The sequence below is a fragment of the Chelonoidis abingdonii genome, chromosome 13 (genome assembly GCF_003597395.2).
Source record: "Chelonoidis abingdonii isolate Lonesome George chromosome 13, CheloAbing_2.0, whole genome shotgun sequence".
NCBI classification, from domain to species: Eukaryota; Metazoa; Chordata; order Testudines; family Testudinidae; genus Chelonoidis; species Chelonoidis abingdonii.
Genome location: NC_133781.1, coordinates 561,753 through 633,841, shown reverse-complemented (window position 1 = coordinate 633,841; position 72,089 = coordinate 561,753). Strand labels below are relative to the sequence as shown.

General features: G+C 42.1%; 3 protein-coding genes across 4 annotated transcripts in view; 2 read left to right on the top strand and 1 right to left on the bottom strand.

Annotated features, from left to right (window-relative positions):
• Positions 1-39,735: 39,735 nt before the first annotated feature.
• LOC116831093 (olfactory receptor 14A16-like) lies at positions 39,736-40,915 on the top strand. The gene has a single exon (XM_032790852.2). It carries the CDS (start codon positions 39,941-39,943, stop codon positions 40,859-40,861), a length of 921 nt encoding a protein of 306 aa, XP_032646743.1. The 5' UTR covers positions 39,736-39,940; the 3' UTR covers positions 40,862-40,915.
• Positions 40,916-51,119: 10,204 nt separating this feature from the next.
• On the top strand, positions 51,120-52,076 carry LOC116831096 (olfactory receptor 10A2-like). The gene has a single exon (XM_032790854.1). It carries the CDS (start codon positions 51,120-51,122, stop codon positions 52,074-52,076), a length of 957 nt encoding a protein of 318 aa, XP_032646745.1.
• Positions 52,077-64,090: 12,014 nt separating this feature from the next.
• Positions 64,091-72,089, bottom strand: part of LOC116831095 (olfactory receptor 10A4-like) — a 14,245-nt gene continuing 6,246 nt past the window's right edge. Inside the window, exon 2 of one of the 2 annotated variants that reach the window (XM_032790853.2) lies at positions 64,091-65,988. In XM_032790853.2, coding sequence (XP_032646744.1) covers positions 65,158-65,988 — 831 coding nt within the window. In that variant the 3' untranslated portion in view covers positions 64,091-65,157. Of the gene's footprint in view, positions 66,123-72,089 lie in introns of those variants that run through there. The other variant, XM_075071720.1, reaches the window with a different exon arrangement.

The following is a 72,089-nucleotide window of genomic DNA, read 5'->3' as shown; positions in this document are numbered from 1 at the left end:
GTCATTGGAGTAACTGTAGAATTACACCAGAGTACATAAGATCAGAATCTATTTGTCTAAGGGATTTCTGTTGACAGCAATACCATGCTATCTAAGCCCCTTGCACATAAAATGAGTAGCCCTAGCTAGGTCCCAGGTAGACTTCATGGCATCCCTCTGGCTCTTCTTCTTTTTGGGGGAGGATATAACTCTGCTTGCTATCTGAGAGGATTTATTTGCTTCATTGTCTCTGTTTTTGTTTGTTTGTTTGGTTTTGTTATGTTTATTGGTTTGTTGGTTTCCTTGTTCCAGGTGTTCTTGGATGTGGGAGTTTGAGAGAGTGGGGTGTGTTTGATTAGATAGGGATCTCATTTTGTTCTCATATATTGGGCCTGTCAATGTAATCAAGTCTGGGTAGGGTTTCTGAGAGACCTCAAGTTTTGTTTCCAGCAATGATGAAGGGGCAGAAATGAGTCTCTGTAGCTGTTTGAATAGCTGATTTCCTGCTGAAAAGAATATTTTAATGTTTCTGAGATTTTGTTGTGTTATTAACCGTGGATTAGGGCAATTAGAGCCTTAGATAGGTGTCTTTTTCATATTTCTTTATCTAAATAAAGACCAGAGAAAGGGCAGAGGTGCAACTAACCAAAACAATTGGGATTTAGACATTTGCTTCAAAAGGATTTGGATTTGTTCAATGGTCAGTCGACCACACAAGGATTTGACTGTGTCTAAAGGTGCTCTGGATCTCAGAATCTGCCTATTTATTAATTATTATTATTATTATTATTGTAGTATGTTTGTGAATACTAAATATAAGACAATAAAAAGGAGATTAGATAGATAGATAGATAGGAAGGATATGTCTTCACTGCAATGGAAACCTGGGCTCACACTCAGGCTTGAGCCCAGCCTCCCCTTCTGTCTTCACAAAAGTCTTTCAGATTCAGGCTCAGACCGAGAGTCCTAGGTCCTTGTGAGTCTGGAGGGTCCAAGCCCAAGTCAAGCTCAAACCAAAGGTTCAAGCCCATTGCTTTGCAGTGTAGACACAGCTCTCCACCCCGACTCAGGTCCTGGGAGTCCACCAGAAATATGGCACAATCCTATGGGCCAACTTCCTTTCTCCTCTCTATCCCAAGAATCTCCAGTCCACTCCAGAGAAAACAGAGCAACCTCCCTTGGTATGCTGTAGCAACATTGTGAGTCAGTGTTTAACCCTTCCCTTGTCTTCTGAATGCCGATCTGCAAACACCCCAGTAGACAGTCTTCAGTGTTTGTAAAGGAGACTGACCAGAAAAAGCCTTTTGCAAAGCGCATTGCTTCATGGCCACAGGAGCACAGCCAGATTTTGGGAAATCTCTGGTGTGTATCTGGCAAAACAGTGGACTTTAGTAAGAGTACCAGCAATGATCATGCATATCAGCAAATAGCGAAGAAGCTGACAGCACTGCAAATTTACCAAACCACTAACAGTACAGGGAGCAGATTAAGTGTCTCAGGACTGAACACAAGAAAACTAGGGACCAGAACTTTATTTTGGACAACTATGATGTTGTGCCTATTTTATGAGGAATTTGACTAGGTATTTCACCGAGCACAACACCAGTGGTGGTGCTTGACGACCTGGTGTCATAAACAGATAGTTAAGGGTTAATACCTCTTTTACCTGCAAAGGGTTAAGAAGTTCACCTAGCCTAGTTGACACCTAACCAGAGGAACCAATTGGGGAACAAGATGTTTCAAAAGGAAAGAGGGAAATTTCCTTTGTTTAGAGTTAGTTTCAGTTTCAGCCGGAGTGAAAAAGATCAAGGAACCAGTCACTTATCAGAGTAGGAAGTTTTAGAAAGGAATAAACAGGTTTATGTTATTTTCTTTTGTAACTTGTCTTTGAGCAATTAGGGGAGTAATCAAATTTGGGTATTCTTGTTGTTTTTGCCCAGGGGGAATATCCTGTGTTTTAAATCTGTTGTCTGTGAGATCAGCTTGTATGCTGTCTCCCAGAGGTTTTTTTTCTTTTGCCTTTCTTTTCTTTAATTACTTCTTCTTAAGACCGTGATTGATTTTTTCCCTGTTTTTTAGATCCAAGGGAATTGGATCTGGACTCACCAGGGACTGGGGGGGGGGGAAGGGAAGGGGAAGAAGTAATTCTTCCTTGTTTCAAAATCCAAGGGATTTGGATCAGTGTTCAGCAGGGACTTGGTGGAGGAGTCTCTCAAGGCTACCCAGGGAGGGGAAGATTTTGAGGGGGAAGACAGAGTTTTCCAGATAGCTCAAAAATCTGAATGGTGGCAGCGAGACCAGATCTAGGCTGGTAGTTAAGCTTAGAGGTGTTCATGAAGGTCCCCACATCTGTACCCTAAAGTTCAGAGTGGGGGTGAGACTTATGATACCTGGTCAGCTGGGATGGCTTCCTTCTGGTCCCATATTCCAGCATGGGGACTGAGGGGAGCTAGCAACAGGTACGAGGTGAAGCCAGAAAACTGACTCTGTTGCTGAAACTGGTTCCAGAGGAGGCTTTGGACCAGGAGCAGCAACAGCACATCCTGGGGCCATACTTGGAGGAGCTGTTTGATGCCCACCCTGAGAAGCAGCCCGCCACCCAACCTGCAGCAGACACATAAGAGACAATATGTAATTATATAGCTGAGATACATTGATATGGAACAATGTGAATACAGAATGTGGAACAATGCAAAAGTTATGAGAAGTGCCAGAGAGCAGCATGTATCCACTAATGGCAAATTGTATGCCGGCAGCATGCCCCCTGCCCCCTTCATCCGAAAACATGTGAAGTTCAAAATGGCCATTGGGAAATGCAAACAGTAAAAATGCCTTGAAAGTGACCTTTTAGTGGAAGAGTGCAGATTTTTGTGAGGGCCATTCCCATTTCTTAAAAATGATAATCTTACATTGCCATGCCTGTAACTACGCAGGGGTGTAACAAGCTGCCTGGAAACAATGAACTTGGGGCAGGGGGAGGTGGAAATGTGCTCCTTTCACAAATCTAGTCCATTTCTGTCAGAGGCGGTCCATGCAGGCCACAAGTGAGAAAATCATTTGTCTCAAAGTCAAACAGAGTTTGAAAATGTGTCCCAAAATGTGCCAGGGGTGGGGAGGTGTAAGGGGAATGGCTGTGGATTTCTGGATTTGCATGCATTCATAATCAGCTGAGCCACGGGAGAGCTAATACAACATCCTGTTGATTCCCTCATGAATTTAGGTGCTGATAGATGTAAGCTTTCACTGAAGCAGGAACTCCAAATAGGCAGTCACATTGTGGGGAAGGGCATATTTTCCATCGCCGCTTTGGTAGCTGGCTAAGCCATTCCACTCATAGGTGTGCTGTTTAGTCACTATACATTTGAATTCTTTGGCTGCACATGCTGCAGGTTTCCCATTGGCAGCTTGGAATAACATTTCTTTTTGCCAGTCGGGTACCAGAGGAACAGTTATGTCCTCCAAAATGTGGAAGGCCTGAAATGACAGAAAAAGCTTTTGCAGCAAGGCCTCTCACAGCCTCCCCTTCCTCTCCCCAACCCAAATAGTCTGTAATTTTTAGAAAACAAAAAACAGCTTTGAATTCTTAACTTACTATTGCCTCTGCACATCTTTCACTGGCATTAATCAGGCTGTGTCCAGGGAGCTTCTGTGGCCTGAAGCATCCCTCTCACAATATCCTGAAGCTCAGTTTGGAAAAGTAACATTTTATGTCCTTGAAATTCCACAAGGATTTTTTTCTGTGCTCCTACACTGAGCTATTTGAGACAATACCCATCTGTGTCTTGTCCTGTTCCAGGCCTCTCGACCTCTACAGCTGTAACACCTCCACAGCTCACCCACAGTGAAATACAAACCTGGCTCATTGTAGCTTCATAGACTGTTTCAAGAGGAAGCATTTCTGTAGTGAACTTATGGTTGAACTTCTGGACATGGTCAACAAGCAGGTCCGGTACCAAAAACAGGGACTTATTGCTGGAGAACAGGCATGGTGAGACGCCAGGGGAAAGGTTCATGCTGGCTGCATAACTTGAGGACAAGGTTTCACCGTGGGAGCAGGTACTTGCTTTTCAGTTCCTGGAACAGGAATGGCAGCTGAGGGAGGAGGACAGAGCTCAGCAGAGAGAACAGTTTGAGCGGCTGACATCAATAGTGGCTGCATCACTCTCACAAAGGCCTGAGTCCCCTGCATGGTATCCTGGGATGCAGTCCAGAAGTAGCTTGGAAAACTCCATGGCTGTTTGGCTCATGCAAGCAGGCTCCATAAACAGCTGGACAGGGCAGTTTAGCCCCATTCAGTTCCCCCATCCTGACGCCCTCCTCTGTGGATGCCTCCACCCCCAGCCTCCAGTGCCATGTGTGTGGAAAATGGGGAAAGAATGGAAATGAGACCAGGGGGCTGGGGACACGCAACAGTCGGGGGTTTCAGACTTCTGTGTGGTTGCACTGTTTGCCCTTGTTCATGCACTTTGTTGTTGTTTTTTTTCTTTTCTGTAAGGTGCTATTGTTACCGGTGTGTTGTTGTGGTAATGGCTGGCCTGCCTGGCAATGAGTGAATGTTGTACTTTTCTAATACGTTTCTAAATAAAGCTTCTAATTTCATCAAGAATGTTTATTGCTATCACTGCATTACAACATACCAATGTATATTTAAAATGACAAGGTAAACACATGATCAAGGATCATTAGGAATTAATAAGCAAACGCTATTCCTCTATACAGTTAGGTACAGCAATCCACACTTGAGTCACTTCCTTATATGAATCCATACTATGAAACCACACCCCTCCATTCATAAGTGGTCATGTCATTCATAAATACATTGCATGGCAATCAACCTATCACCCCTCTCCAAAGACTGGCCCCCACCCCCAAATCAATGAGCTCCATCCCTACCCCCCAGAAGCACATTTGTAAAGGTACCGTTCCCCCTCTTCCATTGGGCGTGCAAGTCCATGATATGGAAGCGCAAAGCATCCCTGACTTCTGTTGCCCAGGTGTGTCTGGCACCAGCTGTGGTAGGTGCACTGGTGGGGCTGAGTGTACCAATTCCGCAACCGCTCACTCTCATAGATCCATTCAGGGGGAAATGGCTCACCTCTGGCTTCACAATGTTTGTGAAGAGCACAGCAAGCCACAGTAATGTGGATAGCATTGATGAACACTGGCATCCAAGTGTGTCTGTAGACATCTCCAATGGGATTTCCATATGCCCAAAACACATGCATTAACCATGACACACCTGCTAAAAGTGTAATTAAACCTTTGTTTCCCAGTGCTTTTGAAATCTGTGTATAGTTTCAAAGCTGAGTCAAAATGGGTTATGCGGATAACCCCAGAATAATGGTGGGGAAAGTAACTCCATTTATGACAATATCATTTGGTGTGAATAGTGTCCTAGCCTGTCCATGAATGTAGACTCCTGATCAACGAAAAACTCTGGCATGATGAACTTTCCCAGTGCAACCCACATTGACATTCATAACTCACCCTCTGTTGTTAAGCCCCTTCGTTTTCAATTTAAATCTATTTTTACCAAAAAATACAGGGTTTTACTAAAAGCACTATTCTGTTTTTCCCCCAGTTTTCACCCTACTTTTGTATCATTCAAAAATAACTTGTTTTATTTGGAAAATACAATACAATGAATGAGATACATGTATTACGATAATACATTAGTCTGCGTGTATATGCAAAGCTGCCTGTTCAAGTAAGGCTCTGTGTTAAACTAGAAAGTTACACACAATAAACAAACAGACACCTATGCAAGCTGAACATACTGATGAATCTCACCCCCACCACGCACACATTTCAAGCTGTTAGCAGATAATAGTTTAAAGATTTAACACACTAAAATAAGAAGAAAAAAAAATCTGTATCAGAATATGTTTCAGAACACAAGAAAGTATTCAAAAATAAAAACAAACAAAAAACAGGAGAAAAGGATGAAGGTGAGTCTATGCACTGCATATAGTGTGTCATCGAAGTTACAGACTAAGAGTTCTAAGTTTACAACAGTAAACTCTTTAATCAAATGAAAATTTTATTTGGGGATTAGAGATGTATTGGTTTCTTAAACTCAGAGAGATATTGTGTTTTGAGTTCTGTTTTAGTTCTGCAGCAAACCACATTGAATTCCATTCATTGAAGCCGAACACTTGTTCTCCTTGTCCTTCCATCCACAGATATAAATCCTGACATGGGCTCCTTGATGACGGTAAACCATGAGTCCCATTAATGGCCCTGTGCAGTTTGGAGACCCCATTCTCTCAAACCCAGGAGTTACCTCAGGAATATCTTTAATGCCCGCCACCTTGTGGTACACCATATGCCTGATAGCCTCAGAAACCTCTGCCACCACTTTACCCACAGTCGACTTTACAACACCAAACTGGTTATCAATGGATCTGCAGCAATCTGGTGTAGTGAGCTTCCTGAAAGCTATAGCAGCTCACTTCTAAACCAGGATGGCCACCCTCATGTGTGTGTCTTTATGCTGGAGGATCAGGGCAAGATTCTCACAAAGCTCCACAAATGTAGGTGACAACTAGGAGTGTGTGGGCAGGGCCGGCTTCAGGCACCAGCCCACCAAGCAGGTGCTTTGGGCGGCCAATGGGAAGGGGCAGAATGTCTGGATCTTTGGTGGCAATTTGGCGGTGAGTGCCTCAGTCCCTCTTGGAAGGAATGACCTGCTGCCAAATTGCCGCTGAATAATGAAGAGACGGCAGTAGAGCTGCCGCCTAAATGCCAATTGTGGCTTGTTTATTTTGCCACTTGGCGCAGCAAAAACGCTGGAGCCGGCCCTGTGTGTGGGAAGATGTTTTGTTTATTTTTTCCCCCAGCATTGAAGCAGGTTCTCTTGGAGTACTTGGGTGGACCATTCCATGTTGTGATCTACTTTTCCAGTAGAGTGTCCTCATTTAGTGAAGGCGGCTTTAAGTGTGTTAAGATGTGTATCCTGAACTTTTCTCTTCTGTGATGCAGAGCACATTTAGTCACCTTTGGATCCTTGTGTGGATGAGAGATCATTGGACAATATGGATCCCTTTGAAGTGAATGGTGGAATCCCATTTGTCATGGTTACAGGGGCTAGCTTCACCTCTGACCCCTCCTCTGGTCTCTCTGAGTGCACCCTTTGAGGTCTCAGCCTCATGCCTGCTCCCTCTCTTAGGGTGGAACTATCTGATTCTCCAGCTCTGACATTGGGGTGCAGCATCTTGTGCACCAAATGTGACTTCCTAGCATGTCCGATTTGGATTTGATAACTACAGTTCTTCCCCCAGGAGCTGTGCCCGGGAGTTATTTGAGTATCCAGACAGCCTTCTCCAAACAAAATGTAGTTTATTTACCACAGCATAAACAAAGCATAAAATAAGAGAAAATATTACATAGCAACTCCATATCAGTCACACCAGAAATTTTAATGGGATCAAAATTTGTCCCCATTATCCAGAGTCAGGGTGGATATCCTGTAAGGAACATTGAAAAACCTTCATCTTCAAAAAAGCTTTTCCACCATAGCAAGAATTACACAAAATTGATTACACAAAATTGAAATAGGTTACAGGTGTGGAAACTGAGGCACAGAGAGTTGAGAACAATTAGTTGCTTAGCGTTCCTGACATCCTCTTTCTAGCCCCTGGTGCCTGGCTGTCTTCATTATCTTTTAATCTTTTAGTCTGAGATGTTCAAAGGAATCCCTGTGGCTACTTTGGAAATCCCAGGCTTTTGTTTTTTTTCTTCTGAAGTTCAAGAGAAGTGCAGGGCATGGAAATTAGCAAGGCCCAGGATTAGAAAGGGGTCTATGTACCTAAAGATGGTGATAGGTGCCTTGTGGGATTCACAATATCTCCTAAGCAGGTTAGGCACATAACTCCTATTAACATTCAATGGGACTTAGCCACCTAGCTCATTTAGTAGAATTCATAAATCCCTCTAGAAATCTGCCTCTCTTTTAGGTGCCTAACCCCCTTGGTAATCCTGGTCCACAGATAACACAGAAGCTGGGCTAGATTCAGTAACCCTGGGGGAGAGTCTAGGGCCTGTGCTATTCAGGGGGTCATCCTAGAGGATTAAAATAACCTATTTTGGCTCTATGATCTATGAATCTATGTACTGTAGGTTGTGGGTCTCTGCTTCTGAGCTGTTCAGGGCTCCAGAGAGTGAATCCCACAAGCCCTTAGAAAATAGACATGGATAAACCACCTTCCTGCAGCATTGGTCCTTTAGCGCTAGTGATGCTCAACCCCAGTTCCAAACAACTCCTCTGCAGAGAACACATTTGAATCTAGTTCTGTCAGTTCAGTCTCAGAGTGGAGGATGAAAGACCTCTTAAATAGTTGTGTGTTTGTCTTTTAGATACTACTAGATTAGATAGAAAGCTAGATTCTGAACAAAGAATCCTGGGGCTGGACGACTGAGTACATTATGTGTTGTAAAAAATCCTCACACACCGGTACAGCAAATTTACTAATTCAATTTAATATGTTTAAGGATTAACATCCAGGGGAAATTTAAGAACACGACAAAGAAATACAATCAGAATTCTTTTACATTTTTACTATCAATTTACTCATCTACAGTTAGTCAGAAAAAGCAAAAAATAAAAATTTAAAAATTTCTCCTACAGAAAAATAAACCTTTTAATCTAAAACCTCCTACTCATTTTTTTTCAGTCTTAGGCAACTGAAAACTTTTAGCTTAAAAGTGCTCATTTTGAGAAGAAAACCAAACAAGGTTGTTCTTAGAGTTTTCAGTTTTCCAACAAAGCATCACAAATTTTTGAGGACAGTGGACACATTCTGAGGAAAAAAAGTTGTTTTGATAAAAACCCCAGTTTTCCATTGAAAATGAAAATTTCCAACCACTCTTAAACTTTAAACAAGGGGGGTGGGTGCAGGGCTTAATATTGTCTAATAACAATATAATTAGAAACTCATTCACTTGCTGGCATCTGGGTTTATTTCTATTTTAAAGGAAAAGACAACTAAGTAACCAGCAAAGCTGATAGCTCCAAGAATATGTTTCATACATACTACCACCTTAAACCAGAGGGTCAGAGTTAAAGCAAGCAGCCAAAGCCTATCTACCTTGACACTTTTAAAGGCCATAGAGGAGAACAATAGGACCAGACCCCAGATTTTCTGGTCTACCACCCTATCCAGTGTGCATTACTGCTGCCAGCTGAGTACAAATGCTGTAAATGGGGCCACAGAACCACATAATAAGACACAGCCCATCCCCCAAAGCACTTGCACACTAATATGAGGAGGAGGGATAGCTCAGTGGTTTGAGCATTAGCCTGCTAAACTGAAGGTTATGAGTTTGATCGGGTGGGGAATTTAGGGATCTGGGGCAAAAATCTGTCTGAGCAGGGGGTTGGACTAGATGACTTCCTAAGGTCCTTTCCAACTCTGATATTCTAAGTAGAGAAGGCACCAAGAAAGAAGGAGGGGGCCCAGAGAGAAGGAGTGATAGCAGGTCAGTAGTAATGCCACAAGTCTCTAGACTTTCACTGATCCTCACAGAACAGACATAAAATCACACAGGCAAAGAATGCAACACAGAAGTGACTGAGTGACACATTACATAGGTTAGGTATTTGTGGATTCTAAGGCCAGAAGGAACCATTGTGATTAACTAGTGCATTTTAATTAAATCACATTTTCTAATGAGAATTTTTTTAATAGAAATATATTCCCAAAATGAAGTCAATGCAAGACACTATTTTCAGTCAAACAGCAGAAGAGCTTTATTTGCTGAAAACAGAAACAGCAGAAAGAGGAAAGGGGACAGATTAATAAAGGAATTTAGGTGCATAGTGGGATTTCCAAAAACATCTAGGCCTCCATTGATTCCAATGAATTTTAGACACCTAGGAGCTGTAAAAATCCCAATAAGTACCTTAATATCTTTGACAATCTGGCCCTAGGTGATGAAGTACAGGTGTTTATAATGGCCATTGATACACTTATCTGTGGGTCCGTTGATACAAGATCTTTGATTTCCACCAGACATGTAATGTTTCCTCTTCCCAATGTCACAGCTGCCACTGATGGTGTAGGAAGAGAACAGCAAAGACCGTGAAATAGCTTGTGCCACATCACAATGCATATGATGGGGCACAAATACAGTAAGGGTCAGAACTTCAAATCTACCTCATCGCCAAAGTAGCTTTCAAAATTCCCATTAATGGGGACTAGGCATCCGAATTACCTTGGCAGCTTTTACCAAGGGATGGCATATTTTCCACCTCTTGAAGTCTTCAAATCGAGACTGGATGTCTTTCCAGAATAAATGCTTTACTTTGGCACAAGTTATTGGGCTCAGTAGAGGGATAGCTCCATGAAATGTAGTGGCCTGTGATATGCAGGTGTCAGAAGACTCAGACTAGATGATCAGGTGGTCTCTTCTGACCATTAAAGGGAACTAGGATCCAAATCTCCTAGGGAACCTTGAAAATCCCAGCTTAAAATTTACTTTCATTCTCTTGTTACTTTGGTCCTGGGTTGAGAGCCCTGGAGAATGAAATCTTCCTTTCATCCACAAATCAAGTACCATTAGGGCAGCACATGTTTTTGCCCTTCCCCCAGTCAATGTATCTAACACTGAATCTGGAGGAACCACCTCTAGGGAGAAGAGAGGATGTTTATCTAGGACGAGGGCTGGGATTTCAAAGAGGCCGAATGAGTTAAGCACAAGTTCCTGTGGATTGACCCCTCTCACTCCATTAGGTCCTGCTCCGCAAAGGCAGACATGATGTTCACTGTCAGACAATAAACCTGTCACCCATTGCCTCTGGGAGAGAATGCAGGAGAACCAGCTGCTTGGAACTGCAGGAGCTCTTTGGGAGGAGTGAGCATGGTGGGTCAAAGGTAGAACTTGACAACATTTTTCCAAGCCATGGGCAGATTCCTTTTTCCTCAGCTAGAATAGTAGAAGCATCTGCCATGAACAGACTGAGGATACTATTTTCGGGTGCAGTTTTCTTGACCAGCTCCATCAAGTTCAGTTTCAATACACACCACCCATGCAATGTATCGTAGCTCATGAGCATGAAGCTGGCTCGGAATGTGGATGTCTGAGATGATGTGGGCATATATCGGCCCCTCATCACTCTAGCGTGTAACTCCCCTGATAGGCCTCACTCTACTCTGCAGCAGCGCGGTGGTAGGCCAACAGCTGTACCTCATTATTACAGAAATAGAGTCTAAGTTGAGCTCATATGATGGTCACCATCTTGGCTGATACCTTGTGGTTGAACTAGAGACCTCCAGAGCTAAGGGCTTGAGTCCCTGCAGCTTGAGCTAAACAGCCAGCCTCCCTGGTAGGGGTCTGACATACTTACAGGCTCTTGGAATTGGGCACAGAGGGAATTTGAAACACACACAGACCGGTGGGTGACATTTGTACATATGGCACTGTGCAGCCACTTTATCTGAACTGGAGTCACCTCTCTCAGCCACAAGGACAGGACTCACAGACATTTGAACTAATCCAATGCTACTGCCTCTGTTTCAGTTTATTCTCTGTCTGGTCCCTTTCTCACTTCCCCTCCCACACAGCTACACACAGTCACTCAGTCTCTCACACTCCCCAATGTACACGTAACCCAGCCTAACACAATGTGCCTCCTTGTTCCCTTCTAGTGCTCAGACCTTGTATAGCAGCTTATGAGTTTGCTATTGCCTGTGCACTTTGTTCTTTAGCACAGTCTACACGGGATGTTAACATATAATTATGCATAATATTGTACATCCCACAAACACACACACTACTGCACAGCCCACAAACACACTGCCAAGTCCAGTCCAAATACAAACACACAACAGTGTTCCACCCACATATACATGCAAAACCACAGTAGTGTAGAGTCTAGATTTACATCAGCATAATCAGAATACAGCTCTAAAGGCTTATCTGCAAAGTGAAACGCGACCAGTAACTTACAGGGCTTTGATCATCAAGGAAATGGCATTCATAGATTCCAAGGCCAGAAGGAACCACTGTGATCATCTAATCTGATCTCCTGCAAAACACTGGCCATAAAACTCTCCCAAAATAATTATTTTAGAACTAGAGCATATTTTAAAAAATAATAATAATTTAATCTTGATTTAAAAATTGCCACTGATCCAAAATCCATCGAAATCCTTTGTAAACTGTTCCAATGACCGATTAACCTCACTGTTAAAAAGGTATGCCTGTCTCTCCTCACTTCACTAGCAACTTATGGAATTATTTCTCTCACATATCAGCTAGAAAGAAGGACACCCCTTCTTTTTAATCTCTCTCTTGAACCACTGGCAATGTACATACATCAGCACTCAGCCACTGAAGGTGTGACTATAAACAGATAAGAATACAAAATCTGTTTATATCACTGAAGAATCCATCTCATCAATCCCATCATTACTGAATGTAGTTGATATTTTTTGAAAGAGCTCTAGTTTTTGCATTAACTGGAATAAATCACAGATAATGGATATATCCAAAAATCAGATTCTTCTCAGTGTCAGCGTTTTTCATATCAAATATGTAAGGAAATAAAATATTTAGTTCTTAAAATTTGTCCTCATCTTCCCAGAATTGTCTCTATAAATATGGACTTTTATATTAAGGAAATTTCCAAGTTTACAGAGACGTGGAATCTCCTCCCTCTAGCCCAGGGGTAGGCAACTTATGGCATGGGTGCTGAAGGCGGCACATGAGCTGATTTTCAGCGGCCCTCACACTGCCCAGGTCCTGGTCACCGGTCTGGGGGGGTCTGCATTTTAATTTAATTTTAAGTAAAGCTTCTTAAACATTTTAAAAATCATATTTACTTTACATACAACAATAGTTTAGTTACATATTATAGAATTATAGAAAGAGACCTTCTACAAACATTAAAATGTATTGCTGGCATGCAAAACCTTAAATTAGAGTGAATAAATGAAGACTTGGCACACCACTTCTGAAAGGTTGCCGACCCCTGCTCTAGCCTTACTGGGGAGAATAGAAATATCCAAAATGAACATCTTGCCAACAATGACTCATATCATTAGTTTATTGTCTTTCAAGGTCTTTCTCTCACTCTTTGCTTGAATAAATTGACTTACCATGCAATTTAGAAAGGATAAAAAAAAGCCTCACTTGTCATGCAAGATCATGAAAAAATCCTGGGCAACTGGAGGTTGCCAGATCTGTGTCTATAATTTTCACTCCATGCATCTGAAGAAGTGAGGTTTTTTACCCATGAAAGCTTATGTCCAAATAAAACTGTTGGTCTTTAAGGTGCCACTGGACTCCTGGTTATATTACCGAGCATTTCAAATGCGTTCTATTGTAAGTTGGTTCTCTCCAGTAGCTCTGTATACACACTGGCCTTGTTTGAGATAAAAAAAAAAGCATAATCATGCCATTTTGTTCCCTCACTTCTTTTATATACCTTAGGCCAATCGTCCCCAACCTTTTTGTGGCCATTAACACTTTCATGTTTTCAGAAGAGTGTGGCGGGCGCCAACAATTTTTCAAGGTTTATTTTGTGTTTGTACATTAAATAATACAAAAAACATCAAATTTAATATTACATAAAATATGAATACTTAAGATAAAAAGGGTAATTTTACATGTAAAAGGTATTAATTAAATTATTCGGTAATTACTCTTTCACCTTACCATGTGAATTTGCTCTTTTTTATCTACCTGTAAGAAAAATTAAGGAGTTTTTACAAAATAAATATCATAAACAGTCTTCATCTTATTTATTTTAAAAAAGTAAAACTGTTGAACTGCTGGTCCAAATATATTTATTATTCTTACTTTAACATAGAATGAAGCTTGCAGCCCTGGAGTTCTCTGTCTCCATCAGGCGCGGGGCTGCAGTTTCTCTCCAGCTTAAGCTCCGGCCCCGCGCCTGCTGGGGACCAAGAACACCGGCGCCCGCAGCCTGCAGCCCCAGAGTTCTCTCGAAGCCAGAGAGAAGCCTCGGCCCCATGCCTGCCGGGGACAGAGAACTGTGCCCACAGCCTGCAGCCTGGAGAATCTGGAGAGAAGCCATAGCCCCGTGCCTGCCAGGGACAGAGAACACCAGTGCCTGCAGCCTGTGGGCCCCAGAGTTCTCTGTCCCCGGCAGGTGCCGGGCCGTGGCTTCTCTCCCCTGCTGGGCACTAGGTGGACGCACATAAATGCCCCGGCTGGCACCATGGCACCCGCAGGCACCGCGTGGGGGACTACTGCCTTAAGCTAACCACACCTTTAGGGAAAAATCCAATCTTTGCATCTACATAGAGCATCCTGCAACACGTTAAGATGATTACAGCATCTGATCTTACTAATTCTCTTTTCCTACCACTGTAGGATATCCTGTGCCTCAGGACCAAAGTCAATTCCTCGCTTAAGACAATATGGATAGAAAAAGGATTAACAAAAATGGAAGATATAATACAAGATGATAGACTGGCCTTCTATTACAGGTGTAAGAAATATCAGCCACCGCTGTCTCACAGTTCTTTCCTTCTGTGGCTATGATGAAGGATTCAGACAAGGATTGAGGACGATCGGTCTGTTTCAACACTTTCACCTCTAGAAGAGCATGTTAAGAAATATGAGGGGGGGAGTCAATTTGCAGGAATTACTTATAGGTGACTTAATGTTTTGCATTCCCCTCTCAATTGCAGTCTCAAAGAAAAATGGGAAAAAGAACTTAGCCTTATTATCACAACAGAAGCATGGGAGGATATCTGGCTTAATGTGAAAGATACTTTAAGTTTTTTATCCTTGTGATTCTTCCCGAACAAGATAGTAAACAGATACCTCTGGACTCCAGAACATTTGTTTAAGTTGAGATTGGCAACACACAGTGAATTCTGGAGATGCAAACAGCCACATGCCAACCTTTCACACATCATCTACACCTGTCCAACAATGCATGTGTTCTTAACACCATATTCGGTGCTCTCTCAAAAACTGTAAATGTTGCTATCTTTCCTTCTCCAAGCTTATGTATTTTAGGGGTGCTGGACGCACTGGTATTACCAGTTAACATTAAGAAATGGATTGCAGTAGCTATTTTAGTGTCCAAAAGAGTTATTTTGAGAAAATGGAAATCCACAATTCCTCATTGTACACAGACTATCTTAGTGAGCTCTCTACAACTGCATTAATGGAAAAACAATGACTAATTTATTTATCTATTTAGTCATTTTAATAATTGATGACCTGCATGATCTCTGTGGGTTCAGGGTTTTTTATTTGTTTGTTTTTGTTTTGTTTTTTTCCAAGTTTTACAAATTATGAACATTGAATTTTGCTATGTATATTGTATTTCCATCTTGTTCACGTATTTACATGTTTTGTTTTGTTGTGTGTTTATATTTTATACAAATACAATAAAAATAAAGTTAAAGATTGTATGCCTTATTTTCACTCTGAATTTATCTTCAACATCCATCCACTCGATCCTGGTGCAACTCTCCCCACTAGCTTGAAGAGCTCATTTTCAAATATTTATTCTCTGTGTGTGTACTTGTAGACTGTGATCAAGTCACCTCTTAACTGTCTGTTTCTTAATCTAAATAGATCAAGCTCCTTGATATTAACATGTAGATGTCTGGTCTACAGTTTGTGTCAATTGGCGTCATGGCACTGGACTCAGTGAGCCCAGTTCCCACCTGGTGTAAATGGATGTAGCTCCATTGAAGTTAAGAGGCCAGATCCCCAGGTGGTGTAAATTGTTAATCTCTCTCAGTCAATAGCACTACACTGGTTTGTGAAGGTCACAGTTGATGTCAGACTCTGCTCTCCCATATACCAGATTTTCATCATTTTCACTCCTTTGACACCACTCAGATTTATGCACACAAGGGAAAAAAGCTCCTTGTTTTTAAACAACACTGAAATGAGTACAAGTGGCAAAGCATTTTAACAGGCATTGGTTTGGCACAGAATGAAAGCCCGATTCTTCCCTCCCACAAAATGCACACCAGTTTAACTCCATTATTAGGCAAGAACTTCTGTTGGTGTAAATCAACCCAAGTGCTGATTTATATCGGTGCATTCAAGAGTAAAAACTATATCTTCAGTGTATAAATTGTGTTATCATGGAGATAACTGACATTGACCAAGAGAAAGAAAGCACAAAAATATTTGCCGACAGACAATTAATTCTTGGCAAATAACATCCATCTAGTCAGTTTTCTCAATGCAGCTTTGATGTCCTTGTTCCTCATGCTATAAATAACTGGATTCATCACTGGAGGTAACATGGAGTAGAGAAGAGACAACATCAGATCTAAACCTAGTGTAGCACTAGAGATAGGTTTCAGGTAGGCAAAGATGCCAGAGAAAACAGATAAAGAGAACACAATGAGGTGAGGAAGACAGGTGGAGAAGGCTTTTTGGCGTCCTTGCTCAGAAGGGATTCTCAGCACTGTTTTGAAGATCTGAACATAAGAAAAAGTTATTAAAACAAAGCAGCTTAAGACTAAGCATGCACTAAAGAAGAGAACCCGAACTTCACTGAGGTATGAGTCAGAGCAGGTGAGCTTTAGTAGCTTTGGGGATTTCACAGAAGAACTGATCCACCCCCATGTTGCCTCCACAGAACGTTAACATAAATGTGTTCCCTGTGTGCAGTGCAGAATTGAGACTACACTGATCCAGGCACTGGCTGCCATTTGGACACAAGCTCTCCTGTTCATCACTCTCTCATAGTGCAATGGTTGGCAGATGGCAAACGTATCGGTCATACGCCATGACAGTAAGAAGGAAAAAATTTGCTCCTAACAAGAAGATGAAGAAAAAAACCTGAGCAACACATCCAGAATAGGAAATTGACCTAGTGTGGGTTAGGGAATTAGCCATTGATTTGGGATGTTGACAGAGATGGAACAAGGTCTATGACAGACAGGTTCATCAAGAAGAAGTACATGGGAGTGTGAAGGTGGTGGTCAAGTGCTATGGCTGTGATGATAAGAAGATTCTCCATCAGTGCTGCCAGGTAAATTACTAAGAAAAGTACAAAGTATAAAATCTGCACCTCTGGAACATCAGAGAATCCCAGGAGAAAAAACGTGGTCACAGTGGTTCGGTGGACATTTTGTTTCTCAGTATATATGAACTGCTGTAGAGGAAGGACAAGGACAGTGGTCAGTACTAGACTAGTAAAATATCTCTCCTCTTGTGTAAACCACCATAATCTCTTTGAGTTAAACTCAGATGCTTATTTCATGAAGGTTGATGTAATCTGAGAATGAGGGTGAGGGAACCAGCCCCATTCACGCCAGTGGAGTTACTCTTGATTACATTAGGCTCAGTGAAGAGAGAGAGGATAATCCCATTGACTAAATGGGATTACTTCCTTGATTTTACACCAATGTGAATAAATTATAATCAGGACCAATTACTTTGTAGGTCCTTTTTATAACTTTTTCATTCAAAGATGTATAAAAGTTAGGAAAATCTTATCTTCATTTTACAGATGGGAAAACTGTAGACAGACAGCTAGATTCTGCTGTCAGGCACACCAGTGTAAATCTGGAGTAATTTCATTGAAAGCAGTGGAATTACTCTGCATTTACACTGTTGTAAATGGGAGTAGCATCTCCGTCAGAGGTGAAAGGTCTCACTCATGGGTCACATGATGATAAGAACATAAGAACATAGAACGGCAGTACTGGGTCAGACAAAGGTCCATCTAGCCCAGTATCTGTCTAACGACGACAGTGGCCAATGCAGGTGCCCCAGAGGGAGTGAAGCTAACAGACAATGATCAAGTGATCTCTTCCTGCCATCCTCTCCATCCTCTGATGAACAGAGGCTAGGGACACCATTTTTTACCCTTCCTGGCTAATAGCCATTTATGGACTTAGGCACCATGAATTATCCAGGTCCCTTTTTTTAAACATTGTTATAGTCCCAGCCTTCACACCTCCTCAGGTAAGGAGTTCCACAAGTTGACTGTGCGCTGTGTGAAGAAGAACTTCCCTTTAATTGTTTTAAACTTCTACCTATTAATTTCATTTGGTGACCCCTAGTTCTTTTATTATGGGAATAAGTAGATAACTTTTCCTTATCCACTTTCTCACATCAACTCATGATTTTATATACCTCTATCATACCCCCCTTAGTCTCCTCTTTTCCAAGCTGAAGGGGCCTAGCCTCTTTAATCTTTCCTCGTATGGGACCCTCTCCAAACCCTTAATCATTTTAGTTGCCCTTTCTCTGAACCTTTTCTTGTGCTAGAATATCTTCTTTGACGTGAGGAGACCACATCTGTACACAGTATTCTAGATGTGGGCATAACATGGATTTATATGGAGGCAATAATATATCTCAGTCTTATTCTCAATCCCTTTTAATGATTCCTAACATCCTGTTTGGTTTTTTGACCGCCTCTGCACACTGCGTGGACATCTTCAGAGAATTATCCACGATGACACCAAGATCTTTTCCTGACTCATTGTAGCTAAATTAGCCCCATCATATTGTATGTATCATTGGGGTTATTTTTTCCAATGTGCATTACTTTACATTTACCCACATTAAATTTCATTTGCCATTTTGTTGCCCAATCACTTAGTTTTGTGAGATCTTTTTGAAGTTCTTCACAATATGCTTTGGTCTTAACTATCCTGAGTAGTTTAGTATCATCTGCAAACTTTGCCACCTCACTGTTTACCCCTTTCTCCAGATCATTTATGAATAAATTGAATAGAATGGTCCTAAGACTGACCCTTGGGGAACACCACTAGTTACTCCTCTCCATTCTGAGAATTTACCACTAATTCCTACCCTTTGTTCCTTGTCTTTTAGCCAGGCTCTCAATCCATGAAAGGACCTTCCCTTTTATCCATGACAGCTTAATTTACATAAGAGCTTTTGGTGAGGGACCTTTGTCAAAAACTTTCTGGAAATCTAAGTACACCATATGTCCACTGGATCCTCCTTGTCCACGTGTTTTGTTGACCCCTTTAAAGAACTCTAATAGATTAGTAAGACACGATTTCCTTTTACAGAAACCATGTTGACTATTGCTCAACAGTTTTATGTTTTTCTATGTGTCTGACAATTTTATTCTAACTATTGTTTCAACTAATTTGTCCGGTTACCGATGTTAGACTTACCAGTCTGTAATTGCCAGGATCACCTCTAGATCCCTTTTTAAATATTGGCGTTACATTAGCTAACTTCCAGTCATTGGGTACCAAAGCCGATTTAAAGACACAGGTTACAAACCTTAGTTAATAGTTCCGCAACTTCATATTTGAGTTCTTTCAGAACTCTTGGGTGAATGCCATCTGGTCCCAGTGACTTGTTAATGTTGAGTTTATCAATTAATTCCAAAACCTCCTTTAGTGACACTTCAATCTGTGACAGTTCCTCAGATTTGTCACCTACAAAAGCCAGTCAGGTTTGGGAATCTCTCCCTAACATCCTCAGCTGTGAAGACTGAAGGAAAGAATCCATTTAGTTTTTCCGCAATGACTTTATCGTCTTTAAGCGCACCTTTTGTATTTTGATCATCAAGGGGCCCATTGGTTCTTTAGCAGGCTTCCTGCTTCTGATGTACATAAAAAACATTTTGTTATTACCTTGGAGTTTTGGCTAGCCATTCTTCAAACTCCTCTTTGCTTTTCTTATTACACTCTTGCACTTAAGCTGGCAGTGTTTGTGCTCCTTTCTATTTGCCTCACTAGGATTTGACTTCCACTTTTTAAAGGAAGTCTTTTTATCTCTCATGCTTCTTTTACATGGTAGTTAAGCCACGATGGCTCTTTTTTAGTTCTTTTACTGTGTTTCTTAATTGGGGTATACATTGAAGTTGGGCCCCTATTATGGTGTCTTTAAAAAGGCACACAGCAACTTGCAGGGATTTCACTTTAGTTACTGTACCTTTTAACTTTTGTTTAACTAATCCCCTCATTTTTTTTATAGTTCCCCTTTTGAAATTAAATGCCACAGTGTTGGACTGTTGAGGTGTTCTTCCCACCACAGGGATGTTGAATGTTATTGTATTATGGTCACTATTCCAAGTGGTCCTGCTATAGTTACCTCTTGGACCAGCTCCTGTGCTTCACTCAGGATTAAATCTAGAGGTTGCCTCTCCCTTGTGGGTTCCCGTACCAGCTGCTCCATGAAGCAGTCATTTAAAGTATTGAGAAAATTTCATCTCTTGTGTTTCATCCTGAAGTGAAATGTTCCCAGTCAATATGGGTGTCATAAACAGATAGTAGAAGTTAATAGCAGAGAAGTACTTTATATCTCTTTTGACTGTAAAGGGTTAACAAGTTCAGTAAGTCTGGCTGTCACCTGACCAGAGGACCAATCAGGGACAGGATACTTTTCAAATCTTGAGGAGGGAAGTTTCTGTGTGTGCTGTTAGAATTTGGTTGTTGTTCTCTCTGGGTTCTGAGAGTGACCAGACGTGCAACCAGGTTTCTCTCCAATCTCCCTGATACAGGTTTCTTATGTGCTCAGAATAGTAAGTAATAGGTAGATAAGGTGAGTTAGGCTTATGTTTGTTTTCTTTATTTGCAAATGTGTATTTGGCTGGAAAGTTCAAATCTGTATTTGGCTGGAAGAGTTCAATTTATGTTTTGCTGAAAGGATTTTAATTTTACTTGTATATACTCTGGAGGTATTCCAGTGTCTATAGCTGAAGAGACCCTGTACCTATTCCATTTTAAATTTACAAAGATAATTTTTACTGTTTTTTCTCTCTTTAATTAAAAGTTCTTTTCTTGTTAAGAACCTGATCTTTTAACCAGGTCCCCGGCCAGAGCTTTTTTTTTTTATTCTGCTGTGAAACCCCAGGGACGGGTCTGGATTCACCAGGGAATTGGTGAGGAAAAGGAGGGAAGGGGAGGGGGAAGGCTAATTCTCTCTGTATTAGGATTACTGTCTTCTCAAGGAGAGTCTGGGAGGGGAGAGAGAAGGAGGGGGAAAGTGCATTTCCTCTCTGTTTAGATTCAAGGAGTTTGAATCACAGTGATCTTCCAGGGTAACCCAGGGAGGGGAAGCCTGGAGAGGCAATGGTGGGGAAAGGGGTTTGCTTTCCTGGTCAGATTTCCAGAGGGTCTGGGTCTGGGGTTCCCAGGCAAGGTCTTGGGGGACCAGAGTGTACCAGGCACTGGAATTCCTCTGGTTGGTGGGTTCAGCGCTACAGGTTTCTAAGCTGGTAGTCAAGCTTAGAGGAATTCATGCTGTACCCCATCTTATATGTATGCTAAGTTCAGAGTGGGAATTATACCATGACAATGGGGATAATTGAAATCCCCCACTATTATGGGTTCTTAATTTTGATAGCCTCTCTAATTTCCCTTAGCATTTCAACATCACTATTACTGTCTTGGTCAGGTGGTCGATAATAGATCCCTAATGTTATATTTTTATTAGAGCATGAAATTTCTATCCATAGCGATTCTATGGAACATGTGGATTCACTTAAGATTTTTACTTCATTTGAATCTACATTTTCTTTCACATATAGTACCACTCCTCCTCCTGCACAACCTGTTCTGTCCTTCCGATATATTTTGTACCCCGGAATGATTGTGTCCCATTGATTGCTCTCAGCCCACCAAGTTTCTGTGATGCTTATTATATCAATATCCTCCTTTATCACAAAGCACTCTAGCTCACCCATCTTATTATCTAGACTTCTAGCATTTGTGTTCAAGCACTTTAAAATCTTGTCCTTGTTTATTTTTCTGCCCTTTTCTGATGTGCAAGATTCTTTTTTGTGTGACTGTTTATCATCTGGTCTGGCCCTTACATTATCCTCTTCCATCCTTTGTTCCTGACTATAACCTGGAGATTCTCTATCATCAGACTCTCGCCTAAGAGAAGTCTGTGTCCGATCCACATGCTCCTCTGCAGCAGTCGGCTTTCCCCCATCTCCTAGTTTAAAATCTGCTCTACAACCTTTTTAAAGTTTAGTGCCAGCAGCCTGGTTCCACCTTGGTTTAGGTGGAGCTCATCTCTCCTGTACAGGTTCCTCCCATCCCAAAAGGTTCCCCAGTTCCTAATGAAAGTAAACCCCTCCTGTCTATACCATCGTCTCATCCATGCATTGAGACTCTGAAGCTCTGCCTGCCTACCTGGCTCTGTGCGTGGAACTGGGAGCACTTCTGAGAATGCCACCATAGAGGTCCTGGATTTCAATCTCTTCCCTAGCAGCTTAAATTTGGCTTCCAAGACATCTCTCCTACCCTTCCCTATGTCACTGGTACCTACATGTACCACGACCACCGGCTCCTCCCCAGCACTACACAAAAGTCTGTCTAGATGCCTCGAGAGATCTGCAACCTTCGCACCAGACAGGCAAGTCACTATACGGTTCTCCCAATCATCACAAACCCAGTTATCTACGTTTCTAATGATTGAATCTCCCATTACTAACACCTGCCCCTTTTTCTAGCAACAGGCATTCCCTCCCCCAAAGAGGTAACCTCAGTGCGAGAGGCAACCCCAGCACCATTTGGAAGGAGGGTTCCAACTATGGGAAGGTTTCCCTCTGCTCCCATTGACTGCTCTGCTTCCCTGTCTGAGTGGAGGTGGGACAATTCTACAGTGTCCCGGAAAGCCTCATCAACATACCTCTCTGCCTGTCTTAGCTCCTTCAGTTCCGCCGCCCTGGCCTCCAAAGTCCGTACGTGGTCTCTGAGGGCCAGGAGCTCCTTACACTGACTGCACACATACGCCAGCCGGCCACAAGGCAGGTAATCATACATGCTACACTCAGCGCAATAAACTGGATATCCCCCACTCTGCTGCTGGGCTTCTGCCTGCATTTACTCCTAGTTAATGAAAGGGTGGGTTTAAAGAAAGAGGTTTTGGAATATGATCCAACTATAGAGTCAGGAACACAACCCAGAAAGAGTCCTGAAACCCAGTTGGCTGTTCTAGTCATGACCCATCACTCACAACCAAAAACAGAATAAAAGAACCCCAGAGTTCTGTCTGGTCTCCCACTCACTACACCCCACTCCTCTCCCAGAGCTGGGAAGAGAACACAGGACTCCTGGTTCCGTACACTTCCTTAATTACAAGATCAGCGCTCGAAACCCAAGAGCCTTGACTTCAACCCCCATAATCACTACCCCATGCTGTATTTCTGTTTAAAAATGTGTACATATCTTTTATTAGCAGTAATAGCATTTGTAGTAGAACTGCTGCAAGATCAAGATCCAGTGACGATCAGGACACCATGTAGCCGGGCTCTCTTTATTTGTACTGCATTTCACTGCCATTGATCTCAATGATGGTCTGTCATGAGTACAAACTGCACGATTTAGCATCATTGTTTTTTTTCCATAAGAAATTAAAAATTGAGTTGACTAGGAAGAAGAAAAATGACATTTGGACTTCATACAGAGGGACTAAAGATTTCTCATTCTGGAACACTCACATTTAGTGTCAAAGTCATTAGGGTGCACAAAGTTATTATTTGGCATTTGAGTACTGATTGATGTTGTTCTAGGTGGGTTGATAAGGCTACCTCTTATTAATGTTGCCTGACACTTCCCATTACAAGGCCCTATTTTCTGTTGCTTATAACTTTACCAAACTTCAGTCATTGGGGCTGATATTTTCTATGCCAGGTGTCTGCCTCAAAACAGTTGAGACATTTCCAAGAATGAACCAGGGAAAAATATATTGTTTTGCTCATGTTAAGCTCTAGTGAGACTTTGCTTTGGAGCATGGACTTGACATTTGGTATAAAGCGACATTTTATAAAATAAAATATTTTTTCTTAAACAAATATAAAGTAAAATAAAAAGTAATCTAAAACAACATAAAATATAGTCAACAGTGAAACAAAATGCTTCAATTTTATTGAAATACAATGTTCAAACTGACCTCCAAATTTAAAAAAAAAAATCATTAATGAGACATTTTGAAATTCAATTTTTCATTACAATTTGGAATGAAAATAAATTTTGAAATCAAAGTCTATCCCATGAAATGGACATGCAGGTTCTTGCCTAGACCTTTCATGAAGCACTCAGATAGTATTGTGATGAGCACCATAGACAAGCCCAAAATATGATGGATTATTTTGTTTTCAGAGAAGGGTAGAACAGTGTGCAGTGAATAAAGCCTGGGAGCACACAGTGAAGAATCAGGAGAAAACAAAGTACTGAATAGTTCCTCACTAAGTCCATCCTGTGCACTGAATGAGCCAGTGATCTAGTGGAAAAAGCTATCAGTGATTGTGCAATTAAAGACTGCATTATAATTCATTGACGATAAATCAAACTAGGACTAATTGGTGGGCAACATAATGAACAGATGGGCTAGTCTGCCCATCACCCCCTTTTGTGGTCCTTAAAATGATGGGGGGGTGTCAAACAGGGAGCAGACTCCTGTGAGATTCTCTGGTGAAATCTCGACAGGCTTACCCTTCACCCTGGAGACTGTCCTTTGCTCATGAGCCCTGAGGATCATTGATTCATCATACACCCAGACCATCGGTCACCAGCGTGCATGCCTGGACCTCACTGCTGGACCACAGATTGATACATGTGAGATCTTGCTCTGGTTTCCATTCCCTTTCCACCCCTACTATCTTCCTCTCTATTGGCTTTTCACCTGATACTGAGACCAACTGCACCATACAGCATGAGCTATGTCCAAATTAAAATAAGACTGAAAATCTGAAAAAATACATATTGTTGTCCATTTACAACCATTTACAAATTTTTTCTTGAAAGGCACCTCTGGAAGCCTCACGTATATTTCATTGCAACAGCAGACTTACTGTGTCGGTGCGTGTGAAATCCTCCCAGCTCTTCTCTCCTCCAACTCCAGACTCTTTTCAGTTAGCTATCTATCTATCTATCTACCTACAACTGTATTAGGGGTAACTTTTGTCTCCTCACACTGAGGCTGACCTGCTGGAAAAATATTAAGACCTGTTGCTCTCTGCAGCCGAGCTGTGCGTGGCTAACTCTGGTGTTGTTGGAAGGATATTTATTGATGCCGATTCCTAAGGGCCTTCAGGACTTCAGGCACTCACTCCCTGGAGCCCTGCACAGCACAGGATCAGAGGCCCAGAGGCCAACGTTACTTTCTGTATGTATTGTACTTTCGTAAATGTTCCCAGAAACTGAAGTGATCACACTTACAGAGAGGCAGTAGTGTATAGAGCAATGACTGTGATCCAACGGCTAGGGATACGGGACTGGTACTCAGGAGACCTGGTATCTAGTCCTGTTTTGACCACTGACCTGCTGTGTGACCTAGCACAAGTCACTTCTCCTCTCTATGCCTCAGTTTCCCCTCCCTTCCATTGCGTGTTGGGATTATACAGTCTATGTGACAGAGGCTGTCTCTCACTATTTGCTTGTGAAGCATCTAGGAGACAGAGGCCTCTAGGTTTCAGGGTAATACAAGAAATCTCCCTCTCTCCAAGTTCAGTGATTCTGTATGTCTAAGCTCATACATTTTTGACACTCAGTGTGTCCATGTCTGTGTATGCCCCTCTGGTTCCCCCACCCACACACAATCTATGTGAGGGAAATCAATAATAGGTAATTTTATAACATGCTCATAGCCACAGTCAGACAGAGCTTATACCAAAAACATATGAAGTTGGGAATTTCTAAGGGGTTTGTATGTTAGGATTCCTGGGTTCTTCTGCCAGTGATCTGCTGGGTGAATTGAGGCAAGTTCCTTCAACTCAGGGTCTCTGTTTTGCTTCCCACCCTTGGCGTGTCTTGTCTATTGAGACTGTGAGGTCTTTGCATCTTACCTGGAACAGTGGGAGCCAGATATCAGGGCCAACTATCATACACATTTTTATTATTATTATCACTGAGTATTACATCATGGGAATATATGATTATTATTTAGTGCTATTTTGTTTTGTTTCATAGACTCATAGATTCCAAGGCTAGAAGGGAGCACTAGGTTCATCTAGTCAGACCTCCTGTATAACAAAGGATTTTAAGCCAAGTAAGCAGTCATGGGATAAGAGGGAAGGTCTTCTCTTGAATCAGTAACTGGTTAAAAGATAGGAAACTAAGGGTAGGAATAACCAGTCAGTTTTCACAGTGGAGAGGGGTAAATAGTGGGATCCATCAAGGATCTGTACTGGGAGCAGTGCTGTTCAACCTGTTCATAAATGATCTGGAAAAAGGGGTAAGCAGTAAGGTGGCAAAGTTTGCAGATGATACAAAATTACTCAGGATAGTTAAGTTCAAACCTGACTGTGAAGGGATCTCACTAAACTGAGAGACTGGGCAACAAAATGGCAGCTAAAATTCAATGTTGATAAATGCAAAGTAATGCACTTTGGAAAATATAATCCCAGCTATACATAAAAAAGGGTGAGGTCTAAATTCTCTGTTACCACTCAGAAAAGAGATCTTGGAGCCATCATGGATATTTCCCTGAAAATAGCCACTCAATGTGCAATGGCATTAAAACAAAACAAACTAAAACAAAACAAACAAAGAAGACTAACAGGAACCATTAGGAAAGGGGTAGATAATAAGACAGTAAATATCGTAAAGCCATTATATAAATACAGGGTAGGCCCTCACCTTGAATACTGCAAGGAGTTCTGGTCACCCCATCTCAAAAGAGATATATTAGAATTGGAAAAGGTACAGAGAAGGGCAATGACAGTTATTAAGGTCTGTAAAATCATGACTAGTGTGGAGAAAATGAATAAGGAAATTTTATTTACCTCTTCACATAACACAAGACGTAGGGAGTCACTTGATTGCTACAGGTTTAAAACAAAGAAAAGGAAGTACTTTTACACACAATGCACAGTCAATCTGTGGAACTGATTGCCATGGGATGTTGTGAAGGCCAAAAGTATAACTGGATTGGAAAAAAGACTAAGATACGCTCATGGAGTATAGGGCCATCAATGGCTGTTAGCCCAGAAGGTCAGGGATGCAACCCCATGCTCCAGGTGTCTCTAAACCTTTGACTGCCAGAAGCTGGGACAGGACAACAGGAAATGGCTCTCTCAAAATTGCCCTGTTCTTCTCATTCCCTCTGAAGCATCTGGCACTGGCTACTGTCAGCCCACTGGGCTATATGGATCATCGGTCTGACCCAGTATTGCCTTGCTTATGTTCTCACAGACAAGTTAGATCATAGGATGTAGGGGTCAGACTGTGTCGTATTTCCCTGGAAAGTGGGAATCAGGGAATGTTTCCATTTTAGTATTTTAGAGCTTTAGTCTATTCCCTGCCAGAACTGAGGGACCATCTTTGCTAGGTCTGATGGGTTTGGGTTGCAGTTTGTCCCACTTTTTAATGTATTTGATAAGTAACATCTTGGGCCAGATCCTCAGATGGTGTAAACTGATGCAGCTCTATTGACTACAAGAGTGCTAAGTTAATTGACACAGGTGTCTGAGGAGAGGCAAAGTGGCAATTCCTAGTCAAAAGAAGTTACAAGTTCTGTGTTACTTTGACATTCCAGTCAAGAGATATTACTGAGAGAGGAAGCAGAGTCCTTCCCTCTGTCATTCTGATCCTGGCCAGTACCTTTGTCCTTCCCTCCATTAGCAAGACACAATGTGCGGAGGAAGAAAATGTCCTGCTAAACCACCATGACCAAGTTCCTTCTCTGATTTTAAGGAGATGTAGATTTTACACTTCCTGGTGTTTCTAGTCCATTATCTGGAGTCCTGGATGAGGACCCTTCTCATCATCATAGTCAAAGCCCTTGACCACCATCTTCATACTCTCATGTACTTTTTCTAATCAATTTGTCTATTGTCTCCTTCTCTGTCAGTATCCCCAAATCCTCGGCCAGCTCCATCTTAAACAGCAGGTTGATTTCTTATTCTGAATGTGTCACCCTAGACTTTCTCTTTATGTTCTTCATTTCAGCAGCTATAGCATTACTCACCATCATAGTGTACGATGAATACATTGCAATCTGTCAATCACTGCTGTGTGAGAGAGTAGTGAACAGGGCAGCTGGTGTCCAAATGGCAGCCAATGCCTGTATCAGTGGAATTCTCAGTTCTGCACTGCACACCGGTAACACACTTCAGTTAACCTTCCATGGAGGGAACATGGTGCCTCAGTTCTTCTGTGAAATTCCCTAGCTACTCAAGCTCGTCTGCTCTGACTCACATCTTAATGAAGTTGGGATTCTTGAACTTGGTGCATACTTAGTCTTGAGCTGTTTTTTTGTTTTTTTTTTAATAACTGTGTGTGAGAAGATGGCCACTGTTAATATGGTGTGTCCTGCACATTTCTTGATGTGTGTGTGGGGCTAAGATGCCATCCCTTGCCCCTGTTCTTGGGGCACTGAGGTCCTCACTAGTGGCCCAAGAATGTGGTAGAGGAGGGAAGAGGGGGAAGGGTCTGGGTTTGCTCATCACTCTGAGCCCCAGCCCCTCTCAACCGCTGTGGGTTCTTACCCTCTTCCTCCTTGGGTGGAGTTACCCTCTGTCCTTAGATGCTGGAGGAGGGAGTTTCCCTCCCTGCTGGGGCAGGATCTCCCTGGTTTTTCTGGTTCTCTGTTTTTCAAACACACCTCCAAGCTCCAGTCGTCTCTTTCTCCTCCTCCCTGACTGCCTGAAGCAGGGGGTTTTATTAGGTTCCTGAGAGGGCCTTAATTGACTACAGGTTCTCCAATTAACACACCATGTGTGTGGAAAATGGGGAAAGAAGGGAAATGAGACCCGGGGACCAGGGACATGCAACATTAGGGGTTTTCTGACTTCTATGTGGTTGCACTGTTTGCCCTTGTTCATGCACTTTGATGTTTTTTTCTTTTTCTGTAAGGTGCTGTTGTTACCAGTGTGTTGTTGTGGTAATGGCTGGCCTGCCTGGCAATGAGTGAATGTTGTACTTTTCTAATATATGTTTGTCATAAACAGATAGCTAAGGGTTAATGTTTCTTTCACCTGTAAAGGGTTAACAAAGGGAACAAACACCTGACCAGAGGACCAATCAGGAAACCGGATTTTTCAAAGCTGAGGGAGGGAATGTTTAGGTCTTTGTCTTTGTCTGGCTCTCAGCTATGAGAGGAGATCTTTTTCTATCTTCAATCTTCTAATCTTCAGTTTCCAAGTTGTAAGTACAAAGGTAGAAAAATAATAGGGTGTTATTGTTTTTTTTGTATTTACATGTGTGTAGTTTGCTGGAATGTTTTTAATTGGATATCTTTTTGAATAAGACTGTTTATTCTTTTTTCTTTTAAGCCATTGAACCTGTGTTATTGTCACCTTAATACAGAGAATATTTTATGTCTTTTTCTTTCTTTTTTCTATAGTTTTCTTTTTTAAGATTGTTGAGTTTTTTTTCTCTCTGGGTGCTAAGGAACGAAGGGAGAGAAATTCTCTTTGTTTAGATCTACGGAGGGTGAATCTCTATAGCACCGCGAATTGGTGGGAGGGGGAAGGAGATAGAGATCTTTTCTGTTTCCTTGTATTGGTTGTCTCTTTGTAGAAGAGGAAGAGACGTGTTTCTTGGAATTGTGATGTAAAGAGGTTGCATCAGTAACTTCTCAGGTTAGCCCGAGAGGGAAATTCTGGGTGGAGAAGGGAGGGGGAAGGGAAGTGGGTTATTTCCCTTTGTTGTAGACTCAGGCATCTGAGTCTTGGGTTCCCCAGGGAGGTTTTGGGGGACCAGAATGAGCCACACTGGAATTTTTGGATGGTGCAGCCGATATCAATCTAATCTGGTAATTAGCTTAGAGGGTTTCATGCAGGCACCCAGATTTCTGACCTAAGGTCCAGATTTGGGAAAGATGCTTATTGATATGGTGGCAGCGATTGGAAAGATAAGAATCCAGAACCAGTAGGAGTATTATATTTTTCTTTTCTCTGCTAGGGGCTTTAGCAGAGAGAAAGGGTTTGGTTTTAAAATAGCCAGAGAGAATTTTTTTTTTCTGCTGCTTAGGTGGCTTGCGTTTTTAAGCAAGGAGCCATTCACAGGGTTGACAAAGGGTCTAATGTTAACAATAGAATTCGATTGGGAATTCAGTACCCAGCAACCACGGTCATAATAAACTGGTTTTTCTAGTTATTGCATGTAAAGAGTAGCAAGAAGAAGAACAAAGCACTGTTGTGGGAAGACCCCCAGAGACTACGAAGAGAACAGCAGTTAAACAACAAACACCAGAGTGGCACTCCAACACAAGAAACAGGAACCATGACTACCAAAAATGCCTAAAGCAGGACGAGCGGAAACTGATCAGGCAGAGAAAGAATCAAGGCGCAGCATCACGGTGGATCCTGGAAAAAATATACAATGAGATGGAGCTGAGAGAAGAAAAAACCTGCCTTACAAAAAGAGGAACAAGCAAGCCAAAGAGGGAAGCTTACAAAAGGAACAAGCAGCTAAAGAATGCAGCTTTCACGAAGATGGAAAAACAGAGGGAGGGCCTACCACAGCCTAGCATTGAACAGGTAAGCATCAGAACGCAGACAATCCTAAATCACTACCGTCGCCAAGTTTGTTGTCAACCGCACAAGAAATTTCCCAGCTACAAGGCAGATATGACCTGGAGCTTCTAGAAAATTGAAAGAGCCTGCCATTGGGCTTCAGCATCGCTTTTGAAAGACAGTTACATTGTACAGCTGAGGTCCACCTCAGTGGACCCTTACAGAAGTGCGGCTGAAATGCCAAAAGGACAAAATGAACGTATATAAAACTGTTTAAACAATGGCCAGATACAGAATGGGGATAACCTCGGATCACTGCCCAGTCGCGCGTTTCCAAGAACCCAAAAGTGGAAAACAGATGTTCCTTATTTCCCACACGCCTACTACGTTTGGAAAGCAATTACCGAGGCCGGATAATCAGAACCAATGTTCAATCCATAGCGAACGACCTCTCATAACAATATGGAGCAGTCTGGATGGTGTTCCTGAGAACTGACACAGTACATACAATAGGAAAACCCAAAAAATCACGAGGGGGGGTATAGAATGGAGCCAAGGGATGAGTGGCAGAAAGCAAAACTACTGTCAAGAGGAAGAATACCCCAGGGGGCCACACCGACATAAACCCTACAAAGAGGGCAACCAAGACCCCACTTACAACAAGGAACAGCCACAGACACTCTTATCCTCCACCCACCAGTCTCCAGCTAAACTCAACCTCGACCCAGTGCCACGCGTCAGCTGTGAAGATGCTATAAGTGTAGATGAACTGGGACATAATAAAGCAACGGCCAAGAAATCCCACCCGGATGCAAGTCATTTACACAACCATCAACACCAAGATATCCCCTAGCCAATACCCCGTCTCAATCCCTTTGGAGCGAGGGAACATTTGAGAGTGGGCGAAAGAAGGTTACCGATGGAGAGACGACGGCGCATGAAGTCGTCAGCTTATCCACCAATCCTTCGTGGATCCCAAACTCATCAACCCAAGTCAAGTGACCATATTAACCCCTCATGGCACAGAGCCTTGCAATGCGACAGTGAATTGCCTGTCCCAGTACAAAGGCTGGTCAGGAATGTGGACTTTGCAGTCTATGACAATTTATTTCCATCCCCATGCTTACGGGGGAAGGAATTGGACCAACCAGGTTGAAGCGGGCCAAAGAGTGGGAATGGTTACACGCAGCCAATGCAGCAGCTGCCAGACCTGTTCTTGTTCCTGGCCGTCCACAAGGGAACCCGATCTGTGTTACCGAGGACACCGGCAAGTTAGTGGACCCGATCCCATGCAACTAGCTGAGCCAGCCAAGCACTCCGAGTCAGCCGGAACTGGAACAGCACACCAGCCCACAACCAGCAATTGCAGCACATCTTCAAACCACCAATGGCACGGGGGCCAACGAGACCTGAAACTGGCAGAAGCAATCATACAACCATACTGAAGGGTCAGCCCAGAGCCGAAATCCCCCTCAGGTGTCACCACGCGATGAGTCGGATTCACGGCAACGGATAACAACCCATCACCTCCATGCGCTTCACTAGTAGGGACCAAGCCCCAAGTCCACACAGCTTGAGAAGAACTTGGTGTCCCCAGCTCCAGGGAACAGTTTCCAGACTGAAAGGAAGCAGATGACAGTCCTTCGAAAGCTGTTGTGGGTGGCGGCGCGGAGCCACCACCCCGCCTCCACTCTTCTACCGATCCCGTTGTATAGCCAGGACTTTTATAAGAAAAGTCTTTTGGGTGGATCACCAGGAAAGGCGCCGCAAAAACGGTTGGTGGTTCCAACTAAGTTACGTGGGAGCTCTTAAGCTTAGCCCATTGATCATCCCCAGCGACATGCTGGAGTGAACAGACCAAAGACAGATTGGGGAAGTCCTTCACTAGGAGGGGATGGCAATGGTTGCCCAGTTGTCCTGGTACTTTGTGAGGTGTGCCAAGAGTGGCAGCCTCAAGACAGGTCAAGGCACTCTTCTCCAGCCACCCCATAATTGGTCCCATTTCATGTGAGTAGCTTTGGATAATTCTGGTCCTTTCCCAAGAAAGGCCCAGGGGAAGTCAGATCGACTGGACTTTCGTGAGACTTGCTACCCGATGCGGAAGCAGTAGGCTTCTAGGCACACCCAGGGCGTAAAACGGTGTGCCAACCCTACGATAACATTTTTGCCAAGGTAGGTTGGCCCCAATACCTTACAGATTCAGGACTATCTCGGCAGCCCATGAAGACCGTGGGAAACTCATGGGTGAAACTTTGGTTGCCACTCCGTTACACCATCAAACCAATGGCCTAGTGGCCGAAGGTTTAATGGACTTTGGGGCCATTATCCGTATGCTGTGAATGAATTATCCAATGACTGGGACCTAGTGTTGCAGCAGTTGCTCTTTGCTTACAGGGCTGTACCACATCCCAGTTTAGGGTTTTCACCATTTGAACTTGTGTATGGCCACGAGGTTAAGCGGCCATTACAGTTGGTAAAGCAACAATGGGAGGGGTTTACACCTTCTCCAGGAACTAACATTCTGGACTTTGTAAGCAACCTACAAAGCACCCTCCGATATTCTTTAAATAAAGCTTCTAATTTCATCAAGAATGTTCATTGCTATAACTGCATCACAACATACCAATGTGTATTTAAAATGATAAAGGTAAACATGTGTGTGACATTACTTTCTATAAGATTTTATAAAAATATGCCAGTGAGTGAATTTAATGTAACTGGAATATGCTTCATGCAAAAGGTCTCTTGTAAGCTATCATTACAAAGCTTATAATCCACTGAGTGTGGTCATCCTCTTTGTAAAAGGTAACACTCTTGTCTCGGAAACTAGAAATATGAAATATAACTCTGAGGACCTATTGTAATTATGCAAAGTGTGAGCCATTAATGGTGGTTTAGAGTCTTGATGAATTTTATTAGCCAGGACAATTGACTGAATGGCTCTGTTTGCATGCAGGCCTTCCTGTGAGTCAGGCTGGGAGGAATGAAGGCTTGGGGGGTGGGTCTTACAGTGACATGTGATTATGTCACCTGAACTGGAATCCATCTTTAACCTGATGCTTTTCCTGTGAGGGGTGGGAACCCAGAGGGACAAAGGATTCCCGCCTTATGCAAAAGATATATAAAGGAGTGGAACAGAACAAAAAAGGAGAAGAGAGACATCATGAAGAATCCCCTAGCTAGAGAAAATGGGAACCTCTTTGCGGTAGCTGAGAAACAGCAGTTTGGGAGCTAGATCATTAGCAATATTTATGGAATAAATCCCAAAGGCTTTTTCCTGTGCAATGAAGTGTATAAAACATGTCTCTTTACTATTATACAAAACTTGAAAATAGCCTTGTATAACTTCAGGAAGGGGTTATCAATGCCATAGGTCACTTTAGGAGCTAGAAGTCTCAGATTCATAGACTCATAGAACCATGGGGTTAGGAAGGACCAAAAGGGTCATCTAGTTTAACCCCCTGATCAGTCCCTTGGTCCACACTTCTGCCACCTGAGCTCAGCTAAACAAATGCCTCAGGTGGCAGCAGCAGTAAGATCTATCCTCTTTGTGGACTAGCCACCTGAGAGGGATTTAATACATGTGCTCAAGGACATAGCAGGGTATGAAAGACGACTTGCAGAGTTGCCTGTAAATGCTGCTCTCATTTAGAAGCACATCAGGATACTAGGGGCTGTGCAGGACCCATGTGCCTCCAAACCTGCCCATGATGAGGCTCCAAAGAACTCTGTTGCAGATCTCGAAGGATCCTCAGTGCAGTTGAGGAGCTAGACAGCACCCTGGAGTCTCACCTCCCTCCCCCAGCAACACAGATGAAGCTGTTTGCAAATATGTCAAAGGTCATCTCCTTTAACACTCTCATTTAGTTCACCGAAGGCATGTGTACATGGACATTCACACATGGGGGCAGTGAGATAGGCTCACACACCGCAAAGGGGAAAGGCCCCCCTATCCCAGCTCATATGAGTGAGGCAGGGACAGGGGCTCAGACCCGCTTGGAGGGGCAAGGGCTCCCCAGATCTGTGCACACACATGGCAGGGAAGTCTGGGGGGCTAACAGATTCCCCAACCCCTATTCTCACCCAGTCCTCCTGCCAGTCACCCCCACATCCTCCAGCCCTATGTCACACCCCTCCACTCCCTCACCTGAACCCCCAAACTCTTTCCCTTCCTCTACCATCCATCCCCATTTATCCCCTTCCCATAATCCCTCACTGCAATCCTAAACCCTTCTCCCTCATTCTCCCACTCTTTTGCCCCCCAATACTCCTCCTCTTCCAGGAACACATCTAATGTTTTCCCCAAAGACTTTGATTACATTCCCTCCAAAATAAAACTGCTACCCAGGACTCACAAATTGTAGCATTCTACAGCTACTCGGCCCAAAATAGGTTTTGTCTTGGGTAGGATCTTGTCATTAACTTATCCTTAGTTATAGAACATAGGAATGGTCACACTGGGTCAGACCAATGGGTCCATCTAGCCCAGTATCCTGTCTTCCAACAGTGATCAATGCCAGGTGCTTCAGAGGGAATGAACAGAAGAGTTAAACAAGTGATCCATCCTCTATCGCCCATTCCCAGCTTCTGGCAAACAAAGGCTAGGGACACCATCCCTGTCCATCCTTGCTAATACCCATTGATGGACCTATCGTCCATGAACTTGTCTAGTTCCTTTTTGAACCCTGTTATGGTCTTGGCCTTCACAACATCCTCAGGCAAAGAGTTCCACTGGATGACTGTGTGTTGTGTGAAGAAATATTTCCTTTTGTTTGCTTTAAACTTGCTGCCTATTAATTTCATTTGGTGACCCCTAGTTCTTGTGTTATGTGAAGGAGTAAATAACACTTTCTTATTTACTTTTTTCACACCAATTATGATTTTGTAGACTTCTATCACATCTCCCCTTAATCATCTCTTTTCCAAGCTGAAAAGTCCCAGTCTTATTAATCTCTCCTCATATGGAAGCTGTTCCATACCTCTAATCGTTTTTGTTGCCCTTTTCTTTACCATTTCCAATTCCAATATATCTTTTTTGAGATGGGGAGACCAGATTTGCATGCACTTTTCAAGGTATTAATTGGAGGGTGAGTTCAGAACAAGAAGTCTCAAGGAGGTCTGTAATTCATCCAGTCATTAGTTCCTCTCAGTTTAACAGTTCAAAGAAGCAGAAGGAAACTGTTTCTTTGAGGAGGTGTACATTGGGAACCCCTCAGTCAAATGAGCCCAAATATGGATCACTAATGCCCCCCCTGTCTTCCAAGAGGCACATCAAATTTCAAAGCATTCCAAGTAACCATCCACATCTTAAAACATGCACACTGTAAGGAGTGGACATTTTCTTAAATGCCATTCTCAGTTTGGGTCCCGCAAAATGTTAGTTAATTCCATGCACTGCCTTGGGTAAAACTCGACAGACTTAGACCAGTTTGACCTACATCACACCAGTAATTTGATTTCTTGCTCTGAGCAAAGAAAACCCTTTGGAAACCTTTTTCTCTTCGCAACCCCTAGCTCAAATGTCCTCAAATTTGGGTCATTAACTCTGCCTTACAGCTTCCTGAGGCACATCACATTTCAAAGGAATTAGATTGAATATATTGATGTTAGAAAAGTTGACCTTTGAACAGAATACACGACACAACCTTAGTTATAGTGGTGATGGGATGTCGCTATAACATTCATCTGTTCCTTTACTGGCAGGGTAGAGATCGTACAGATTTCTGTCTGTTAACCATGATCTTGGATTATTCTATGAGCATTATGATGGGATTGTGCTGTTTAGCAACGAGAATCTCAGATAAAGGAACAAACATAAAACTAGGCACCACAGTGCACGTATTCAGTTTATGTACATTGGAAAAGCACCATAGCACGATGCCAATATTTACCCGCTGGGCATTTGGCTTAATTGACTTTAATGGGGCTGATTTAAAAAAGCTTAGGATCTGGCCCCATTGACACCGATGGAGCCACAGCTGATTTATACCATCAGGGATCTGTCCTTTCATATTTGTTCAGTCTCTTTGACACATCTACAACCAGTGTGAATTAAACATTCTAAAAATGTCATGCAGCTTTGCATCTGATCCTAATGAGCCTTTTAGTTTAGTGTTGCCTGTAATAAGAAAAAAAATGTAATTGCTAAGAAAGAAAGAAGGAAAGAAAGAAGTTGGTCCATTCATCACAATAGAAGTTGAATATCAAAGAGAGAGAATCTCCACAGCACTGAATTCCTCCAAAGTTCTGTCCCTAGTGGAAATGAATCACTCCTTCACCATTAAAAGTTACACTCTTGTAATTAATCCCATGGGACAAAGAGCTAAGAAAGTGCTGACTGGTTAGGAATTTTTGTCTGTTCCATTCCGATTCTGAGGCAAAGAATATGGATTTGAAACCGTGTAATGGAGCAGATCTCCAGCAGGTGTAAATCAGCCATAGTTCCACTGAAATCAATGGGCTGTATTCCCAGATGCTGTAAATCTGGCTTTTTTTTTACTGGAGTCAATGGGACACATCCTCAGCTGGTGTAAATCAGCTATAGCACCACTGAAATCAAAGGGCCAGATACTCAGTGGGCATAAATATCCCTAGTTCTCTGAAGTCAATGGAACTGTATCAGTTTACACCAGCTCATGGTCTGGTCCTTAGTTTTTAATGTTTGCATCTGGGTACCTCTTAGTGATCTACTTCTAACCATGCAGGGTAGCCTCAGCTGTCGGATCCTCTGGTGAACGCATCCCAAGAGCTTTTTTCCCCCCAAGAAAAGATTCTCTGCTCCCCCAGTGATAATTATGTGGAGTTAGTGAAGAAACAGGCTATTCCAGGTCAGTTGGGCTTCTGGTGCCACTAGACTTTTAGCCATTGTATATCACATGTTTGTGCTACAAATCAATATATATGCAATCCCTTTAGGACACCCTTTGTGCCTCAGCCCTTCCATGTTTTTAGCCAAGTACTCTTCCAGGGATGCTGCCATTGTTTGAGATCCAGGGTGGGTGCTGTTCCCCTCTGCAGGGTTAGACTCAGCTAAGGAAGGTTGTCAGCATAGATTGTTCCTGAGGTTTGATCAGAGCTAGGCTCACAGCCCTGGAGACCAGATTCAGCTATTAACCCTGGAGCAGGTGGATTGTGGGCTGTGTCCGTGTCTGAATCCTGTACAAGTCGGGATCAACTGGGAGGGGCTTTTTAGTCCCTCATCCTATTTAGTCCCTCACCTCTCAGCTAAGCCTGCCCAAAGAGGGGAGCAGGGAGCGCCTAGCTGAGAACTGGATCCTGTCTGTTACAAACTACAGAGAGACCCAGCAACACAAGAAGTCCAGCAAAGGGACACAAACAACTGATGGATAATACAGTGATGCATGCCTGATAGATATATAGATAGATAGATTCCTAACATTGGAGACTGAAATGCTTCGCAATTTGGGAAAAAATCCACAGAGACCAACACAGTAAGTTTGCTCTTTTAATTAAATATGTTAGGATATTAATATACAGGGCAAATTTAAGAACATAAACATGAATTACAAATAGAACTCTGTTAGATGTTTGCTATCAATTCAAATAAGTAGAGTCTGTCAGAATTTTTTTATCAAAAACAATGAGTTTTCAGATAAGTCCCAAAAATCCTCAAATTTTCAAGTTTTGGCAACCAATAAAAAATAATTTTCAGCTAAAAACATCAGCAAATTGAACATTTTCATCCTAAATTCACCTCACAAAAAGATTTTTTTCAGTTTTCATATATGAAGATAGCTGAGGCTTTCTATGAAAATTTGATTACCATGACTTGAGGATTACAGTAACTCAGTCAGAGATTAGGTGTCTATTACAGAAGTGGGTGGGTGAGGTCCTATGGGCTGCAGGAGATCAGACTAGATGATCATGATGGTCCCTTCTGACCTTTCAGTCTATGAGTTTATGATTAATTCAAAACCCAATTAATTGAAAACCCCAATTTTTCTCTGAAAACAATTTAAGCAGAAAATTGGAAACTTAGAGTTAAGAAGGAGTTAGGAACACTAATATTGTCCACTAATACTATAATTTCAAACCCATTCAGTCTATTCATTTCAATATCAAAGGGAAGCTGCGGGATGATAAAACTGAGTAAGCAGCAAAGCTGATAGCCCCCAGAATATGTTTTATCTAGACTAGCACCTTTACACCAAGGATTAGAGTTGAACCAAGTAGCCAAAGCCTGTCTATCCTGACAGAGAGGATAGATGGCTATAGAGGGGTCAATAGGACTAAAACACAGAGCTCCTGATCTAGCACCATATCCAGTGCACAATACTTCTATCAGCTGAGCACAAACACTGTAAATAATAAGACCCAGCCCATTCCTGAAAGAGTTCACAGTCCTAGTAGACCAGGCAGACAATAGGTGGGAGGGGAAACAGAGGCACAGAGAGAGAGGAAAAATCCTTGTCTGAGGGCACAGAGAAGGTCTGGCAGAACCAAGAATAGAACCCAACTCTCCTGAGCACTACTGAACCCACTCAGCTAGACAGAGTCGTAGAGGGAAACCATACAACACAGCAGTAACTGAGCAATGCTGGGATTTGGTGCCATAAATCAATGTGTAATCAGGTGGCAGGCCATCTGGGTGGTGTTGGGCAGGGCTCATTACAGACAAGCTGCTATTTAGGATGCTGGGGGAGTTCGTCGCATTCAGGGGGGGCTCTAGGCATTTTGCCTCCCCAAGCACGGTAGGCAGGGACCACCAGATCCTCTGCAGGCAAGCTGCCAAAGGCAGCCTGCCTGCCGCCCTTGCAGCTCTGGCAGAGCACCCCCCGCAGCTTGCTACACCAAGGACGTGCTTGGCATACTGGGACATGGAGCCGTCTCTGCTCGCATTTCCCTGGCAAGTCGAAATCAGCTGTGCTGGCATTTTAGTAGTTTAAGTTATACCTGCACAAGCAGGGGTGTGATTCCTCTGCTCATGTACCCATACCTGTACTAGCTCTTATCAAGTATAAACAGCAGTAGAGCTGCGGCAGCACAGGTAGTGACAGCAGAGGCATCGGTGATCCATGCCCAGTAAATACCCATTGGTTTTGGGCAGGTTTGTTCTAGTCTCAGTCATGCCTCTGCTGCTGGTACTCATGCTTCAGAGGCTATATTGCTATTTGGATTCACGCTAGCTCACAGAGAGCTAGTGTGAGTGTTCACGTACATGAGCAGGGGAATCACACCCTGGCTCATAATGTAGACAGAGCAATAGTTTCATGCCTAAGATGTAAGCCTAGTGCTTGTAGCTCTAGGACAACCCTCCCGTGCAGAACAGATGGATTGGTGTGGTACTTTGCTCCTTCTTTCATATTGCATCTTTATCAAGCCATCTCTTGGGCAGAAGGTGTAAACTGACGCAGCTCCGTTGACTTTAAGGGAGTTATGCAGTGATAATGCACTGGTCTAGTGGTCTGATTGTCGGAGTCAAGGATCACTCACCTCTCCTAGTGAACTGAAGTGATAAGTTCTGTGCACCTGTGATAATCACAACATTGGATATTATATAGAGAGAATTGGGGTCATTCCCTGTCACTCTAATCCTGACCATTGCCCTTCTCCTTCCCTCCACAGGCAGGACATCATGTACTGAGAAGGAAAATGTTCAACCGAACCACTGCAACCGAGTTCCTTCTCCTTGGATTCTCTGATGTTTGGGAGCTGCAGATTTTGTACTTTGTGGTGTTTCTAGTGATTTATCTGGCAGCCTTGGTGGGGAATCTTCTTATCATCATGGTTGTAGCCCTCAACAACCACCTTCAGACCCCCATGTATTTCTTCCTGATGAATCTGTCTATCCTGGACCTTGGCTCCATCTCTGTCACCATCCCCAAATCCATGGCTAATTACATATTGAATACCAGGTCAATTTCTTATGCTGGGTGTGTTGCTCAAGTCTTTCTCTTCGTCTTCTTCACTGAGACTGACTTTGCTTTCCTCACTGTAATGGTATATGATCGATATGTTGCCATATGCAAACCACTGCACTATGAGACTGCGATGAACAGGAAAGCTTGTGTCCAAATGGCAGCCAGTGCCTGGATCAGTGGGATTCTCTACTCTGTGCTACACACTGGGAACACATTTGCATTGACCTTCTGTGGAGGCAACATGGTGGATCAGTTCTTCTGTGAAATCTCCCAGCTACTTAAACTTGCCTGCTCCGGCTCGTATCTCAGTGAAATTGGGGTTATTGCCTTTAATGCCTGTTTAACTTTAAGCAGCTTTGTTTTAATAATTGTGTCATATGTTCAGGTTTTCACCACGGTGCTGAGAATCCCTGTTGAGCAGGGCCGGCATAAAGCCTTCTCCACTTGCCTTCCTCACCTCATTGTCGTCTCCTTGTTTGTTTGCACTGGTGGCTTTGCTTACCTGAAACCCACCTCCAGGGCTGGATCAACATCAGGGCTGGATCTCATGGTGGCTCTTCTCTATTCTGTGGTGCCTCCCATGATGAATCCGATCATCTACAGCATGAGGAACAAGGAGATAAAAGGTGCTCTGAAGAAACTGACTGGGTGATCATTATCCACCATGAATAAAATTTCCAGATTTGTCCCATGACCATGGCTTCATTTTATGCATCTTTTCTGGTATAATCAACCGATGGCATTATTGTCTCTGTGGGAATTTGATGTGCTGTTTATGTAAAATGCTGTGTGTCACAGTGATAACCCAAACTAAGTTACTGCAGTCAGTGTTGTTACTCTAGATTTACACCAAGGTAAATTACATAAGGATCTATATATCTATCATAAATAAATGTAAAAAAAAAAAAGTCATTGTTAACACAGAGTTAAGGTTGCCTGATGGTATCTCATGCCCTTCCAGAATGTCAGGTTCAGCATAATTCAAACTTTGGAAAGCCTAGAAATTAAAGTTAAATTGCATGCCCATGGAACCTTCACTCTGCCTCCCTGGAGCTGACAATACCACTGCGAATTATCTGCATGCATTCCAGGTGCACTCCCTGTGTTAGATGTAACCATATTGAACAGAGAAGGCAGTAGGTGATGCAAGTAGGCAGAGGTGTATTTGTGATAGAAGGAGATCTGGGTCTGATCCCTCACCCCTCCCCCGGCCCCATGTGGGTGATCAAAATAAAGATGTGCACATGTATCTAGAGATTCCCACCTGCATGATTTCAGTTCAGAATTGTGAAGGTGGTGTCAGTAGCAGGGCACTGGAGTTTCTTGCCATGGGTATAGTCAGTAGAGAGGTGGGATATGAGAGCAGGCTGTGGATTTAATGAAGTATAAGTTTAGGTGGTATCCTGTATGCGTGTGTGAAGAGGTTGTAAAAGGTAGAAAATGGTTGTTAAATTTTCCAAGTGTGGTATTCTGTGGGAGATATAGTCTCAGTGTTTGACTGCAGGGCAAGTAGAGTGAAAAGGCAGAATATGAGTATGTGAGTTATGGATGTTGTGAGGCATCATTCAAAGAGGGCAGATTTATGGTTGAGGGCATTTAACTCAAGTCTGGTGGCACTTAAAGACTAACAGATTTATTTGGGCTTAAACTTTTGTGGGTAAAAAACCCACTTTTACCCATGAAAGCTTATGCCCAAATAAATCTGTTCATCTTTAAGGTGCCACTGAACTCCTCATTGTTTTTCTGGATACAGACTAACATGGCTACCCCCTGATACTTAACTTAAGTCTGTATTTCCTGGTTTTCAGAAGCTTGAGTTTTGATGAACTCTGAATTCTGGAAAGGCACAAGCTGTCACTGGCAAACCTTAACACTGTGTTAATTTTTTTTCCCATTTACTTTCCTAATTTTTTAACTATTGGTTGGAGTTAGTGGTCATTGTGGCATTTGTAGGTAGCAATGGGTATAGATGACAAGTGGATGAAAAGTGTCTTTTACAAACCACCACAATTTTCTGGAAAGGAGCTGTACTGAGTGCACTGCTTTGCCAGTCTGGGTTCTCCTCATCTCTGCCCCTCAGAGACTCTCAGTAAGTGCAGTACAAAGCTGGATGCAACCAAAAACAGCATAGGAAGCTCAGTGAACTGTCCTATTCATCTTGATGAGATCTTCTCGGATGAGTGAGAACATTTCAAGGAAATTAATACAGCCTGAAAGAATCCCTCTGATTGGTGTGGGGTCAGACGCCTGAAATGGGCTGGGCACCCAGATATTGGCCCCCACACAGGAGGAGAAGGGCCCTCTGCCCATATTTCCCCCCACTCCCATATCATTTACCCTCTTCTCTGCCTTCCTAGTGTCACATGTTTCCTCTGTCACTCCACCTAACCCTCAGCCCTCCCCGACCCACCCCATTTATTCCCCTCCCTATAATGACCCCTCCTGTCACGGGTCCCCAAATCCCTCTCCCACTGTCCCCGACAATTCTTCAACCCCTAATCATCCTCCCCTCCCTATAGGCTTTTGCATATGTAATTTATTTTCCTTTCAAAAGTATTTTCAGCATCTTCTTAAAGATCTGCTGTGCTGAGGTGATATTTCCTCAAAATTAAAGATCCTTGGACAAATGCTGACACTGCCTATTCTGAGTTTCACATTTTGGCTACAGGTTGAACTCACAGTGCTCATGTGGTGTGGAGGTTCATGGGCCAGGAATTCTCTCTTCAGACATTTATGTTCTGCAAGCCAGAGGTAGCTTTTGCACAGCTCATCCTCACTCCCTGCACATGCAAGGTATAATCCATTAGGCACGACAGCAAACACTTCAAAGGCTGACACACCTAACTGGAGAGCTAAACCTTTTGGCTAATAACACTGTAATTTGATTTCCCCCAAACTCCTGATGTGTGGACTGCGCTCTGCTGGGGTAACCCTTGAGCGTTAGAGACCCTGATGTGAGGATTTGAGCCCTGGCTTGATCTCTAGATGTGTGCAAAAAATCAGCACCAACATAACCCGATTTTAAGAAGAATGAGAAGTAACTCCCCTGGAATCAATGGGGCTGATGCCCCTGTCACTCACCCTGGTGTAGATTAGGGGTATCTGCACTGGAGTCAATGTGGTTGATTCCCCTCTCACTCACTCTAAGATAAATCCAGGTTGTTACAGTGGAGTATGTCTGGTCTAAGGAAGAGAAGATTGAGGCCCTTTCACTCCAATCTCCACCACATGTTCCACCTATTGAAACCTCTTACCCTAGTCCCTGAGTGTCTTGCTCCTTCTGACTGTCACAGCCTAGACCCCCAAACAAACACCCGCAGCCCCTATTACCGTCTCTCCCCTGTCACGGCTCTTCATCCCACAGACCCTCTGAGCCTCTGTTCTTTGAGATTGCCCTTCCCATGACCCAGAGGCAATTCCTTATTCGGAGTTTCTGGCTCAGCTTCCTCAGAGATCCCTGCTGAACCCTTCTGCTCACCAGTCCCCTTCTCTGCTCAGCTCCATTCCCCTGATATGCTCCACAGCTCCACAGAACAGACCCCCACCCCTGCTCCCTTCTGCCCCACCTCCAAACACCAGCCCATCCTCTTCTCTTCCCATTGGCAAGCCCTAGTCACCATTTCCTTCTGCCTTCACCTTTTTCCTTCCTCTGCCAGGACCAGATCCCCTTTTCTGAATAGTGCCTCCAAGGTAGCTGCTGCCCAGCACACAACTAGCGTGGGGAACTCACTGCCACAAGGTATTTCTGAGACAAAGAGCTCAGCAGATTGAGACATTGGCTTGGGTCACGACTTACATCAGATCAGCGGGTGAATCAAACTTCCATGGGGCAGGTCTCCAGCCAAACACTCACTCACAGGGAACCTTCCTGTTGTGGAGGTACAGGTAGAATAGTCCATTGTGGGGAGTATCCTTCTCTCTACAGCAGCTGGTGTTGGTCCCTCCAGGAGTCACTGTTCTGAGCAGGCTATTCCCAGGAGCCTGTGGAAAGAGGCACATTTAGTCTCATAAACCTGTGCCAACTCTCAGGGCTGGATTCAGTCACTCCAGGACCATGCATGGGGCTCTGTCCCTGTGACCCTGTGGCCCACATGGAGCAGCAGTGGCAGAGTAGCCCCTCAAAGAGAGGCTGGGACAGCAGCCAATCACAGAGGCTTCAGGGAGCAGCCAATGAAAGCCCAGCAGGCTCCTATAAAAAGTAGTTGCTTTACAGAGCAGTCAGTTGCTGGCTGGAGCCAAAGGAGGGAAGTTGGTGCTCCTGGCTGGTTGAAGCAGCTCCAGAGGCTTGAAAAGGAGCAGATGCTGGGGGAGTGAGAAGGAGTACCTGGATGGCTGCTAGGGCTGAGGTCAAGACTTTAGCCCAAGCTAAGGGTGAAGGAAATCTGGGTGTGGGCTGCAGGGAAGTGGCCCAGGGAACAGAAGTGAGCAGTTGAAGGGACACAGTAGGCACCTGTTCTTTGTAGGGTCCCTGGGTTGGGCTCAACCTGACATAGTAGGTAGGACTGGGATCCCCCAACCGTCCACTGGGGAAGTAGCTTACTCCCTGAAGAAGGGCCAAGAAACAGGTCCAGGAAAGCCTCAGCAATTATTGAACTTTGGTATCGCTGGAAGGGGACTGAGCTGATAGTAACTGATAGTGGAGAGCTGAGATCAGAGAGGGTGAAGAGTCTCCAAGGAGGAAGCCCTGGGGGCATGGTCCCACACCAGGGCCAAGACTTGTCAAAGACTGAGCCCAGGGAGAACTGCAGGAAACCAATGAGGGTGAGAGTTTACCATGAATTTCCTATTAAGGTAGCACCCTCTGACAGTGAAGAACTTTGCAAAGCAACAGGTCAAAGAAAGAGGCCCTGTGTATTCTATGAGTTGCAGGTTGGTGAGAGGCAAGAAGAGGGAAATGTTGTCTCTTTCTCACCTCCAAGAGCTGGCATCAGGGTCCTGTCACTGAATTTGCATGGTAGCTGGAGTGGAAGGTTGCTCTTTTCCTCTCTCATCATGTTACTATCAACTGGAATGAAGCTACAGGACGCCCTCACTCATGATGGCTATTAAGAACCGCATGGAAAGACATACAAAGAGGAAGCAATTTGCAGTGCATGCACAACACACTGAGAGACCTGAACAAAGAGTCCTAGGAGTTCTATGCTATCCTGACCCCACCGATCAACCCTTTCAGATGTAGCCTGAGGAACAAGGAAGCCGATGCAATAAGCAAAGCTCTCAGTGAATTTGTAGCTTTGTCAAGGATTCAGACGTCCCTAGCAAATTGTTTTAGTTTGAAAAGAAATGAGGATGATCTGAGATGATTTATACAGCCACATTCCCAAACTCACATTTCTGCTCCCTTTCCACCCAGTGGTCAGTTCAGGTCATAGTCTCTTTGCAGGTGTAATTCCAGTGTCAAACATTTGGTTTGCTGCATGGCAATTTCCCCTCCTCTGGGTGTGTGCAGACTCTCATTCATCAGACAGCCCTGCCTCTCCCTAAGGTACTTACCTGCCCACCATCTGTGTAGTATGTGGGTGACCCACAGTCTTCAGTGTATTTCTCCTCACAATACCCCCAGGTGGTGGGGAACATCTGTTATCTCCATTATACAGCTGGGGAACTGAGACCTAAAGATCACCTTGGTCAAACAGGCAGTCTTTGGTGGAGCTGGGGCTGGAACACAGAGCTCCCAAGTGCTGAACTAATTCCCTAACCACTACACCATCCATCCACTCTTCCCCCTACATTCCTTCCAGCTTCCCACTAGTCCCTGCAACTCCTCCCTTAAACATAGCCCCTCACTAATTTTGTCTTTCTATTTATCGAGTCTCTGATAACACATCTCAGCCACAATAACGTTCAGCCAGCCTGTGCCAAATCGACATGGATAGTTGTACTATTTTCTGCAAGTACCACAGCTCCTGCTGAACCCCTCTGCCCACCCATAGAACCCAGGAGTCCTGAGTCCCAACATTACTTTGATGTCTAGCAAATAGTTCTGTAACCTACTGGCACAACATGCCTTCTGCCTTTCTAGTGGTTTACATCTCTCAATCTTAAGACCTGTGCATGTGTGAGAAGGGACTGAAAGGGGGAACGTGTCTGTGGTGTTGGTTGTCATATTTCCTCACTGGGTGAATCAAATTGCCAGAGTGGCATATTTGGCTCAATTACAAAGCAAGTTTCATAGTTAAAATGTTTCCATCAGCTTTTATTTTTGCTTTCCTGTGTCCACCACCCACCCCCACCAAGACTGGGGTTCTCAAAAGAGCCTAAAGGAGTTAGGCATCCAGATTCAATTTACTTTTCATGGTGGTGAAGTGCCTAATTCCTTTAAAATCCAGATTGAAATACCTAATTTGCAAAGTCTGGACCAAGTAGACAATATTTCACAGAAATCTTACTGTCCAATTACTATGCTCCCCACTTTGAGAGCCCAGCCCATTATACTTGACCAATGTGGACAACCGTTACTGGGGCATGTTGTCTCACGGAAGGGGACAGGACTGCTCACATAAGAAACGATTATTCATCTGGTTTGGGATGGCAGGATAAGGCCCTTGCTAGGTATAGCAGGATCCCTCAGTCATGCAACTCAATCATCCCGCAGAGAGGAGAGAACTCCTTTGAGCTAAGCAGGCTGACTGCATCAAGATTTGTTTTCATGCTGTCTGTATTGCAAACAGCAGGAACTCCCCAGAGTCAGCTGATGGAAAATCCCCCTCAGAAGTGTCATCAGGGGAGACACAACCTTCTCCTGCAAAGGATACAAATACTAAACTGAAGGCATGACAACAAGGAATCAGTTCAAATTGCATCAAGGCAGATTTAGGTTAGATATTAGGAAAAACTTTCCAACTCTAAGGGTAGTTAAGCACTGGAACAGGTTACCAAGAGAGGTTGTGGAATCCTCATTTTCAGAGGTTTTTAAGGTTAGGGATGATCTGGGTTTACTTGGTCCTGCCTCAATATTGGGGACTGGACTAGATGACCTCTTGAGGTCCCTTCCAGCCCTACATTTCTATGAGGAGACAACCACACCCCATCAACAGAGGGAGGAGAACCTGGTCCAAGTGAGATCTCGGCACCTGCTCATCCCATCGGGGGATCCAGATCTCTTTACTGAGAGAACCATATTTCTGGGGAGAAATGAGAGAGAAGAACCTGAATCCAGGTCACCAAATCCTGCGAGATCCAAGTTAGACGAGAGGTTGAATATACTGTGGTTGAAGGTGAGTGTAATCCCTCATACTCCTGCTGCCACGCACTAAGATAGAGTCTGCCTTGCAGTGCTGTCAAAGGGCTGTGCAATCAGTGGTGATTCAGTCTCGCCTTCTCCCAGAGATGCCAGTCAGTGTTAATATTGCCATGTAAGCGATGGGGGGACTGAGGCAGAGAGAGGGGAAATGTCTTCCTATTGCTCACCATCACTGGCAGAACCTGGAACAGAATTCTAGAATCTAGAGACAAGAAAGGAAAACTCTGTCCCCTCAATCCATCTCTTTGCTAGGACTGGCCCTAAGAGTACATTTATTAGTGTCTGCTCCACTTTACTTTTAAATAACCCAATCAATGAAGAACATAGGGATTTCCAGACTGGACTAGATCCCAGGTCCATTTAGCCCAGTCTACTGTCTCTGACAATGGCAGCCCAAGAGGCTGCAGAGGAATGCATAATAACGCTGCATTAACACCTGTGGAATGATCTGACTCCCACATCAGATCTCATCCTGATCTCTTAAAGCTAGAGGTGGGCTTAAACCCTTAACTTCAAGGTGTAAGATCCCTTCCAGAACTGTTGTTAAACTCGGGATAGAATCATAGAAATGTAGGGCTGCAAGGGACCTTGAGACGTCATTTAGTCCTTCCCCCAGAGGTGAGTCAGGACCAGTTATGCCTAGGCCATCCTAGGCAGGTGTTTGTCCAACCTCTTCTAAAAACTTCCAGTGACGGGGATTCCACAGCTCACCTTGGTAAGTTGTTCCAATGTTGAACCACCTTATCAATAGGTTTTCTTTCCCAAATATCTAACCTACATGTCTCTTGCAGCAGAGCAAGCTCTGACTTCTTACCCTACCTTCAATGGACGTGGAGAACAATTGATCACCATCCTCTTTATAACCATCCTTGACATATTGGAAGACTGTCAGATCCCTGACTGTCTTCTTTTTTCAATAAAAGAAAACATTCCTGACTTTTTCATAGAAAAGTCAAATATCTTTTTGAATCTTCTTAAGTTTTTGGCCCAAACAGCTTCCTGTGCCAATGAGTTCTAATTACTGGCTTCTAAGCACAGCACTTTCACAGCCAGCCTGGTCCTTCTCACTGTCAGGATATATTACCTAATATTCACCTGAAATTTTCCCTGATTTATTTCCTCCCTTTACTTTGAGATTTGCTTTATTAAGCATTTGTTAGCTAATTCTTACTTACATTTTGCAATATTTTTAGGTTGTTTTCTCTCTCACTGCTTACTTGTGATTAAAATTGGCGGGAAAATATTAATATTTGAAAGTTATTTCCATTTATCAGGAAAATGTTTACAGTTTTTCAAATTTTTGATAATTTTTTTTAAAATGAATATGTTACATTTAAATTTTTGGGGTTTTTTCCTCTTTTTTTTCCTTTTTACCACTGGGTGCAATACAATGAATAGTTATATTTCCCCTCATTCTTCCCCTGCTATTATTTTTTTTTTTTTTTTACTTTTTGCCATGCAATATATTTAAAAAGAAATCCTCAAATTTTTAAAAATTACTGAATGGCAAAGTATCAGACTTTCATTTTTTCTTTTAACTCTCAGTAACTTTTTCAAAGTTGTGGAAGTTCAGAGTGGAAAATGGGGAAAAAAAAGATAAAAAGGAATTGAGAACAAAAAATAAAATACCTCAGACATGATGGATGGCATATTTTCTGAATCATGTAAGTTTATATTTCATGTAAATGTACAGCTTTGCTAGTGTAGATGACAGTAGAGATTTTGATCATTCAATTGTCAGAATGTCGCTAAGCAGTTTGAATCAACAATATTCCCCGGTAGATAAATCCAAAAGTTAATATGTGATGATCACATAGCAGCGTAAACACTGATCTACATAGTACAACATAAATGAAATCAAACAATGACTACCTAAAAACGCTTAAGAGGTGAGGGCTTGGACTGGCACAACCACATTCATAGAGCGTTGGTTTCTATCGGGGACAAAGGAAGTTTCTGAAGTCCAAACCAAGCCGATTTTCAGCCAACAAAATTGTGCAGTGTTTTACCAGCCCAAATGAGTCCGTCAGAATTCAGGGGATCCAGAGCCTACACCTTAATTTGCCAGATTCCTCCTGGTGAACTGGTTTCCTCACTGCACACCTCTAATGTCAGCTCTTTGGAGCAGAATCAAGGGAGCAAGGCTTCAGATAACCTGTGTAAGTAAAATTGCTTCAGTGTTTGCAGGAACACAAATAAGTATAAGAATCTAATTACTGTACGGCATCTACACAGTACAGTTAAAGTTGTTTGAGTCCTCTGACTGTGTATTTCCATACCTTAACATATCTGGATTCCTTTTCAGTGGAATCTTAATTTCCTAGTTTAATTTCCTAGGATTGCAATGCTTTTTTGCAGGGATAACTATAACATACCTGTGATGTTTGTTACCCTTAAGTTGCTGACGTATATTCTAGTGGTAACTGCATATTTCAAATATTTATATTTTGAAATGAGAAAATCAGCATTTTCTCTCATATTTCTACCTTCTCCTCCTTTTAGTCCATTTGAAAAAGGAGAGTAATTTAACTTTTTAAGGAAAGCACAAAAAGCTGATTTTCTCTATTCATTTACTTTTTCCCACTGGAAAAAAATGTTTGGTTTTTCTCTACAGGAAAGATATACAAAAAAGTTTTCAAAGGGGAGGGAAAATATTTTTCCCTACCACTTCCTCTCTTTTCAATTTCCATCAAATTCCTAACAGGAAGAAAAGGGTGAAAAATACATTTTAAAAGAAAAGGAAAGAGGTGGGTAATATGGAAATTTGAAATTAACATTTTCCAAAAAAAAAAAAATAGTGTGGGCAAAAAAAATTAATGAAACGAAAACTGGTCATTTTATTTGTAATTTCTAACTGAATTACCCCACAATGGAATACATACATTTTCCCCCAGTATTTTTTATACATTTCCTTGAATATGTGGTGGATTATCTCTTTAATTTCTCCCTCTCCCTCTCCCTCTCTCTCTCTTTCTCTCTGAAGTTCCAATCTGCATGTCACCATGTGTAGGAATCGGAAAGAATTACCCCTTTGATTTCACATTACTGAATGTCTTCACATACATACTTTTTCCACGAGGGGGTAAAGTTTATTCTTATTTTTGTTATTGTACTACTATTATTATTATTATTAATGGTTATTTTATTATAATACAATATTAACTGCTATATACTCAGAGCTTTAATTGCCTCAGGACCTTTACAAGACATAAAAGGAACAGAGGATCATCTCCTCAATTGGTGTAAACTGGAATCGATAAGCCAAGTCCCCAGCTGGTGCAAAATCAGCCATAGCGCTATTGGCATCAATGGGGCCAGATTTGCAGTTGTTATAAATCAGAGTAGCTCCACTGGAGTCAGCAGGGCCTACTCTCCAGCTGGCATAAATCAGCACTAGTTCCTTTTGATTTAATCAGAGAGATGCTAAATTGTTGTAAATCAGCTTAGCTGTCAGTCTGGCCTCATTCAATTCAATGCACACCAGCTGAATATCTGGGCCAAGTAAAAGAAGGTACAGTTCAATACCTAATCAAGGAGAGTCAAAAAGAATCTGAATCAAAACCAAGGATTCAGACTTGGGAGTGTTTGAAATCTGAACCAGAATTAAGATCACTATTTTTGAACATTTTGCCCTATTGAGGTCGCTTCCTCCTTTTTTTTCTGCAGGATGGAGAATGTGAAAGGATTGGCAGCAGGAAACCACACAGTACCAGCCAAATTCATTCTCCTGGGATTTTCCAATCTACCTAGACAGAAATACTTATTATTCTCGGTGTTTTTATCTGCCTACTTGATCACCCTGGCTGGAAATCTCTTCATCATTGTCCTCACATTGGCTGACCCTGCCCTTCATTTCCCCATGTATTTCTTCCTCAGGAACTTGTCCTTTCTGGAGATCTGCTACACATCAATTAACATCCCTAAAATTTTGGCCAATCTTCTCTCAGAAGATCAGACCATCTCCTTCATTGGCTGTGCTGTGCAAAACTTTTTCTTTTTTTTCCTTGCTGGGTCAAAGTGTTTTCTTCTGGCCTCAATGGCCTACGATCGCTATGTCGCAATATGCAAGCCTCTGTACTACCCAGTGGTTATGAGCAGAAAGGTATGCACAGGACTGGCTGCCGGATCCTGGCTCGGTGGACTCCTCATATTCTTTGGTCTGACCGTCATGGTGTTCACCCTACCCTTCTTCCATTCCCATGAGATTAACCATTTCTTCTGTGACATCCCTCCACTGCTGAAGCTGGCCTGTGGAGACACCTCTGGCAAAGAAATTGCTGTCTTCATTATGGCTCTGTTCGTTGTCACCTTCCCCTTCATGTTGACTCTCATGTCCTATGTTTGCATCATCTCCACCATCCTGAGGATGCCCTCAACAGAGGGCAGGAGGAAGTCCTTCTCCACCTGTTCCTCACACCTCCTGGTGGTGATGCTGTCCTATGGCTCTGCTTGCATTATGTATCTGAAGCCCAAGTCATCCTACTCACCAAATACAGCTAAGGTACTCTCTCTGTCCTACTCCATCATCACACCCATGCTAAACCCCATTATCTACAGCCTAAGGAACAAGGAGATGTGGGGCGCCTTCTGGAGAATGATGAGTGAAGAAGGTTCTGTTGAATAAAGAAAATGGATTAATTGTAAATGTCTCCGGTTCAATTCTTTGTCTTCAGTAATGAAACTCCTTAAGTTGCAGCTTTTGATCTCATAGAGATGAGGTTAATTCTGAAGTAATATCACCAAACTCAATGGATTTACTAGAGATGGGTGGGAAATGCTTTTCCCATCCCATTTTTTTAATTAAAAAAATGAAAAAATTCCATCTTTAATCAAGAGGAAAAGTTAAATTCTCACAATTTTGAACTAATAATAATAATGATAATAATTTGCCAGTTGAAACATTTCATTTTGATAATATAAACAATTTTTGTTTTCTTTTTGACCTTTAATTTTTTAAAAACTTTTTTTTGTAAAAATTAACTAAAATTTCTAAATTAAAAAATCATTTTGAATCCAGAAATTGGAACTTTTCATTTAAAAAATATCAAAATGGGACATTCTAGCAATTTTAAATTTTTTTTTTCAATTTTGTTTTGAATCAGGAGATGTGTCAAAACTGATCCTTCCCCAGTTTTGGTTATAACAATTAGGTATTTTCTGACAGAAATTTTTGTTGGAATATTCCTGACCAATTCTAGATGTTCCATTGGTGTAGATTTGGAGGGACACTAGTAACAATGTTCCGGTACAGGGAGGATTTTCTCAGTGGATTCCTGAAGCTATTAGGCTAAAGATTATCAGAGAGCTTCTCTTTCTCTGGGCTTTTTGGGATCCCTTTGCCTTGCTTTTGTCAAAATGCTGGGAGGCTGAAACAAAATGAAGCAGACTTTTTTGGTTTGCACAAAACTACATTAGTTTCATTTGGATTTATGCCCTGAGTCCCTGATCATGGTCTCAATTACTTTGGAGTAAATGCAAAGCAACTCAGTTGAAATCAATGGGACTGTTTCTCTTCTCATCACTCCAGTGTAAATCAGGGGTAATTCCATAGGTCAATGGGGTTGATTCACTTTTCAATCATTTCTAATTTAGAAACTGGAGTAATGCCACAAAAGTCAATGAGGCTCATTCTTCTCTCACTTTCACCAGTGTAAATCAAGAGAACACAACACTTTGGAGCCTGATGGAGTTCTAATGGCTTAAATCCAATGTAAGGGATCTGCCTTGGAAAAAGAACTACTATTGAAAAAGATGAGTACTTCCAATTTTTCAATACACCCAAAACCAACAGCCAAGGGAGCTTAGGGTGCTCATAGGCAGTACTCAGCACTGTAGATGCTAATTAGCCTTCCTGTTGCCCAAAGATAAACATCTAGTAGCAACAAAAGCCCTTCACTCTCAGGGCACTCAGAGTTAAGATTTGGGCAGCCCCTACATAGTGGCAAAAAGGGTGGATACTTCTTACTTCCTCGTACTCCTGTTCCTGACTGAATAAGGTTTAGAAGTAGTTCAGGAATCAGGGAGGGCTGGAGGTTGTGTCTTTAGGGTACCTAAGGAAATCTGAAAAAGTCTTCACCCCATCCATCACTAAATGAGTTGAAGCCAGTGAAGGTAGAACTCCTGGTTCCATAGATAGGTGAGAATCTTGATCTAAAGTCAATGCTTCTTTCTTTCTTTCTTATATGGATAGGTAAAACTGCTAACACATTAAAACTGCCAAGAGCTAGCTAGCTAGATAACTTAGTTTGTAGACACTGGGATTCACTAGACTTACTTTGCCTATCTGTAAATTTCCTTTGTTATTGATGAAAAAATGTTTTCCTCGGTTTGTGCATTTGCAGTGAAATTGACATTGATCGACATTTATTGATGAAAATGATCTTTCCAAACATACTTATGTCTTGTGAGAAACTAACCATGTCTCTGATCCACAGTTTACTCATCTGTAAATCAGGTCTGAGGGAATGATAACGATTGATTTCACAGAAGCATAGTAGGGCAAAATTCATTTGTATGTGTAAATTGTAATGATAACTGACGGCCCTCAGTAACATAGGCAGGACAGGAATTCAAGTTCTTTTATTTCTAAACTCTGTAATTTCCTTTAAGTCTTGTGGCAATTACTGAAATGCATCCTTCTACTAGTCCAAGATTTGCATGTAGACCTTTTTTAGCGAAAGGGGCTTCCTGAGTTTTCCTTGTGAAAAATATGTATCTCCATTTTTCAAGAGTGCAGATTTAATTGCTTGCAAAACATGAGCTCATTCTAGCTTCTCCACGTTAGCCCTCACAGCAATATACATCTATTAAGGTCTAGGTCCTCATACACATTAATCAATGAATCCTCACAACACTACATAATGTAGTATCGTGATCTACATAATGTAGTATAATTATCTGCATAATGACAACATGTTGGTACAGGATAACAGTTTTCCAGTATATGAAATGTTATTTCAAGGAGGAGGCAGAAAAATTGTTTTCTTTAACCTCTGAGGATTGGACACGAAGCAATGGGATTAAATTTCAGCAAGGGAGGTTTAGGTTGGACATTAGGAAAAACTTTCTAACTGTTAGGCTACTTAAGCACTGGAATAAATTGTCTAGGGAGGTTGTGGCATCTCCGTCATTGGAGATTTTTAAGGGCAGGTTAGACAAACACCTGTCAGGGATCGTCAAGATAATATTTAGTCCTGCCTTGAGTGCAGAGGACTGGACTAAAGGACCTCTCAAGGTCCCTTCCAATCCTACAATTCTATGATTCTATAATGTAGATAATGGTATTTAACTCTTTTGAAAAGCACTTTAAGATCCATGGATGAAAGTGCTATATAATAACTAAGGGTGAAATCCTGGCCCTACTGAAATCAGTGGTTCACTGTCAAACTAGAAGGATGTATCAGGTGGGTCCTGGGTTTGGTACTATTCAATGTATTCATTAAAAGTTTTGAAGATGATGTGGAGAGTACACTTATAAAATTTCTGGATGACAACAACCAGAGAGAGACTTTTAGCACTTCAGAGCCTTGAATTGTTATTCAAAATGATCTTGACATATGGAAAATTTGGTCTGAAATTAATAACATGGAATTCAATAAAGAGAAGTGCATAGTACTATACTTAGGAAGGAAAAATCAAATACACCAGTTCAAACTGGGGAATAATTGGCTGAGCAGCAGTACTGCAGAAAAGCATCTGGGGAGGTTAGTGTAACACAAATCGAACATGAACCAATAATGTGATGAGGTTGTGAAAAAGACAATGTCATTCTGGGATTATTAACAAGAGTGTCATATGTAAGATACAGGAAGTAAGTGTCCCTCTATAATGAGCATAGGTGAGTCTGCGCTGGAGAGTTGTACTCAGTTTGGGGCTCCACACTTTAAGAAAGATGTGCACAAATTAGAGAAAGCACAGAGGAGAGCACCAAAAATAAGAGGCTTAGAAATCATGTCCTATGAGGAAAGGTTGAAAGAATTGGGTATATTTAGTCTAAAGAGGAGAGGCTGAAGGGGGACATGATAGTCTTCAAATATGCAAAAGGTTGTTATAAAGATGACAGTGACCAAATGTTCTCCGTGTCCATGGAGAGTGGGACAAGAAGGCATCAACTTAGTCTGAAGCAAAGGAGATCCATGTTACATATTAGGAAAAACTTTTGTTACTCTGGATAGTTAAGCACTGGAACAGGTTATCCAGAGAGGTTGTGGAATCCCCATCATTGCAGATTTTTCAGAATACGTTGGACAAACCTTTGTCAGGGATGGTTCTGCCTCATTGTGGTGGGATGGACTAGATGGCCTCTGAAGGTCCCTTCCAGCCCTACATTTCTATGATGTTATCATTCTTAGTCAATAGGAATTTTTCCTTTGATTTCAGTAGTGTTGGGATTTCTCTCTAGCTATTCAGTAGCAGCAGTAATACTTAGTTCTCTTATCCTTCTCCAACCATTATTAATTATTATTACTATTATTACTTCATTTCTCATAATTAGGATATTAGCTACCAATAAACCATACCACCTAGTTAAGAAATTGCTCCATTTATTGCTGTAAAGAGTTTCTCTGGTATTTACCTTATTGTTTTGGGTATTATCTCACTCTAGACTTTAAATAATTAAACCAATGTCACCCCAGGCCTGAATGGTTCAAACAGAAATTAGAACCCACACAGTTATCCCAGTATGCATCTGTGTAGCCTTACAATAAGCTTATTTGCCTGTGGCAGTGTGGCTATAGCACTAGCCAGAGACATAGGACATTTGGGTTCTAATCTCTGTTTTACCACTGGCATCCTTGGGACCAGTCTCTTTGACTTAGCTTCTGCATCTGTAAAATATGTATCATAATAATGACACCCTTTGTAAAGCACTTTAAGATCTATTGATAGGCTTGAAAAGGTTCATTATCTGTTGGCAAACATCAATTTCGCTGCATACATGCAAACCAGTGAAAAATATTTTCATTGATATTTATAGATAGACAAAGTAAGAAAAAACCCTGCTTGAGAACTTGTTAGAGTTTGATTTCAGGGTATTTACTTTATCTATTTTGACATGTGAAGTTAACAATTTGTGTTTTCACAGTTTTAATATTTTAATTTTTTTGAATCTGTCTATCTGAACCCCCTACTCTCTGATCCTCCCATAATTTCCCACAAATGTGAAAATCTAAACTGAGAAAATAAAAAAAAATGCGCAAAATAAACATCAGTATTATCAGTCAAAATTATTTTTGAAATAAAGAACTAGAGCCTATTTTTGGGTAACAGCTAGGTGGAACCGATATCTTTATTATATTCCACTAGCAATTTAGCAATAGAAACCTTGGGGATTCTCCCTCAGTAACCTTTCTCTGTAGTATGGTGGCCAAGTAGGGCACCTTAAATACAAGTTTCCCATTTTCTGTTGATGTTGTTAAGAGCAATTTGCCAAAGGTCATACAATAAGTTTCTAAGAGAGCATGGAATGAAACTCATTAGCCACATATTTTTTTTTCATTAAAGTGGACCATATTGATTGTTTGGAAAGCCAAACACCTCACCTGGGTATGGCAACACACTGATTTAGAAAAATGAGTGAAGTGAATTTGAAAATAGGTTATAGCTTTGGAATAACGCATAAACAATTTTCTTTTACCTTGCTTTGTACTTGCACAGTGAGTCTGAGTGTGCTAATGAGGAGAGGAAGCATCTCAAGGACACAGGAGAACTATAGTGATTTATTCTCCTCCTCATTAATCCAACTTTGCGTGTGTGATTCCATTATTTTAAATGGAGTTACTCCTGATTTAAACTAGGGTCTCTTAAGGCAGAATGTGATACAGAGATTATAGCCTGTGATTTTCGAAGCTGCCTGGGGGATTTAGAGACACAGTTAGCAGGAGTGGTGCATCCAAATCCTCTAGTCCGTTTTGAAAACCCCATCCTCATTGTTTTGATGAAAGGTTGCAAAAATGAGAAATAAAGGTAAAAGACAGTGGGGCAAGAGTCATACCAGAAGGCTAATGGACTCACTTCTTTACCAGAAGGAGACACAGTCATATGAATTAAGCCAGTTTATTGCATGTAAATGGGTACTATCATTAAATAGGGATGATACAATTAAAACACTTGATAAGTCTAGGATACAATAACCATGGGGGCCATATAAGTAAATCGATACTGCAGTGCAACTGTTATACTGGATAGATAGATAGATAGATGGATAGATAGATAGATGGATAGATAGATAGATAATGTCTTTAGAGAACCACACTGCTGCGAGCGGATTCATACTCTTAGAGTTTTCTGAGTTTCATGACTTCCATCTTTTGCTCTTCATAGTGTTGTTATCTCTCTATATCCTCACTTTGATGGGGAACACCCTGACTGTTGTGATAATAAATGCCAATGGCAACCTTCATGCTCCCATGTATTTCTTCCTTACTCATTTGCCCTGCTTGGAGATCTGCTAAATGTCAGTCATCATCCCAAAGATGCTGGAGAACATGCTGGTGGAAAAGAATGGCATTTCCTTTATGGGATGTACTATGCAGATATTCTTCTTTCTTTTTTGCGGGTGTTGCAGAGTGCTTCCTCTGGCAGCAATGGTGTTTGACCGGTACGTGGTGATATGTAACTCCTTGTGCTATATGGCCATTATGAGCAGAAGTATTTACTGGAAACTGGTGGTGGGATTGTATGTGTGGGGGACCGTAGTGAGTCTAGTGCACACCACCATTATATTCAGCTCTTCATTCTGTGTCCTACACATCAATCACTTCTTCTGTGAAATCCAGCTGCTCCTAGAGCTACTTTGTGGAGATACTTTCTTGAATGAGTTTCAGGTACTTGTGGCTGATAATCATTTTATCTTACATCTACATCCTGTCCAACATCCTCAAGATGCCATCAGCTGAGGGTCAGCTTAAAGCCTTCTCTACCTGCTTCTCACACCTGGTAGTGGTGACTCTGTTCTATGGCTCAGCAAGGTTCATGTACTTATGACCCAATTCCATCTACTCTCTACCTGTTGAGAAACTGTTCTCCATGCCGTATACCACTGTGACTCCATTTTTGAACCCCATGATCTATAGCTTGAGGAATGAGGAGGTGAAAGGAGCCATAAAGAAACTGTGGAGGAAAATGCTTTATGCATGTATAGTAAGCAGAGCTAGTCAAAATTTTCAGTATGCTTATATTTTGATGGCATTTTTATTGTAAATTATATATTCAATAAAAATACATTTCAAAGAATTTTCATAAAAATATTTTGGGTTTGGATCAGCTACAGAGCTGATCATTTTCCCACAATGATAGCAAAGATTAATCAAGACTTTTAACTTTTAACACTTTTTCATAATTTTGATAAACCTTTAATTTAAACAAAATCCAGTGAATTCTGCTTTTTGCTTGTTTTTTTTTTAACAGTTTTAATGTAAAAAAAGATAATCAACTGTTTTACAAGCCAGCTTGGTAATTAGATTATGTTTACTGAGTTCACAATGGAGTTACTTCTGATTTGTAACAGACCTGATGGCTTCAACAAAACTGCTCCTGGTTTACAATGGTGTGAATGAGAGGAGAATTTGGCCTGAATTTTCATGGCCTTACCTGGATTTTATTATATTAATGGCGAAAATAAATATAAAGTTCTGTTGTATTTTATTATGTTAAATGAGAAAATATAAAGTTTGGCTGGAGGCCATTGTATAGACTTGATTAAAGATCCCAAGAAGTAGTTGATTAATGACTTGGAGTTCCTTATATGATTAGTGCTATAGTACAGTAAAGTACTAAAGGCTAGACTCCGTACTCAGAGGAACAGGCATCATTCCAGAGTCATTCCATTAAAACTAATGGTGTTACTCTGATTTACAATTGAGTAACTGAAAGGAGAACCTGTCCCAGTGGAGCTACACTAGATTTACACCTGCATATTTGAGATCATCATCATCATCATCATGTTTATTGCTGTAACTATTTTGTATCTGCTTTGTTTTGCTCATTTTTGTGGTATATTTAAATAATAAAATACACATTAGTAAAAATGCTAAAATATGTATTATTTTATTTACAACACTATTACATTTTTTAAAAGTTTGTTATCTCAGAGATTAGCAATGGATTTTCTTTGTTTTAGAAAGAGCGGAGGACTGGATTGATCATGACCCAGAAAGACAGAGAAAACTCAAGAATGGGTCAAAATTCTTTGTATTTCAAATATTGATATTTTTCATCAAATTACAAATTGAAATTAAAAAATAGAGAAAATATTTGGATCCATCTTTTCTCCTCTGCCACCCGCCCCACCTATTTTAGTAAAGAGATATTATGACCAGGATAATAAGAGGTGTATTTATTCCATTCACTGGAGAGAGCAATGTTGCACTAACACAAGTGTATATACACAATCAGATCAGTTACTTAATTAAGAAGTGGGATCATTAACTAATAGCAATAGTAGGTTGTTATCCTGCATGTGGAGTAGCCAGTAGAAAGGGAATTATCATCCTTAGCCAGTATGTTACATTAATAGTGAGCAGGAGTTGGGTGCCTAACTACAGACTAAGTGTATGAAAATCTCCTCATCAGTAAAAACAAAACAACACCATATGATCACTCCATACCTGTCCTCTCAGGCCTCAACCTCAAAGGAAACCTGCCCAATACATTCAAAAGATGAGTTTGGGAGCTTAAATTCATACTTTCCAGCACAGTAAAAATCATGGTCTTAATAAAGACACTGGATTTATGACTTATTACAACAACCTGTAACCCACAACCCTTCCCCCCCACACACTCTTCTTTTTTTTTTGTCCTATGACTGCAGGGCCAAAAATCAATGAAGGAAAATATTTGATCTTCAAAAACATGGAAATACATTTCTTCAAAGAAATGTAGTAAATTTGTTTTGTTTTGCTTTGATCAGTTAATAGAATTGTTGATGTTTTTCAAAATTAGAAATTTTGACCAATAAAAAAGATTTGAAAAAAAAACAATATTTTTTTTTTGCATTTTTTCAGCAATTCCAGTGGAGGGAGAGGTTAAATGAGTACAGGTATAGGAAAACAAATAATTTTTTTAAAATCCTGTTTCCCAGTCCAGTTTCACTATTTTTTCTCCCAACATTAACACAGATGATTATTATTAATCCCTAAAGTAGTCCGGTTGACTTCTGAGGTATGAATAAACACTTGGTTTTTGCTCTTTTATGAGTTAAAGGCAAAAGACTGTCCATTCAAACTTGATGGGACAGAATCTGCTGATGAGTCAAGCTGATCAGAAAATGAATGAGAAACAAAAAAAAAACATCATGAAAGTTTGCTGAAATCAGCTGCACACATACAAAATGGGAAATAACTGCCTAGGAAGGAGCACTGCGGAAAGGAATCTGGGGGTCACAGTGGATCACAAGCTAAATATAAATCAACAGTGTAACACTGTTGCAAAAAAAAGCAAACATCATTCTGGGATGTATTATCAGGAGTGTGGTAAGCAAGACATGAGAAGTAATTCTTCCGCTCTACTCCGCGTTGATTAGGCCTCACCTGGAGTATTGTGTCCAGTTCTGGGCCTCACATTTCAGGAAAAATGTGGAGAAATTGGAGAAAGTCCAGAGAAGAGCAACAAAAATTATTAAAATTCTGGAAAACATGTCCTGTGAGGGAAGATTGAAAAAAATGGGTTTGTTTAGTTTGGAGAAGAGAAGACTAAGAGGGGACATGATGACAGTTTCCAAGTACATAAAAGGTTGTTACAAGGAGGAGGGAAAAATTTGTTCTTCGTAACCTCTGAGGAAAGGACACGAAGCAATGGGCTTAAATTGCAGCAAAGTATAGGTTGTACATTAGGAAATACTTCCTAACTGTCAGAGTGGTTAAATACTGGAATAAATTGCCTAGGGACGTTGTGGAATCTCCATTATCGGAAATTTTTAAGAGCAGGTTAGACAAATGCTTGTCAGGGATGATCTAGATAACATTTGTCCTGCCATGAGTGCAGGGAACTGGACTAGATGATATCTCGAGGTCCTTTCCAGGCCTATGATTCTATGAACAACAGCAACAGTTCCTATATTCTGGGGGTGTTTTCAAATGTGCATAAGGGAGTAAGTAGCATTGACTTTTAATGAGACTTATATTCCTAATTCTTAGATGTTTTGGAAATTCTTTCCCTTCCTCCCTAACTTTTGTAATTATACCTCTACCCCGATATAATGCGACCTGATATAACACTACTTCGGATATAACACGCTAAAGCAGTGCTCCAGGGGGGTGGGTCTGCGCACTCCAGCTGATCAAAGCAAGTTCAATATAATGCAGTTCCACTCATAACGCAGTAAGATTTTTTGGCTCCCGAGGACTGCATTATATCATGGTAGAGGTGTAAAATGATTGGAAAAGCTCTATGCAGCATTAATATTTTATTTTTACAGGGAAAAAAATCATCTTTCTTATCTAATCTATCTATCTCCACATTAGAGATGTGAAAAAAATTTATGTTTCAAAATTTGGTTTCAGACTGCGATTTTCAAAATTTCCCATTAAAAGTTTAGTCAATACATTTTTGTGAATATTTTGATTTCAACCAATCTGAATTTTCTAGTGAAAGAAATTTTCATCAAAAAAGTCCTGACTAGCTTTAGCCTATACTTATCTATCAGTCTTGAATTGTATGTAAGGGCTGCATGAGATGATATAAGGTTTACAAACATATGAATCCCCATTCACGTATTTTGTCAACAGGATTACTTGCATGAATTAAGTTACTCATGGACAGGCCCGACTCTAACATTTTTGCGCCCCAACCGAAAACAAAGAGCGCCCGCCCCCCGAGCTTCACGTCGCTCAAGTCTCCACCCCTCTGAGCTCCGCGTCGCCCAAGTCCCCGCCCCAAGAACATCGCGTCGCTTCACCCAAGTCCCCCGCCCCTCCCGAGCACTGCACTGCACCGCCCACGTCTCTGCGCCCCTAAGCGCCGCTGAAGCCCGCTCCAGCCTAGCGCCGTGCCGCCCAAGTCCCCGCCCCCAAGCACAGTGCCACGCCTCCCAAGCCCCGCCTCCCCCCAGCGCCGCCCGGCCTAACCAAAAAAAACAAAAAGAAACCCCGAATGCTGCCCTGTCCCAAGGTGCTGCCCCAAGCACGTGCTTGGTAGGCTGGTGTCTGGAGCCGGCCCTGCTCATGGACACCAGTTTGTAAGCTCGGGTCATGAAAGATAACTACTTGAATCTCCCTCAAAATATGTCAGACCAGGTATTTAACTGCTTGATGGAGCTTTAGAATGACCAAGGATGAGAATATTAATGTTACTGCACATGCCAGGCAGGCTCTCTCAGCCTCTTCTTTTGACACAGCCAGAATCATAAAGAATAAAAAAAATTTTCTAGAGGTAACGGAAAAATTCTCAGTAAAATGAATGAGAGGGATTTACCTTTTTCTGAATCAAAGACACAATGGGAGCAAGGCCTATTAGTCCACCATTCCAGTAAGACATATTCTTCTGCCCTACACACTCTGGCCTCCTCCCTGCTTTAACATATTTTGGAAAACACTTGGATGTCTTTAGAAGAAGAACTTTCCCCACTTGCCTATATACTTGTAGCCATTCATCTCTAGCTGAGTGACAGAGCAGAGGGAATCAGTTACATTATTGCTCATCCATTTTCCAAAGGGCATTGTTAAGGGCAAACTGACTTAGCATCCTACTAAGGGAGCTGGTCTCATCAGCTGCATCTGAGCAGCAGCAGAAATAGTTCCAGGAACTGTACATTTAGCCTGGACGAATTCAGAAATGAGTGGAACCTTCTCACTGCCCCACAACCAGCCCTGACCCAGATGCTTCAATCACTGCTTGAGGGGTCTGAAATTCTAAGGTTCAAATGCTGCATAGGGTGCCTGTGGTTGCTCTTAATAGTTGTACATGATTGGAAATCTCTTATCTGTCTGTGGTTGTGCAGTGGTGTTGGTCAATTCAAGGTCATTACAGGCCAAGTAACACACTGGCCTGGAGATTTTATGGTTCTGATCCAACAAGACATTCAAATATGTGCCAAACCTTTAGCATGCGAATAGTCCCACTGACTTCAATGAGACTAATCACATGCTTAATGTAGGCACATGTTTAAATTCTGTGATGAATCAGGGGCTCTATTTGTTCTTTTTTCTTTGTTTTCTTTCATCCCAAAGATTTATGAAATGGATTGAAAGCACATGCTCTGCTCTTCTTGTAGGGAAAAAAATATCAGGAGACACTAATTTCACAGCTGTCCTTTAACTTTGTGTTGGGAGAAGATGAACCTTTCTATTCAGCGGCCCGCAGCATTTGGAGACCCAGTTCTCAAAATCCACACTGCACTGTTTTGGCTCAGATCTAGGACTGTTTTGAAAACCTCTCCTGCAACCTACTCCAGAAAATTTTGAAAACACTTTTTCCATATGATTTTGAGGAGAACATGTTGACCTTTTTTTTTGGTCAGAAACACAAAAAACTTGAAAAGAAAAATGTTTCCATTTCCTGTTTAAACCCCTCAAGGCAGCTTTGAAAATCTCAGCCTCTGTATCTCAGTGCATGTCTAGAGATACATTTAATTCACAGCAAGCTGGAGCATAAATCTACCCTGCGCTAGCCTGCTGCACACTAAGTGTCTGAGAAGAACCTTCTGGGGTGCACTAAAAGTTCCCTAGCATGCTTTAAGTTACTCCTGTTTCAAAGCAGGGTGAAAGAGTGAATGAAAATGTACCAAAAAAGAGTTTGTCAGATTCATTCAACAACTTCCCCTTAAAAAGGAAAAGGGAAATGGGGAGCAAAGGAGGAGAGAAAAAAAGAAGAGGAGAACAAAGGAAAAGAGAGAAAATAATGGAATAATTAGAAAGAGGGGGAAAAGAGAGAAATAAAAAAAAGAAAAAGGAGAGAGAAAAGGCAAGAAGGTCAGAAGGTAGAGAAAAAAAGAATTGTCACAGTCCTCGGAAAGCACCAGCTTCAGGTGTCAGGGCTTGAGCCTTCACCTTTCTGGGGTAGACTCCTGTGATTCTTCCATTCCCAGATTGGGTCCCAGGCTTCAGCACCCTGTGTATCAATCAGTATCCCTCAGCAGGTCTGACTGAACTCAGTACCAGCACGTCCCTTCAGGAAGCTGTGACCAGAGGTAAATACAATGACCCAAAACAGCCTTCTTAACACAAAGTATTGTTTGACCTGAACAGTAGTAGCACAGCATAGCAAATGAAAATGATTAAGACAACAAAAGGCCTACATACTTGTTTATCATACCCAAAGCCCCCAGGCAGGCTAAACTTCCTCAAGGAACGCTGAACCTCTGGAGGGTATAGGGGGCAGTTTCTCCACCCAAACCCTCTCACCATACTAGCCTTTCCTTTATTCAGAGAGTATGTCTCTTTAAATCCTCCTCAGTCTTTTGATCTCCCTCCCTTAGCTGGGGGAGGGATTCAGTCCTGGGAAAACTGTTCTGGCAGACCCACCACAAGTGGAGGAAGGATATCACAGTTAACTGTCCTTGGTGTTTGCTGAGGAGCTTTTAACTAGGCTGTCATCCATCTTCCTGCGTAGTTTCCTGACCACCCAGCTATTGAATTAACCCAATATATGAATACAAATTCACCTTTACAATATTCAGACAAACATACAGATCATATAGTATTTTCATGAATTACTACAGGCAGCTCCAAATCCATCACAAGAATAGGTTTTCATTTTTTTTACAAGTTTCAAATAAATATTTTTCTGGCCATCACCCTTCTTAAGGCCTTCTTCACCTCTTTATTCCTCAGGCTATAGATCAAAGGGTTCAGCATTGGGCACACCACTGTGTAGAATAGGGAAAGCAGTTTGTCAGTGTCACGTGAATACCTAGATTTGGGCCTCAGATACGTCACGATGGCAGTTCCATAAAACAAAGTGACCACAATGAGGTGGGAGGAGCAGGTGGAGAAAGTTTTGCTCCTGCCTGCAGCTGATGGTATCTTGAAGATAGTGTAGAGGATGTGGACATAGGACACAAGGATGAGTAGGAAGGGGACCATGATGAAGATGACAGCGATGGTGTAAACAGCTACTTCATTCTTGTAAGTATCTGCACAGGCCAGCTTCAGCAGCGGGGGCAGGTCACAGAAGAAGTGGTTGATTCTATTGGGCCCACAGTAGGGCAGAGTGAATATGAAAGCTGTCTGTCCTAATGCCACCAGCACCCCAATGAGCCAGGATACAGCTAAGAGCTGGAGACACACACCTCTGCTCATCATGGTCGTATAATGCAGAGGGTGACATATGGCCACATAACGGTCATATGCCAAGGCAGCCAGTAGGCAACACTCCGTGATCCCCAGGAGGGAAAAGAAATACATCTGTGTGGCACAGCCCAGCAATGAGATGCTCTTGTCCTTGGAGAGGAAGTTCTCCAGCATCTTGGGGATGGTCGATGAAGTGTAACCAATTTCCAGAAAGGACAAGTTCCGGAGGAAGAAATACATGGGGGAGCATAGGGCAGGGTCCAGCACTGTGATTGTGATGATGACAATGTTGCCCATCAAGGTGATGAGGTACAAAACCAGCACTAAGAAGAAAAGAGAGAGCCGTACTTCTAAGAATTCAGAGAAAGACATGAAGAGGAACTGTGTCACAACTGTGTGGTTCTCATTAGCCATGCCACCCTGTAGTTTTCCAACTGCAGAGATAATAAGATCATTCATTCAATTCTGCAATATATACATGTATAATACTTGACAAACATTTTCAATAGTGGCCACTAATTCTGGGTGCTCCTATTTTTGGACGCCTAATGTAAGACCACCGGTAGTTGATGTTCAGTGGGATTAAGAACCCCCAGCTCCTATTGACTGGAGTTAGAAAATCAGACTCAAGGCATGAGATTCACAAAGGGACAAACACTTAATTGCCACTTGAGGTGCCAAAATCCCAGAATCAGACCCAACTGGAATTCACAACCCCCCACCACTCTCGGCTGCTCCTGAACCCCATAGGCATTTGAACTTGCTTGGCATCTATGTTTTTGCAGCAGTAACAGCTCCCTAGGCACCTATGTTTCTTCCTCTGAGCATGCACACTGCTGCCTCCCTCTAGGTCTCGGGACACTTGAGCCCCAGAGCTATGCATGAATCAGGGAATGGCAGGCATTCCTCCGCCTAGCTTGCCTGCGAGGCCAGATCTGTAAGCCTATTCGGAGCTCACATAGGTCTACAAGAAACAGCTGGGCTGGGAGGAGGAAGAATACCTCCCTCATAGCTCTCAGCCCAGTGGTTAGTGTGCTCTCCTAGCTTATGGGAGACCCCTGGTTATATATTTAACCAGATTCAACAGCTTGAACAGCTTCAACAGGGGAAATTGAGGATATCCCATAGTCCAGGGGTAAGGGCACTCAGCTGAGGCAGCAGATCCCTATTCAAAATTCCTTCTTCTCCTGAGTTGGAGGGGTAACTTGAACCATGGGTCTCCTCAGTACAATTTCTAATGAAAGAGGGGCCATGGCTCAAGAAATTAGGTGCTGGGGGTCAATCAATTTTTTTACATTCATAACCAATGCAGCAAGCTTAGAGGTGCTGGGGCTTTGAACTGCCAAGCCTAGAGGTGCCGGAGCTCAACACAAATTAGGCACTGGGTCTCCTTCATCTGTGGTGAGTACCCTAACTACTGGGCTAACAGTTATGAACAAGGCCCTCCTCCTGCAAAAATGGAGTAGGCCCCTGACTACAAGAGAGAGCTCACAGCTGAGACTCCCAAGCAGACGTAGCTGCCTCCCTGCAGCCCAAATGTAAGTGCTCAACTCTGTGAGGGGTGGGGCTTAGGGACACACCCCTCTGCTTGGCATCTCTCATTGGCTAGCTTAGGCAAGCAGACGCATAGCAGGCCTGCTTTTGTGAATCTCATTCTTAGGGGCCTATCTCTCTCCACTCATTGCATAGGGTGCCTGGGCGCCAAACCCAAGCTTTTGGAATCCCAGTGGTCTCCTAGGTGCCTGAGGCCCTCAGCTAACTGACCCCAAGGTGTCCGAAATTGAGCACCCAAAACCTGAGGCACTTAAAATCAGTGGCTAGTGCTGAGAATGTCAGCCTGGATCTCCCTGTCCTATAACATGAGGGGAGCATTCCTCTATCTAACATAGTTGCTAGCAGATGGCGAGGATATTTTTCAGGCATAGAACTAGCTTAAATTTAATGGGAATTGGGTACATAACATCATTAGATTGCTTTGAAAATCTATACATTATAATTCTCAGTATTATTCCTTAAAGTAATGCAATGCCATGGGGAGAGGAATAACACTCAGGGAAGCTGATGCCCCGTTCTCATATACCCTGAGCAGTTATTTACACCAATTCAAGGTAAGTGCAAAATGACTTCATCCCAGTATTATTGACTCATTCCACTGGCTGGAGTGTTTTCATACCCAGTCGGTACTCATGTTGCCCTCATCTAAATGACAACACAAACGCGCAAGACAGTGGAGCCATAGGACCAAGGTAAAGAAATGCATTGATGTGCCTGGGTAAAAATCAATAACATAGGGACAAACAATTACATTTGAAAAAAATATTCTAAGATAATCGTTTTTAAAATTTATTAGTAGCTGAGAGATTAGCGTGTTTGATAACTCTGAAGAAACCATGCCTTGATGGCTAAGAGTATTTAAGTTATTTTATGTCTTTACAACCTAAAAGACTCATAGAAGAATACTCGACACAGTACTCCAGCTGAGGCCTAAACAGCGCCAAGTAGAGCAGTATTATCACCTCCTGTGACTTTCATGCTATGCCTCTGTTAATGCAACTCAAAGTTGCCTTTGATAATTATTATTTTTTGCAATAGTATTGTATTTTTTGACTCAGATTGGGATTGTGATTCACCACAACTCCAAGATCCTTCTCAGCAGTGCTGCTGCCAAGCCATTTATCCCTTCTTGTGCACAAAATTTTCCGCTTAAGGTGTGGTCTACTCTTAAAAGTTAGGTTGACATAGTTACGGTGCTCAGGAGTATCAATTTTTCACACACCTGAACGCTATAATTAAGCTGGCCTAATCCCCAGTGTTGACCCAGCTAGGTCGGTGGAAGAATGCTCTCATTAACCTACCTACTGTTGTTTGGGGAAGTGGTGTTCCTAAAACAATGGAAAAAATCCTTCTATCACTGTAAGATGCAACTACAGTACACAACAGGGTTATGACAGCATAGCTTTGGAGGCATAGCTCTGCTGTTACGATCCCCATAGTGTAGATAGGGCCTAAGTGTTATTTTGAAGCAACATTGCATTTAAAATCAACGATATTTAGCAAAATATACAAATCCATTTCCATAGATCCTTATTTATTTATTTATTTGTTTGTTTGTTTGTTTGCTTGTTTGTTTTGTAGGAGGGAGAGATTGTAGAAAAAAACCAAAATGCCCAAAATCAAAAACATCATTTTGCAGCTATTTCCATTCATCACTCCTAGATTTGAGGGTTGGAGGGGGAAACAACAAAAATCAAACAGAAAAAGAAAAGAAAATCTGAAGCATTGTCAGGCTTTCCCCAACACCAAACCATCACTACTGTATCATAATGAGATTAGATAATCTCGAATATTGAGTTCTTTGAGTTTTGTGAATTTTTTTCTGATTGAAAAATGAAAATATTGGAAAACTTTTCATGTTGAACATTTTTATCTTTCTACCCCTACACCCTATTTTTATCATTTTTTCCCTCTCATGCTCCTCTTTTCTACTTTCCCCTTTTTGCCACTTACAAAAGGGGAAAGAAACTTATAACTGGAGAGAAATATTTCATTTCAAAATCTGAATTTTTTTTGGTTTTTCAGATTTCATTTTTTTCTTTGAAAAAATGCAAAATTTCTAAGAAAACCAGCATATGCCATGTGGGGAAGAATCAGTCTCATTGTGACTAGTTAATGTAGATTCAAGGAAACTACTGTCAAAAGACAGCACCATGGGAAGGAACTCACATGATTGCAGGAGTCTTCTGTATTCTAGCTGTATCCCAAAGTTGAATTGCTCTCCTGTCTTGGCTACTGGGAACTGCAAGTGAAGGAGACAGGCAGTCTTTTTTCCTTGAATATATCAATATTTGGGCCAGACTTCTCCGCTTGAAATCAAATTTCCCATTGACTTAAATGGAAGCAGTTTCCTACAGTTTCTTTTTAGAAAATATGTTTTAAAAAAAAAGTATCCTAAGCTTGATTCTAATCTTACTTTCATGGGAGCAGGGAGACAAGGTGGATGAGGTAATATCTTTTATTGGATCCACTTCTATTGGTGAGATAGACTTGTTTTTGAGGTTACACATAGCTATTCTTCAGGTTCGGGAAACTTACTGAGGCCTGATCTACACTACAGAGCCAAGCTGATGTAAGGCAGCTCACGCTGACCTAACTCTGCAAGCGTCTACACTAAAATGTAGCTCTGAACTCTGTAACTCGCCCGCTCACTGACTGTCTGAGAGGCGTAGTGCTTAGGTTGATGTAGTTAGGTCGATTCAGTGTCCATGTAGACACTGTGTTGCTTATATTGACTGTTGCTGCCTTTCAGAAGTAGTCCCACAATGCCCCACACTGACTGTTAAATCGCTGCAAGCACTCCTGGTGAGGATGCGCACCGCCGATACAAGGAGCATAGTGTGAACATGAAAAAGCGATTTAATTACAGCAGTGGCTGTACATTGACATAACTTAGGTCGACTTAATTTTCTAATGTAGACATGCCCTCAGTGTCACTGCTAAACAGAAGATGGAACAGATTGTTTACCATAAGTAATTAACATGTATTTCAAGGGACCATTCAAGGTGAGTTGCCAGTTACCACTCCTCCAATCATAGGGAGGAACGGAGCCAGGGGAAGCAACTGTGAGGAAAGGTTGTTAGTGGGTTATAGATTGTTGTAAAAAGCCATAAATCCAGTGTCTCTCTTCAGTCCATGATTTTTATTGTCTAGCAAAGTTATGAAGTTAAGCTCCCAGCTTCATATTGCACGTGTTGTGCAGGTTTCTCTTTGAGGATGAGGTCTGAATTAGTGATATAGAGTGATTGTTTTGGGAAAAGTGTTACCCACAGGTGATTGTAGTTTTTCCTTATTTTTTTCATCTGTAGACTCAGTGCAATTTAAATAGGATGAGTAACATGATCTCCATTTTCAGATGGTGAATTGTGCAAAAAAGAGTTGGAATCACGAGCTCACTATCACGCCAACCAGTGAATGAGGTGAGAATAGATTCAAGAGGCCTGACTCCATTCAGACCTCATCACCTGTGGTGAATACTTTTCACAAAATGATCACTCTATGTCTGAACCTAGACTCTCATAGACTTTTAAGGTCAGAAGGGACAATTATGATCATCTAGTCTGACTCCTGCACAACGCAGGCCACAGAATCTCACCCATACACTTCTATAAAAACCCTAACCATGTCTGAGTTAGAAGTCCTCAGATTGGGTCTGAAGACCTCAAGCTGCAGAGAATCCCCAGCAAGTGACCCGTGCTCCATGCTGCAGAGGAAGGCGAAAAACGCTCCAAGGCCTCTGCCAATCTGCCCAGAGGAAAATTCCTTCCTACCCCAATATGGCGATCAGTTAAACCCTGACTTTTGGCAAGACTCACCAGCAGCACCCAGAAGAATTCTCTGTAGTAACTACAGATCCCAACAAATCTAAGTTCCCATCACAGACCACTGGGCATATTACTTGCGACTGATAATCAAAGATCCATGCCATTAATTGCCAATTAGGCTATGCCATCATACCATCCCCTCCATAAACTTATCAGCTTGGTCTTTTGCCCCATTACTCCCTTGGAGAGCTGTTCCAGAACTTCACTCATCTAATGGTTGAAAACCTTCACTAAATTTCAAGTCTAAACTTCTAGGTCTTTATATCCATTTGTTCTTGTGTCCACATTGGTATCAAAGCTTAAATATTCCTCCTCTCCTATATTAACCCTTTGATATATTATAAAGCAATCATATCCCCCTCAACTCTTTTGGTTAGGCTAGACAAGCCAAGCTCTATCAGTTCTCTCATTCTCATTCTCAAGGAATCCTGCACAACACTTTCAAAAAGATGAGCCTGGGAGCTTAAATCATTACCCCTAGACCCTAAAAATTCGTGGACTGAACAGAAGCAACTGGATTTATGGCTTATTACAAACAATCTGTAATGCACTAACCCTCTTTTTGTCTTACAACTGGCAGAGGTGTTAACGGGAACATTACCGTTGAATGTTACCTTATAAAATGTTACACACTTATGAAACAATCTGTTGCACCTTGTATTTAGCTGTGACAGAGTACAGATCCGCACCTGAAGAAGATTCCGCTCTGTGTGCTCAAAAGCTTGTCTCCTCCCAACAGAATTGAGTCAAATAAAATACATTATTCACCTACCTTTTGTCTCTAAAAATTTGGACAACATGGCTCAACATTTGCATGGGGGCAGATGTCAGATACCATGGCAGAGGAGAGGAGAAAAGAAAAAGAATAAATCAGGAGTATTTCCAAAGAACGCAGTCAAATTAGTCTGGTGTAAATACAGTGTACTCACACTCTAGCCCAAATCCCCAGATGGGGTTCAGCAGAGAAGCTCCATTGATATCAGTGGGCCAGATCTGCAGGTGGTGTGAAATGGCATAGCTCCACTGAAGAT

What these genes read in the sequence shown, in the direction of transcription:
- LOC116831093 (XM_032790852.2), top strand. Translation starts at nt 39,941, where the DNA reads ATGTTCAACCGAACCACTGCAACCGAGTTCCTTCTCCTTGGATTCTCT.
- LOC116831096 (XM_032790854.1), top strand. Translation starts at nt 51,120, where the DNA reads ATGGAGAATGTGAAAGGATTGGCAGCAGGAAACCACACAGTACCAGCC.